Consider the following 72089-nt stretch of genomic DNA (forward strand, 5'->3'; position numbering starts at 1 on the left):
AGCCTCAAAACTAAAGAAGCAAGCGTGTGTCATGTGATCGACTACATTTGTTGTAACTGTGTAAATGACATTTTTCACTGAACTACTCCTTTCATAAGCGTGTGGGTTTAAAAGACGTGCATAGCAAAATATGTGGTCTTCACTTCTCACCGTCCTCACAGTCCTACATAAATATGAACATACTGTACATATGATTATTACATTTGCATTGATTTGAAAGGAAAACAAAAAACATGACAAATAAAAGAAATCTCTCGTAGTGTGACAAACCTGCCACAAAGTGATCACCAAGTAGAAGAATAAATATCACCTATATGTATATTTATATATATATATATATATATATTTCGTCTAACACGTTATTGAATGTCCTCCCTGGTGGAGCAGTCAAGTGGACATCAATGATCAATGAAACAGTCGCTTCTATATGTGAAGATGAATTATCCAGAAACTCACTTCGGTCTACTGATGCAATCATATTGATTATATTCAACAATGGGTTATTCCACACCATATCATGTAGGATTTGGCTTATCATGTCATGGAACAAATTGAAGAAAAAACTTCTATTTAAGTCAAGCAACCATGCAAAATTTTAAAGACGTGCCCCAAATAGTTTTTTAGTTATCAATTTTTAAAGTTTGTTATATCAGGTATCAAATTGCTTCTTTAATATTGAGTTTAATTGCTTACAGAATGCTAAACTGAGCTGAAATATTAACTGGGCATAAACACTTGCAATAAAATTTTACCTTCAATAAGCTAGTTTATATTAATAAATTCCTGCAACAGGTTAATTTATAGAAGGTTTATTTGTTTCTTATTTTTGCAAAATTCAGGTTTTATGTAGTATATCTATATTATTATCAAACCTGTGAAATATTTATTTCTGCATTGAATATTTAAAGATAAACTTTAAGTCAAAAGTAAGTTTTAAAACTGGCTAGCTTGTATTGACCAGGTATTTTCTCAAAAATTACTCAAAAAGTGACTCAGTCCTTCAAACATTTTTCCTGAATAAGGAAAAAGTCTCATTAATTCAGAAGAAATTACAGACGTACTATGACCTCTTTGAGATGTATTCATTTGTTGAACTTGCGTTATTTGATTAACTAGCAGAGAAATAAAAAGAAATAGTAAAAATAATAAATAAAGAAAAACAAAAAAAGAACAAAAAAATAATTGTAATATTAACTGAAGTATTACATTTCTAATTTTACGCACTGACATAAAAAGTACATTGATTTAAAGTTAAACATTATTTATCATCGTATTTATTGTTGTATTTATAACCACTTAATATTTTAGCTCTGTTTGGCATTCTTTAAGCAGCTACACTCAATATTAAAGGTGTGATTTACAACCTAATGGGGCAAACTTTAAAAAAACATAACTAAAAAAATATTCGAAGCACATCTTTAAAATTTGGCATGGTTGTGCAAACGAAATTAAAAAATTTTCTTGAATTTTTTTGGAAGTCCATGATGTGATCTGCCAGGCCCTGGATGAACTGGTGTGGAATGATCCCAATATTACTGCTAAATCTCGTGAATCAAGTGTGAAGAAGTGCTTTTAACAGTATAAAACGAGTTTCTGACGTATCCTCAGAGTCGTGTAGCCTAATTTTGGTACATGTTTTATTTCTGTGATACTCCTGAATGGAGCACCGTTACACTGGACTCATCTAACCAAATCTGCTCCTAGCTCTTATTAAATTATATTTAATGTCACAAAAAACTTCAAGTAAAAAAGTCATCTGGGCAAAGACGGCCCAGCCTTAGTTTGAGCATTTCACTCATTTTACTCATATTAAAAATGTTAGTGAAATGTTATTAGGTGGGGAAGTTCTGAATTTCAGAGAAATTGCAGAGAGAATTGCGATGATTGCACTTCATGATCGCTGAAATAAATCAAATTAGTTTTTTTGGGTGGTAAAATTTGGGGCTTTTGGTGATTATTTTCCATACCTGTTCAGTCGTTATTCCGACATTAGACAACACCAGTCCGTCTAAATGGCTTCTGTCCACTCACACTGGACAAACTCATCGAGCACAGCCTCGCAGCCTCGCAGCCTCACAGCCTCACAGTGCTCATTTCCTCTTTAAAAAAGTCCCAGAGACGAAGAGATGCATATACACACACACAGCCGCGGGTCAGTGTCTTGGGGGGCCGGAGTGACGGGTGAATGTGTGTGGGGGGCGGGGGTAGGGGTGGGGGTGAGTGATGAGTGATGTGTGTACATGCTTCTCTGGGCAGAAAGCCCCTCGCCTGCTCTCCAGGAGGATCCCACCAACATGTTTCCTCTGGGAATCTGATCTGTATTTAAGTTAATAGGAGAGGACCTGCATTAATACGTTTGGAACAGCAGGGGGCGCCTTCCGGCTTTACTGTCCCGCGCTGCTGGGGTCACACTGCAGGAGCCGCACGATGGACGGGTCATTCTTCGCTCCTTCGACAAACTCCTCCAGAGACAGCTTACCTGAGGCACAAGACAGAGGTCAAAAGGTCAGACAGGACTACTGAGCTGCTTTTCATTGTTTTTACAGAATTCGAAAACAGTAGTTTTTCTTTACGTTGTGTTAAAATTCCGAGATGAATGGAGCAACAGAAATGACCGGAAATTACTTGGAATTAAATGCAGTTCAATTGACTTCCATTCAGAGTTAAGAACGTTTTTCTTTCTCCTGAAAAGTTAACGTTTCTCGGATAAAACGTTCCGAATGCAAGTTTTAGGCTGCAGTGCTTAAAAAAGACGGTTCTTCAAGGGTTCTTGAAGTAAAGGGATGGGTTATATTTAGAACCATGAGTTCCATATAGAACTGTTTCATGCTTAACCCCTTAAAAAGCCAGGTTTTATTACACATCTCTATAACCTAAGAATAGCTCAACTAGTTTGCACTGAAGTCCCTGTAGTTACTGAATAATAAGCCTTAGTATGTAATAAGCCTGGGATTTTAAGGGGTTAAATGGTTCTCTGCATGGTGAAATGGTTCTTCAGACTGATGGAGAATGTGTTGTACATGCTTGCATATAGAACCTTTTTGAAAGTGGTTCTATATAACACCAAAAAGCGTTCTTCTACTGTAACGTTGTTAAGCTTGTAACAACAGCAGAACCCTTTTGGTGCTATATAGAGCCATATACAACACATTCTCCATTAGTTTGAAGAACCATTTCACCATGAAAAGAACCCTTCAAGCATGCAAATGGTTCTTTGAGTGTTCATGGTTCTATATAGAACCATTGCCTTTACTAAAGAACCCTTGAATGACCATTTTAATTATGAGTGTATAGAGAATATTTGGTCTCGCATTAAACACAAACTAGCTCTGCAGTGTTTTTCAGCTGTTTGAAGCCGTCAGTGCTGAGTGGATCAATACTGACTCTTCTGTCAGTGAAAGACTGTCTGCAGGTTCACACACTAAACTTCAACACTGAAAGAAGTCAAAGAGAAAAGCTCTCCTACACTGACTTACTGCAGCTGTTTGTTTAATTCCTGCTAATTTACTGACTAATAATTTGATGTTAAGACCATTAAAAGCTTGATGTTTTGCCATTTTGGGCCATTTTTGTACACATCACATGGTTGTATGGAAAAAAAAAAACCCAAAATCTATGTTAAAAATAAAATTCCTACTTTATTTTTCTTTTTAAAATTGCCTTCTTGATGTATTTTAGCAAAAAATATGATGAAGTGATATAAAATACATATTAAAACTCTACATGAAACCAACACACCCTCTTCATTTGTGTATTATTCTTTTTTTTCCCCCTCGGCCCACCGCTAACAAAACAAGACACTGGTACTGAGGTACTGAGGCAGAGGGACAGACAGACGGACAGAGAGAGAGAGAGAAAGAGTGAATGGAGGAAAGATGGGCCCACCGTCACGATTTGTGTCCATCTGGCGGAAGATCTTCTCTGTGCGTTTCTCAGGCGTGGACTCGTCCTCCGGCATCTTCATCACTGAGGACACCATCTTGTAGATGGCCTGAGGGGAGAGAAGCACAGGAGCAGAAGTTCAGAGCTCCAGGTCACATTCAGAGCACTAACAGGAAGCGCAGCTCACTGACGTGGTTCTTCCTGAACATCGGAAAAACTTGCCGTTCACCAAAAACAGTGTGTGAACATTATTCAGCTCCACAAACAGAACTGTTCCTGATCATGACTGACAGTTTGTACGTCCTGCAGTGAGAGGTGTTTGTTGAAGAACGTATTGATGATGTTTGTTGGAAAATGTTGGTGTTTGTTGGAGAATGATGGTGTTTGTTGGAGAACGTATTGAAGGTGTTTGTTGGAGAATGATGGTGTTTGTTGGAGAACGTATTGATGGTGTTTGTTGGAGAATGATGGTGTTTGTTGAAGAATGTATTGAAGGTGTTTATTGGAGAATGATGGTGTTTGTTGGAGAATGATGGTGTTTGTTGGAGAATGTATTGAAGGTGTTTGTTGGAGAATGATGGTGTTTGTTGGAGAATGATGGTGTTTGTTGGAGAATGTATTGAAGGTGTTTGTTGGAGAATGATGGTGTTTGTTGGAGAATGGTGGTGCTTGTTGGAGAACGTATTGAAGGTGTTTGTTGGAGAATGAGGGTGTTTGTTGGAGAATGAGGGTGTTTGTTGGAGAATGGTGGTGTTAGGGAATGACTGGGTTTGGAGAATAATGATGTTTTTCGGCGAATGGTTTCGGTAGAGTACAATGGAATTTGTTGGAAAATGTAGGGGTTGGAGAATAAGTGAACACTTTCGGAGCAAAGCCTGCGACGCTTAAGACAACTCACTGAGATTGTGAATGATGTGAAACTACCATCTGTTTTGCTTTCTGTCCTGATGCTGAGGATAATTGGTCCATTAGTGTCAGCCCAGCGTGGTTTCATCACAATTATTGCCCCCCTCGCTGCGGCCCTGCTCCGTTTCCTGCTCAGGGAAGCTCCGCTGGGAGCTGCTGTTCTGACTCATCACTTCTGCTGGTGTTAATTGGTCGTCTAAAATCACTCCCGCATGGCACGAAGCCATTCGTCTTCTTCTCTGTCTGCTCCAAACGTGTCTCTGATTGCTGGAAAAACTCCTGGCAGAGTGTCAACAGAGGAGCTTTCAGAGTCCTGATGTAAAAGCAGTTGTTTGTTGTGTTGAGTAGTTTTCGCTCTGTGGTTTTCGGCCCGGGAGGAGGGCACTGTGTGTTACCTGCTCCAGCACTAACCCGAGTAAATTAGCTGAGCAAGAATCTGTGTTTTACTCTCTGTTCAACACTTTACTTAACTCAAAATATTGATCCGGCCCGGTAACTCACTTTTCAACTTTAAACACCAACTTTTTTTATTCAGTGTAAAAAATATGTTTTTAATCTGGACTTAAATACATCCATCAACCTCACTTCCTAACATTATCTGGAAAGGAGTTCCAAAGTTCAGGGGTTTTATAAGAAAATGATCTTCCACCAGCTGAGCTGAGAGATCCTGGCAGTTTAAGTGGAGCGATGTAGACAGGCTGTAACACTCCAACAGATCAGTAAAACACAGAATCGGCATTTGAACTCGTTTTCTTGTTGATAAGAAGTTTAAATGTGAATTGAACGTGAGCTTGGCCTTAATGCAGGCTAATCGCTTGTGCTTATCACACTTCATAGCCTGAATGAAAGCCTCCCATGTTGTGTCAAATTTATGTGCTTGATTCCGGGGAGCTGTTGGTGTAGTTTTACTTGTTTAAAGTTCATTTTGAAATGCCATCATATTTTTAATATCATCATTTCCAAACGTTTATACTGTCTGGAAGCACTATGTGTGTTATTTTTATAAAGTATAAGTGTTTACTGTTAGTATTTCTATCCTATATTTGTCTTGCATTTTATTTTTTTTGGATTTTATTCATTTCTCTCTTAGAATTAAACAGGCTGTTTCTGTTACTGTGCCTTTAAGGCTGATATACGTAAACAAACTCTGTTCTGATTGGCTGTGCTTCATTTACAAAGCAATCCGGGCTGAAACACTCCTTATAACTTAAATGTGAGTGGGTGGGGCCAAACTGCTGTAGGCCATATAGGCGGACATATGTAAATGTGTTGATTTTGTGACATCACAGAAGCAAAATAGGCAGTTTATGCAGCGTTTTCACACTAGAGCTTTTTTCCAGACCCAGCTCTACTTGCTCTGCGAGTTCGGTATGTTTGGTCGAGTGTGAAAGCAGTTTTGGAGCCCAGGAGCGTCCATAGCACTGATCTGTGGTCTTCCTGAAATCGGTGGTCTGGGTTTCGCTCCATGATTGGTTCATTTTGCAACGCGACTGCTTCGACTTATCGCATCACTTCCCTTTTCAAGTTTCGTGATGGCGGGAGAGGAGTGTCATGGACAGCAGAGGAGAAGGTCATAGATATATGAAGTGAAGAAGGCATTCAGGCACAAATGGCCACAACTCATAAAAACTCTTAACTGTTCCACTTGAGTGTTTGTATCTAATGAAAACAGTAAAAAGCAGCAAACGGATGAAGCCAGTGTTGACCATTTTGCCCGCCTGCACTCAGAAAAGTGTCGTATGGAATTGCGCATCAGTCCAGTTACGGTTTAGAAGGAATTCTTGTGTGTGAAGGCAAACAATAATGAGCTCCTCCCCCAAACGAGCCCAGAATCAGTCCTGGGTGTGTAATCAAGTATTCAGGACAAGTGTGGAAACGTCCTCAGTTTCCGTATATGGACAGTATGGACCGGTATGTTTTGAAACATAAAGTTTAAGATCGCAAAATATGGGCCTTTTTCATGTTCCAAGGTTTAAACTGACTTCTATGGGTGGTCGATCATTTAGTGTAGTAGCTCCCAAATTATGGAGTGATCTCCCCCCAGTCTATTCGGGATGCCACCTCTCTGTCTTCATTTAAATCTCTTACTTGTTTTCGTTATTCCATTTATACTTGAATTAACTGTTTAATGTGTTCATGTTCTTTGACTGTAAAGCATCCTTGAGCATGGGAAAGGCACAATATGAATAAAAGTGATGATAATGAAGACGATGATGATGATGATGAAACTTTATCAGTGTTAACATACTAAAACACTCAAACTCCTTTATTTCCAAAAAAACTGAGAAAATTCAGTTTTCTACTATATTGGCCCTTCAAACATGTTCACTTATATGTATATATTCACCTATATGTATATTTCGTGTAGCAATTCCTGTTCCTGTACATTTTTTACACTATATGAGTAAATTTACGGTAAATTAATATCAGCAAAATAAATCAGGTATCAGCCTCCTGGGCCAGGGGGTTGTGGGGTGTAAATTTGAATAAGCTGGATTTTCTACAGAGCTGCTCCTTTAAGGAAGAGCAGGCGAGTCATCTTTATAAGATAAAGGGAAGTGAGAGGTGGAAGTGCGAGGCGTGGCTGCTGAGTGTCTGGTCGTGATGTGTGTGATGTAAGGTCCCGGTCTGGAGGTGTTTCAGAGGTAGGTGGTGAGCGTGTGTGTGCTGCCGGTGGGTGGACGGTGTGGAGGAGGGAGAGTACAATAGGCCTGACTGCAGTGATGGAACAGAGTGCACTGAAAGCTCTCAGTAAAAGTCTGAGATTCAGTACAGATTGACGAGCAGCTGTCTAAACCAAGACTACTGTACATTTAATTTTCTAATACATTCAACAGTTTTTATTTATAACATATGTAGGTTTACACATAATGTATCCAAGTACTAATATGCATCATATATATTTCATATGTAATAATAACACCCTACACTCTTTAAAAGATGCTTCTACAACGGTTTTTAGTAAAGACAATGGTTCTATATAGACCCATGAGTTCTCAAAGACCCATTTGCATGATTAAATGGTTCTCTTCATGGTAAAATGGTTCTTCAGATTGATGGAGAACGTGCTGTATATTGTATATTTACATTTACAGCATTCAGCAGATGCTCTTATCCAGAGCCACTTACAAAGAGTGCTTTGTTGTCTACTCGGTATATCCTCTGGTTACAAGCTTGACATTGTACCAATAGCAGAACCCTTTTTGGTGCTATATAGAACCATATACAGCACATTTTCCATCAGTCTGAAGAACCATTTCACCATGCAGAGAACCATTTAAGCATGCAAATGGGGTTAACTGTGGTTTTAAACTATCGCTTATGGTCCGATCATGACAAACGCTCGGCAAACAGTGGAACATTTCACTAATCTGTCTTGGGACAGTGGGAGAAAGTTTTTTGAGCTGTTTTTATCAGCTGGAAATGCACAGCTGCAATTTTTGTAATAGTCATGATTTAAGAAAGAAAACAGATTATTTTAGCTGTCTGGTGACGAGCGCTCGGCTACCCCGCTACAAATGCTAAACAAGTGGCCAACAACAGCGCTAAACTCTTTAGTTTCTCAACAACGTCAGCTCGGTTCGGTAGGTCACTGCGGTCACTCCTACCACATCCATGTCAGAGCAGATTACAGTATTCAGACACCAGCTAGACGGCTGGGTTTCTCTATGCTACCGTAGTAGTTTAAGGGGTGAACCGCAGTGTATCTGACGCTCGCTGTGTAAAAGCGTTATCTGCAGTGTGAATCTCTCACACCAGTCACAGAGTCCTCCTTTTAGGCATGTTTAAACTGAAAGCGGTGATTTTGTGTCTTGTTTGATCTACCGTATCATCAATTTACCGTGTTGTGCCGGAGCGCTGCTTCAAGTTAGCCAGCAGCTAAAAACAGCTAGCCTGGAGAGACAGCGCTCTCCCGCTCTCCAGTGCCTCACAGCTTCCTCAGTTTACTTTCGAACATTAACCCACTTCTTTCTTTCCCTTTCGTTGCTCGAGAATGCACTAATACTAAAATATGGCGGTTTGGCGCTGTAACACGGCGCTGCAGACGTGATTTAACACCGCTAAAGCTGTTAGGATGCATGGAAAGAGGTGAGTTCACCGTAGGACAGTACAGTTACACCACTGACCTCGTCACTCACACTCGGTCACAGGAGAACAGATCGCCGATAACATCCACTCAAACAGGGACTGTATAACTCTGCGTTTCAGCCGTTGCTAAAGTATATTTGGCGACCCTTTTTTTTACTCGTGGCCCCCTCCCTCTCTAATCAAGTCGAAAAATTCTGAAGTGCGCCCTCTCCTGGCGACAGCAGAGTAGTGTCGCTTTCCTTGAAGTAGAAAGCGCCACCAGGGCTTTCGCTAAAACGTGGAAGTGTGAGAATGGTGTATTATATCGAACATTTATCGAACCTGTCTTATCGCTCTGTCGAGGAAAAGTTATATCGCGATACTTATCGTTATCATTTTATCGCCCAGCCCTATGTATTATATACAGCTACAGCATCTATATCTCCTAATAACATGTCCTATATGTATTTTATATATAAATCTATAAGTTGATATTTCAGTTTTGCTTGATCAAAAACAATCAGACATTTTAAAAGGACTAATTGGTCTAAAATAATAATAAATAAATAATATATATTTATCTACATATCGGGTGTGAGCATCTATGTTTAATAGTATGTTTTATATGTAAGTACCTATATGTAATAGGAATATGTCCTGTATATATCACATATAGAAGCATCTATTATACGAATTTTTCTAAACCTTAAACTCTAGGTTTGCACTGTTGTCCTCTGGTTTTACTCCAAAGTCTGGACATTGTTTCTGGACAGAAACCCCCTGACGCACCTGTACGATCTCCAGCATTTCGGCCTTGCTGATGTAGCCGTTTCCGTCCAGGTCGTACATGCTGAAGGCCCACTTCAGTTTCTGGTCCAGCCGGCCGCGGGAGGTGATGCTGAGGGCGATGATGAACTCCCGGAAGTCGATGGTGCCGTCGCCGTTGGCGTCGAAGGTGCGGAAGACGTGCTCGGCAAACTTGGAGGCGTCTCCGTAGGGGAAGAAGTTCCCGTAGATCTTCTTGAACTCCTCCATGGTGAGGGCTCCGCTGGGACAGTCCCGCAGGAAGCCTTTATACCACTCCTGGATCTCCGCCTCCGTAAACTCAGTGCTCTCAACCAGATCCTGCATCACCTCAGGACGGAGCTTACTGTTCTGCTTCCCCATCACGACGAGTACGAGTCTACTGCAGAGAGAGAGACAGAGAGAGAGAGAAGATAGAGAGAGAAGAGAGAGAGATAGAGAGAGAAGAGAGAGAGACAGAGAGAGAGAGAGAGGGAGAGAGAGAGAGAAGAGAGAGAGAAGAGAGAGAGAGAAACAGAGAGAGAGAGAAAGAGAGAGAGAGTGTTACTTTACATTTACTGCAGGTAAATATGGCCACGACAATAAAGTATATTGAATTGAATTGATTTGAACTGATCTGAATTGCATTGAGTCTTCAGATGTCTTAGGCTACTGTGTTTGCTATTTACCCCTTGTTTATGATAACACTGAGTTACACAGTGTCAGAAACCACAAGTCCATTTTTCACTTGCAAATTCATGGAAAGTTTTTGTTTATGTTCACGGTTGTAGGTAATATAGGTGCACTCACAGATATGTAGATACATATATTTTGCATAGTTATTTATTTATTATTATTTTAGACATATTCGTCCTTTTAAAATGTCTGATTATTTTTCAATCAAGCAAACCTGAAATATCAACAAAAATCAGGTACACATACAGTCACTGACAGCCTTCAAACGGGGATCAGCTCAGTAAAAATCTACAGCAAAACAAGACAGCATAGACTGCATATAGTACCATTCTATGTATATTCCACATATATATATATATATATATATATATATATATATATGTGTGTGTGTGTGTGTGTGTGGTCCATTCATCATGACATTTACACACAATGTAAAGAGCAACAGGAGTTTTCAAATTATGTCAAACTGCAAAACAACAAAAATGAAGATACAAGGTTTTGTTCCAACAGCAGCAAAATATATATCTTGTATGTATATATATATATATATATATATATATATATATATATATATATATATATATATATATATATATATATATATATATGTGTAGAGAGAGAGAGAGAGAGAGGTATGATAGATATGTATATATATATTAGTTTCTTATATAGTTTCTTCAGGTGTTATATGCTGGATGTCTGAGTGAGGGCTCAGTGTGTTTGACCACCACAGCGTCTCTCAATGTTTCTGTGTGTAAATGTCATGAAACGACCGAGCGCCTCACACAGACCCAGCCTGAAGCCCCACCACACTGCAGTGCACCTCACCACACTGCTCCACTCCGTACCTCTCCCCACCGCACCTCTCCACCAGCTAAACTTTCCACTGCACAGCACCCTACAGCTGCAGCATCACTTCCTGATTCAAATCACTCTCTCACACCACAACCTGCTTCACTCACAGAGCGCTAACGCTAACAGCACAGCAGGCACCAGACTGCAACCACAAAGAGAGAGAGGGAGGGAGAGAGACAAAGAGAGAGAGAGAGAGAGAGAGAAGAGAGAGAGAGCGAGAGAGAGACAGAGACAGAGACAGAGCGAGAGAGAGAGAGAGAGAGAGAGAGAGAGAGAGAGAGAAAGAGAGAGAAAGAGGGAGGGAGAGAGACAGAGAGAGAGAGAGAGAGAGAGAGAGAGAGACAGAGAGAGAGAGAAGAGAGAGAGAGAGAGAGAGAGAGAGAGAGAGAGATTGTCCTCTGTAGAGTAGTTTTGTGTATGTTTTGTTCTTACAATTTCTCTAAATCCGTGCTCTTATTTACAGTCTTTGATCAGTTTGATTGAAATTCAATTCCATTATTATAATTGAAACTCTAAACCTCAAATGGTGCACTAATTCCTATAAACTCCACTATGTAGGTCATAACAACTAGACAACCCAATGAGAAACTGTAGAACAGACTCAGTTTATATCACAATACCTACATTTAGAGTCGGTTATTCATTCAGCCTAATGAGAAACTGTAGAACAGACTCGGTTTATATCACAATACCTACATTTAGAGTCGGTTATTCATTCAGCCTAATGAGAAACTGTAGAACAGACTCGGTTTATATCACAATACCTACATTTAGAGTCGGTTATTCATTCAGCCTAATGAGAAACTGTAGAACAGACTCGGTTTATATCACAATACCTACATTTAGAGTCGGTTATTCACCACTGATGTGGTGGTGGTGTGTTAGTGTGTGTTGCGCTGGTCTGAGTGGATCAGACACAGCAGTGCTGCTGGAGTTGTTAAACACCTCAGTGTCACTGCAGTGCTGAGAATGACCCACCACCCAAATAGTACCTGCTCTGTGAGGGTCCATGGGGGTCCTGACCACTGAAGAACAGGGTAAAAGGGGGCTAACAAAGTATCAGAGAAACAGATGGACTACAGTCTGTAACTGTAGAACTACAAAGTGCACCTATATAGTAAGTGGAGCTGATAAGATGGACAATGAGTGTAGAAACAAGGAGGTGGTCATCATGTTACGCCTGATCGTTGTGTGTGTAAATGTTTTCGCTTTTGCGAGTTGACGGTACGTTTTGAAATCTTATTGTTTATATACTACAACTTTTTACATTGAAAAGTAAAAGTGTAGAAAGTGAATTTTTCCATGATATGGGCCCTTTAATGGAGGAAAGAGATTCATTGAAACACATCCAGTAAACAGGAAACCCTCCATCAGCCTGTCAGCTCAGAGAGAGAGAGAGAGAGAGAGAGAGAGAGGGAGAGAGAGAGAGAGAGAGAGAGAGAGCCTCCATCTGTAGCGTTAGCCACAGACGCATTATCTTGTCTTCTTAGGAAAAGTGATTGAAGACTAAATATTTCACACCACATATTTTTCTTTTTAAATTAGTGTTTTATTGACTTACTGCACATAGAATCTCATGCAAAAGTTTGGGCACTGCTGGTCAAATTGCATGTTTTGTTTATTTTCTAAGTAAAATAAGTCAACACATCCTCTACAGAGAACACGCTCAAATACGGCATTTTCCTGCTAATTTTAATAAACGATTTCTATTTATTTAACACATTTTAACTTATCAAATACATGCTGGAAACAAATGAACCATAAAGTATAAAATGTGCTATAACTTTTGCACAGACTGCATTTTATGTTTTGTGTTAAATTCAATAATTGTGCATTATAATGTGCAGAAGTTTGTTCTCTGTCAACTCAATGGTCCTCTTTAGAACCATGAGATCCACATAGAACCATTTGCATGCTTAAAGTGTTCTCTGCATGGTGAAATGGTTCTTCGGATTGATGGAGAATGTGTTGTATGTGGTTCTATATAGTACCTTTTTGTAAAGGATTCTAAATAGCACCAAGAAGGGTTCTTCTATTGTTAGAAGCTTGACATCACAACAATAGCAGGTCTCTTTTTGGTGCTGGAACCATATACAACACATTCTGAAGAACCATTTCACCATGCAAAGAGCCATTTAAGCATGCAAATGGTGTTCGTAGTTCCACATAGAACCACTGTCTTTACTAAAGAACCCTTGAAGAACCACCTTTGTGAGATGTGTTGACTTATTTTCACTTAGAAAATCAACGCTAACATGGAATCTCAGCAGCTGTGTCCAGACGTTTGCACACGACTGTATGTAACTAACAGCAATTCACTGAATAGAAATCAAGGTGAAGCTTTATTTTCAGTGGTCATTTTTAAATGAAACAAACACTCAACTGACTCTCAGTAACATGTCAGTAACATATGAGGGTTAGGATTAGGTTTTGGGCTGAGGTTAAGGTTAGGGTTAGGATTAGGGCCAGGGTTAGGGTCAGGCTTTGCGTAAGGTTGGGTAAGGTGCAATACTAACGCAATAAGCCATGAGAGGCCATGGGTTACTGCGGACATGGGAAGGGAGCTCATAGCAGAGTAAAACTCCCTTCCCTTTGATAAAATCACTGCCTCAAGTGGCTTATTGCTTTTATAAAACAGTGGCCAACGTTAAATATGATAAAATATACACTTCTTCTGAAAATAATTTATTATTAATAATAATTGACATAAGTATTCCACCAAGAAATGCAGTTCCTTTACTGTACTGTACAGTACGGTATCGTGGCCAAGCAACTATGGACTGCCGAATGAGGAAAACGTTTGGTCACCCATCGCTGTATATTGCGGTCATTTCATGAACTTTTTAACCTTTTGCTGTATAACAGTGATCATATGATAACACAGCACTGTTTAATGCAAAAACTTTCCCTTTAGAAGCAATTTTTGGTCACTAAATCACCACCGTGAGTCTTATTTAGCACCAGTCCAGTGGTGCCCTCTTCTCACCCTGGGGCTGAATCTCAAACGGCTCCCTGCTCCCTACATAGTGCACTACGTAGGAGTTTAAATACTGGGTCCTGCAGCCCAACAGAGCAAAACACAGCTAAGAAACAGTCATTTGGGATTCAGACACATCCACACTCGATACATGATGCACTGTTTGGCTGTAGAGGCTGGAATTTCAAACTTTCATAGCTAGAACACTATTTAGGGAGTACAGAGCTGTTTGGGATTCAGTCTGGGTTTGACGCGACTTCTGACTGAAACACGAACATTTGTAGTGTGATATCTATTCAAGTGACATTTTTAGACTTTTATACTGTCATTTTCTTTCTTTTAGCCTGTTAGCTAGCTGACCAGTCTACTTCTAGTTAAGAACATAAGTTGTCAGCCTCAGTTTAAACAAAAAAACGGGTTCCCACTTCATCAGTTCACTCGGTGCTCCATGTGAGCAGCATTAAAGTCAAAGATTATTCCATTAACAGCAGAAGGGTTTTTCGTGCCGCAGTGATAGAGTTCAGTTGCTGTGAGGCGTTGTAAGAGTGGTATATTGTGGATTTTACAAGGGCTCAGCCAATCAGATTTTAGGACCAGAACTATCTGTTTTATAAATCTACTTAATGCAAGTATCAACAGTACATCTTCCAAGATATTCACCTCAACTCATTCAAATGCTTCACTACTGCTACTTCGCTGATATGTTGTTGATGTGTTACTGATAATGTATTAAGAGTTTATTAATCATCTACAAAGGACTCCTCCAAATAAAGTGTTACCGAAATGAAATTACTGAACTGAACATTCTCGAACTGCAGCCACAATCACTAAAGCAAAGGCACCCCGGGAAATAATCACCAGAAGTTTAAAATGACTAATGGATTAAAAGCGGAAGAGCGAAGGGAAGCGGAGCTGCAGGTTTCATTCACTGTTTTAATCAGTGTTTTAATGCTCTGTGCGCGATGTGGACACCTGCGATATCTGCCGTTACTGACCCACTCGCTGCTGCTGAATTAGAGGGATTTTCACTGCATATTAGTGAGCGGTCATCAGGAAGCCTTTGTTCTGCATCGGCGGACGCAGATTAAGCCCAGAGATTAAAGGGTTTTAATGGAGAATCAGTGGAATATACACCAGGTCTAGTGTTAAATAGGAATTCCACCTATTTTTCTACATTTCTGTCATTCAGAGTGGTTTGGTGTGAAATTTGTCTCCGGACTGATGGAGAATGTGTTGCTTAGGGTTCCATATAGCACCAAAAAGGGTTCTGCTATTTTTACGATGTCAAGCTTGTAACAATGGAAGAACCCTTTTTGGTGCTATATAGAACATTTTCAAAAAGGTTCTATATAGAACCATATACAGCACATTCTCCATCAATCTGAAGAACCATTTCACCATGCAAAGAACCCTTTAAGCATGAAATGGGTCTATATAGAACTCAAGGTTCTAAATAGAACCACTCCCTTTGCTAAGGAAACCTTGAAGAACCTTGAAGATCTTTTTAGCCATTTTATTTACTATCCAAAAACACAAGTGAAGCTACACGTGTCTACTGAGTTTTATATAGAATGTTGATGATGGGAAAATAGTGGAAAATCTGAAATAATACGTTTTCTTTGGGGACTATTTTGCCTCACAACACCCTGCATATTATGTATCCCTCCATCATGAATGGATTTTTAGGCCAAAATCTTCTCATAACTATCATAAAACAGTGTCTCAGTCATCAGGCAGTGAATTCATAACCATTTCATGTAGTAACTTTATGTGTGGGAGCTTTTAGAGGTGGACGTCTGGTTCCTATCACCACCACTGTGAACAGTTCTGACTCTGTAAGTTTCTCTAGAACGGAGCGTTTCACACCAAACCACTCTGAACCGCTCTGTTTACATCTTAGCCATGTAATTATGCAGGAATTTCTTCTTTAATCTGTGCTCCAGCAGACCAGGCCCTAGTCACATACAGCAGTTCCACAAGCAACTCAAAGAATAATCTGGAATAAAATCAAGCGTACACAATGCTAACTGATGCAAGTTTCCATGAACTTAAGACTATCACTTTAAAGGCAGGACTGGAGCTCCTGCACAGGCAGGAAGAAGGCTGCTATTAATCCAGATATTCACTGACAGTAATGGTCAAGACCATAAATTAGTCTGTAGAATTTCCATTTATGTATTTCTTTGCACGCCAAAAATGATATTTCTTGTCTTTCTTCATCTCTGTGTGCCTCGTATTCACTTTCCTTACTGTAATCCCTCCCAGCTGCTTCACATCAGTAGTAAATCATGATTTAAGCAGAGCTGGGCCTTTGGTTCAGGTCATAGAAATGAAAAAATACCCTATCTATATGATAATGCTTACTTCTGCTAGCACCCCTATGGGATTTCTAATAATACGCTATCGTTACGTTAACACTGGTGCATATTAACAGAAGTTAAATACAAACATGTGAAGCTTGTAACAAACATTATCATATATCTGAGCTTGTATGTATCAGTTTTACAGTGACTCTTTCAGTAAAGAGTTCTGACAGAGAGCTGCTGCCGCTGTTTTCCAACAACTAATCCAAACCTGCTTAGACTCCGACTCTTATTCACAGTCAGTGATGTATCTAGAACGTCCAGAAGGACTAGACTGACATTTCTTCTCATTAAATTGGTCTAATTGTGGATCAAAACCTGATTGGCTGATGTATGTTGGAAGTTAACCTTATGAGTAAGGCCTTCAGTCCAGCTCCTGAAGTCCTAACCAATGAAAGAGCTTTTTAATAATTTTGTTTTCAAACCAAAACTTATGTATGAAATAATTATAAACAACAACACAACAAGAATGATGGCTCTATTCAATAAAAGGCCTAGAAGGCCCTGAGAGTTCACTACACTGCTTCACATAGGCCTAAACTCAGCCTAAACCCTGCCTGTCTTCCATACTGCTGCATTTGAGTCCAGACCAGCTTTTGACCCACCAAACGTTCTTCTATGTATCAAAATGTATTTGCTATTCCTAAAGCTATTACAAGTGCTAGACTAGATCAATATATTTACCTTATAAAGAAATGAATGTTAGAGATGAAGTGAGACTGGTGGCATCAGAGTGACCCTAGAAGTGATACCGCCAACAGCATGTTACTGCAGTTAGCCAGCATGCTAACATTAGCAGCTCATCCACTACATTGCTGACTAGCACAGCTAACGTTAGAACAATATTTGCATCCTTTCGAAACAAGGAAAGGAAATCTAGATGACCCACCCTTTAATATATGAAAGGGGTCTGATGATAATTGTTCTCACACTATTGTAATTACTGTACTGTATTTACTTTATTGTAACATTTGCATGTGTTTTACTGCATCACTGCTGTATTTGCACTAATTTAGTGTTTGCACATACATTACTGCACATTGCTGTATTTGCACTATTGTAACTGCTCTGTGGTATTTGCTCTATTATAATTGCTCCACTGTATTTGCACCGTTATTATTGCTCTGCTGTATTTACACTATTGTATTTGCACTATTATAATTGCTCTGCTGTATGTGCAGTATTAGCATTGCTCTGTTGAATTTGCACTATTGTATTTGTACTATTATAATTGCTCTGCCGTATATGCACTATTAGTTTTGCTCTGTTGTATTTGTACTATTATAATTGCTCTGCTGTATATGCACTATTAGTTTTGCTCTGTTGTATTTGCACTATTATAATTATAACGGCTCTGTTGAATATGCACTATTATTATTGCTCTGCTGCATTTCTGCATTTACACTATTATAATTGCTCTGCTGTATTTGCACTATTAGTATTGCTCTGCTGTATGTGCACTATTAGTATTGCTCTGCTGTATGTGCACTATTAGTATTGCTCTGTTGTATTTGCACTATTAGTATTGCTCTGTTGAATTTGCACTATTGTATTTGCACTATTATAATTGCTCTGCTGTATGTGCACTATTAGTATTACTCTGTTGTATTTGCACTATTGTAATGTAATCATATCATATCAGACATTTGAAACACCAAATGTTCACAGATTGTTTTGTCTTGCACTTTTTCGTTTACCTTGTTGTTTGTTTTTTACTGCAGAGCTGAACTGAATCCAAACACCACCCGTGTTGTTGTTTGGCAGTAGGGAATACTGAATATCCTGAATACTGAAATGCTCCTTCGCTCTGCAGGAGGGTAACGGCATCGCCATCAGTCGTCATTTTAATTGCTTAATGGCTTTGCTGCATTTGCATAATATTGCGCCGTGTTGTCATGGCGACAGACTTTCTAATCTGGCCATTAGCAACGAAGCGGAGAGGAAATTCACTCTCACTCTGAGACACTTCCTCAATCAATCAATTAATCTGGCACTACAATGAGCTCAGTTTATGAATCAAACAGACAGAGTGTGGAATCTCACACGCACACACACACACACACACACACACACACACACACACACTCTTACACACACACTCACGCACTGACACACACACACACACTCATGCACTGACACACACACATACACACACACACACACACTCACGCACTGACACTCACACACACTCACACACATACGCACACACACTCACGCACTGACACACACACACGCACATACTCACACACACACACACTCACGCACTTACACTCTCACACACACACACACACACGGTAAACAAATCAGCATCAGCAGATAATTAGTGTTTTGTTTTTCTCTGGCTTTGAAGCGTCTTAAGATGCTGGAAACTTTGTGAAGAGCCTCGATGAGTAATCATCTCTGAACAGAGGCAGACCGAGGTGTGCATGCTAATCCCAACCTCCAGTGAAACGACTATTACTAGTAAAAGTGAAAGTACCTTTCAAAAAACAACCTGAATAGAGATACAAAATTAGCAACTCAAGAACTACCAGAGTACTGAGTAACTTCTAGAACTGCAGTGGAACTTCTTACTCCATCCAGCTTCTCTCAGTGGAGGAACTGAAGACTGTACAACTCTATTTCTCTCTTTTTGGATCCTTCTGGTCTAAAACAAAATGCTAAAGCTCCCAAAAGAGAGGAGTGTTCAACCGTAAAGCAGAACAGGAGCTGAACCAACACAACAGAACGAAACTAAACCTTTAAAAAAGAGAATTAGGATCTAAATATTAATGTAACTGATTATTAATTAGAAGTTTTAGAGTTAAACGTTTAAATAAAAGTATGTTATTATAAAATGCTGTTCTATGTTTTCATGTCACTACCAGAACACAAAGAGTTTTACTCGGTGGGCGGAGCCTTATTTTAGCCACGCCCCTGCATTTTAGAGCATGAAGTGAGGCTGCATCCCTGTCCCTCATGGCCACATGGTGAGCAGTTAGATCCCATTGTTTTGAAGTAAATGTGTCCCAAAATCTGAAAATCAGTGTGGAACATTACGAATCGTCACTACTGAAACATATATTTTCTGCAAGTAGGTAAATTTTGTGTTTTAATGAAAAATATGATGAACAGCTGTTCAAAGCTGTGTTTTCTGGTCATGTACTGGCTGCGTTTTTGAGTTCTGCTCAAAACGAGCTAAAATTGTCACTACTGAAAGAATCACTACTGAAACATTTGGTACAATTTGGTGTTATGATTGTTACAGTAGTGACAAAATGGAATGTTCAGTCATTAGTTTTAATAAAATAATAAACTAAGGTATAGAGTCACTCAAAGCAAAGGGATTTTAGTCTAAAGTCCAAGATCAGTTAAAAGTCCCTTTCTCTCTGTTTCTCCATGAGTTCGTGTCAGGCGTCTCCAGCTCAGTCCTCTTTCTCTCATGTATGTTCCAGGTGTATGGTGATGACATTGCCGCTGATCCCCCCTGAGGGCAGGGCCTTGTGTCCTGAGGAGCCGGGCTTAGCTCGTATTTATAACCCCCCCAGCACAGCCCGCTGGATCAAACCTCCCAACACTATTTCTAGGCTCAAAGATCAGAGACTCAAATTAACCCTAAGACTATTACAGCCTCTGTTAGTGCCCTGGTGACGCCATGGTTACGCAATGCCACGGTGACGGACCGCATGCTTCAGGTGTCTCCAGGGCGAGGGAGGAACAGGTGACCATAGAAACATCCAAGGCCCAATAGGATCAAAAAGAGCTCAGAAAGCCCATTTAGACTGATGCTTTAAATACGAAAGTAAAACAAAAACAATTACATTTTGTAATCTAACGGTGAGCAACAAACGTCTACAATCAAAATCACTGCCAGGACAACGCAAAAAACTCATCTTTATTTAACCACATAACTTCAAACTTATTATTCAGCTTTAATCTTTATATTTAATATAAAGATATTTCATTTCAGTATCCACTATGAATTATTCAGTATCTACTACAAATTATTCAGTATCTACTATAAATTATTCAGTAACTACAATGAATTATTCAGTATCTACTACAAATTATTCAGTATCTACTATGAATTATTCAGTATCTACTATGAATTATTCAATACCTTCTGCAAATTTTTCAGTATCTACTACGAATTATTCAGTATCTACTATGAATTATTCAATACCTTCTGCAAATTTTTCAGTATCTACTATGAATTATTCAGTATCTACTATGAATTATTCAGTAACTACTATGAATTATTCAGTATCTACTACAAATTATTCAGTATCTACTATGAATTATTCAGTATCTACTATGAATTATTCAGTATCTACTATGAATTATTCAATACCTTCTGCAAAATTTTCAGTATCTACTATGAATTATTCCATATCCACTATGAGTTACTCAGTAAGTTCTCTAAATCTACTATAAATATTATACAATAAAGTCATAAGGAAAATGAATTATGAGAAAAATATTTAGTTGGCTCTAAATTCAGTTCTAGCAGGTAGTTCTTAGAGAAATACTGACTGTAGTACAGTTTAACTTCACTGAAACAAACACAATTATCTGCCAGTGGAAAAAAGATCATATCAAATCGCCATGCGCACAGAAACTACCACTTACAGGAGCAGTTACAGCTAAATACCGCCCCCCCACCCCCCGCCCAACATTACACAATCAGTCTATACTGACGGTGCTGCAACATCCTTATCATTATGGCCACGCAAAGGCTATTTTATGTGGTTATGTGCTGTGTTCACCTGAAACCCACTGAAAGCCATTAAAGAGGAAGGAACTGGCCTCTCTAAACTGAACAGATGTTGAGGGATTATTATCCATCTCTGCGTATTGGTCTTTGCGACGGGAAGTGCACTGGAAGCGGAATTAGCGCTCTGAATACCGTTGTCATCTGTCCCATACGTCTCCATTCAGCCACAGTAAAGCGTTATTACGACAGACCTGAGAGGGATTATAGGAGGAAAGACAAACATATAGCGCAACATCTGCTGAGCGAGACGGAGGAAAAATGTCAACAACGTCGCTCTGGGACCAAGAGTCATCTACTTCCTCCCCAGCCTCATTCACTGGCGTTTTATTTGAGACCAAAAGGATCCAGAATGAGAAGAGTAGAACCGTGCAATCTTCAGTTCCTACGCTGATAAACGTCTCAGACGTTCCACTGCAGTAACTCAGGACTTAAGTGGTTTTTGGACCTGATATTTCTTTAGTAAAGGCAGTAGTTATATATAGAACCATGACTACTCAAAGAACCATTTCAATCCTTAAGTGGTTCTTTGCTTGGTAAAATAGTTTTTCCCCATAAGGTAGAACTTCTTATATATGGCTTTTTCTTTAAAGAACCTTTTAAAATGGTTCTAAATAGCACCAGAAAGGTTTCTGTTAATATTACAAGTCATACACTCTTAAAATAACAGTGCCTAAATGGTTTCTGGATTTCCTATCTGGTTCTATTGCTCTATGAGAAACCCTTATATTGGCAGAGAACCTTTATATGATGTTTAGAGAACCAAAAATGGTTCTTCTGTGGCATTGCTCCAAAGAACTGGCTCTCGGCCTTCCTGTAAGGTTCTAAGAAAAACATATAAAGGTATAGAACTTTTATATGATGTGGATGTTGATTAAACCCACACCTCATTTACGTAAATGGTTCTTTAAAGAGCCACCCACTGTAAGGTTTTTTAGTTTACCAAAAGTGGCTCTCCAAAAACTGGTTCCTGGCTTTTCCATACAGTTCTAGGACAAAAAAAAACATTAATTGGAATAGAACCTTTACCTGACACGGAGGTTCTTTAAATGCACAAACCTCATTTGCAAAATATGATTCTTTAAAAAAAATCATCCATTGAAAAGTTGTTTAGTGAACCAAAAGTGGTTCTTCTACAGCATTGCCCTGAAGAACTACCATAGTTTAAAGAGTACAGTATTTCCAGTACTACATAGAACACTTTCTGCTAAGAGCTGTTTTTGAAAGGTTACATTTACTGCCACTTAACAGTAATTGAACTGGAGAATGGCTTTAGGTTCCTCTACACATCTGTCTCCAGTCAGCAGTGAGCGTTTAGTGCTCTCCTGCTAACGTGTTGAGGCTCTTTTGGGGGACACGTGGCCTGTGCTGGGAAAGTTTTGTGTAAATATTTGTTGGAAAGCTGTGTGGGACAGATTGTGAACTGGCTTGGTTACAAACAAACATAAACTATAACATGCCAGTGGTGCATACCACAAATGCCATTCATGCTGAAAAGCTGTTTCCTTGGGGTCTTATTTTAGTCTGTGATGTGAAAACTTCAGCAGTCAGATTCATTTGTAGAGTTATGAACTAACCAGATGCACTAATGTACTCATTCACTACCCACTATGAATTATTCAGTATTGGCTAAGAAGAACACTGCATCTAGTCTGAATTACTACTAAAATACTGTGTCTAGTCAGTAACTGCCAACAGATAATGTACAGCTGTGTGCAAAAGTTTATGCACCCCTTGTCAAAAGACACGTTTTGTTGATTTTCTTAGTGAAAATAAGTTAACACATCCTCTACAAAGAACACACTGAAATATGAGATTTTTCTGCAAATTTTAGAGCACAGTTTCTGTTTATTTGCTGCGTTTGACATAAAATGTGCCATAACTTTTGCACACGCCATTTTCTTGTCTTATTTTTGCCACCAAATGTTAAATTCAGCAAAATAAACAGCAACTGTGTATTAAAATGTGCAGAAGTGTGTTCTCTGTAGAGGATGTGTTCACTTATTTACACTAAACCAACACAAATTTCGAATTATACAAATATGGACCTATAAAAAATATGGAACATGTGGCGCCCAAACTTTTGAAGTATGTTGTACATTGTACTTCCAGTGATCGTACTTTTACTTCCACTCAAGCACGTTAGTGAGTAATCTGCTTTCTCCTTAGTTCCATTTAGTGTCTAATTCCTTTTTGGATTTAATTTCATTGTTTCTTGGTTGTTTTTAAAGCTTTATAACATTTCGTCCACAGCCGTCATATAATAAAGGCTTTCTGATTGTTAGAAAAGGGGCAGTGAAATACAATCCTATGCTTCCTTTAATAGAAGCCTTCATCATACGCTTCATACCATCTTTGGTAGCACTCTATACTCTTCTGTGAGCATTTCTGAGATTTGCATGTGGACAAACAAGCTGCATTCCGTACGTTTGACTGTTTAGTCGCTGTATCTTTGCTTATTTTCAGTAGACTGTAGGCCAGAGTCCTTCAGCGGCCTCACGCTGAGTAAACAGCATCCTCCTCCGGACGCTAAGCCACTTTTCTAAAGCCTTTACACTGCATCACAGAATAATAGGCTGCTTTTACGTGTTGCTGGTGACTCAGCTTTGCTTTTGAACATGAATAAATGATGCTTCTGAAAGGTACTAAGATACGTCAGCCCGTCCATAAATATCAGCAGCAAATTTCTCCTACATGCATTTTTATTCTGTTTGTCAAGGTCTGGCCATTCATTAAGTGACTGATTCATATCAGACGTGTACGGTCAGCACACAGAGGACTGTTTTCCCAACCGATTAGCATTAACAGCAAACCCTCACTGAGAGGAAATGCTCTGCAGTTTTATACACTGAAATGCTGAACACAAGAAACTCAACAACTCTTATAATTTGTAAATGAGTCTACAGCAAATGATCTAATATCAAATTATTATTCTTTAGAAAATCAGCAATAACAATTCTGTAGAAAACAATTTAAATTCAGATTATGATTCTTTGGAAGACAATTCAATCAATTTCTTTAGAAAATGATCACAATTCTATATAAAACAATTCCATTTCAAATAGTGGTTCTTTAGCTAACAGCTCAGTCTCAAATTATGATGTTTCAAATTACATTTCTTTAGGAGATGATTCGATCTCAAATTAGGCTTCTTTAGAAAAAGTCAATCTCAAAGTATCATTCCTTAGAAAATGATTCAGTCTTAAAGTAGGATTGTTTCAAAAGTGATTCAGGCCAAAATTAAAATTCATTGGGAAACGAGTCAATTTCAAATCACAATTCCTTAGAAAACTATTCAACCTCAAATCACATTTCCTTAGAAAACTATTCAATATAAAATTATGATTCTTTAGAAAAACAATCCACTCTCAAATCACAATTCTGTAGAACATGATTACATTTCAATTTATGATTCTTTAGCGAACAACTCCATCTTAAATTATGATTTTTTTTAGGAAATAATTCAATTTCAAATGGCAATTTTTTAGGAAATGATTCCGTTTCAAATTAGGATTCTTTAAGAGAAACAAATCAATCTCAAATTATCATTCCTTAGAAAATGATACAATCTTAAAGAGTGATTGTTTAGAAACTGATTCAGTCTAAAATTACAATTCTTCAGGAAATGAGTCAATTTCAAATCACAGTTCTGTAGAAAACAATTCAGTCTCAAATTATGATTCTTTTGACAGTTATTCAGTCTTGAATTTCATCATTATTTAATTTTGTTCAAATATTTTCTTAGGATTCAGAATTATTTTGAAAAATAACTGTACCTGGACAAACTACTTACACAGTAGAGGATTATAGACAATAAAAACTATGCACAATGCAGTGTTTTGTTAGATTTTACGTTTGAAAATAGCCAGATTATATAGTATATTTTGGCAAAAATGTGAGAATATACCTTATTAAATATTATTATAATCAGTCATTAAAACAATAAGTTGCAGAAGGCCATGCCTTACAGTGTAAAATCATTATAACACACCCTGAGTTAATTACTGCTTTTATAAAACATCCACAAAACACAACATGACAGAATGCAGCGATGTTCATTAACTAATTTTGCTATTAATAAAAACTGCAGTAAACAGTTACTTCATGAACAGCAGGCTGTGCTGCATTAATACAGAACTCGTGCCGTCGTGTGTGTGTTGAGCATTTTACTGCAGCTCAGCCAATGAGAATCAGCGCAGCCACATCACCGCCTTCAAACCATCCTATCTTAACACCCACACTGAGCGCTGTGGGCACCGCGTCAAGGTCAGCACCTGGTTTGGCCTGTTAAGAAGCGCAGCAGAGAGTCCTGGAGCTACCTGTCCCTTCAGCTCTCTCTCTCCTGGAACAAGACACCTTGTGTGCTACTTACATAACACTCATGAGCTCTTATTTATATCCTATAGCCACAGCTTAACCCCACCAAGCCTCAGCGTAATCCCGAGAAGGAGAGGGAGAGGGACAGCCAGAGAGAGAGAGAGAGAGAGAGAGAGAGAGAGAGAAATAGAGAGAGAGACTTAAGAGCAGGCATTTAACGCTTAGATATCGAGAGTTATCACTGACGTTTTGCTGTATTGTAATGTATTGCCATATTCAATTGCATGGTTACATAATGAACTACATATATATTTGTATGCAAAAGTTTGGGTGCTCTGGTTAGATTACATGTTTTTGTTGATTTGTGTAAATAAGTCAGATAACAGAGAACACACTTAAAAACATTTTTCTGCAAGTTTTAGTGCAACACGTCTATTTATTTGCTGAAAAAAATCATCAAAACAAAATGTGCCATAGTTTTTGCAGAGGCCACATTTCATGTTTTCATTTTTTCCCACAAAATGTTAAATTCAGCAAATAAACAATAATTGCGCATTAAAATGTGCAGAAGTGTGTTCTCTATAGAGGATGTGTTCACTTATTTACACTTGAAAAAAAATAAACAAAACATTGAATTTGACCTGGGGTGCAGAAACTTTTGCACACAACTGTATATGCACAGGTTTGTATCTTCACTTCTGACTTTTCTTCTGTTTGTTTTCATGTCAAGAAATGACGAAAACAGCAAAGGATGCAAAGGATGCAAAGCAAGACTGTACACAGAAGAATAATCTTCATTTACAATCTGCACAGTCTGCACAGTTTCTCCGCTTGTGCTTCAATGAGCTCCGACTCAATGACAGCATGACGACAGTGTGATTTTGGCAGTGGCGAACTGTGACTATTAGAGCTACACCTTCTGTTTGGGCCATTAACGGCAAACGATAATGCTAACTTCTGCTAGCATCCCTCACATTCACTTTCCTTACTGTAATCCCTCCCAGCTACTATGACCTGAACTGAAGGCCCAGCTCTGCTTAAATCATGATTTCACTGATGTGAAATCAGTGAAATCATGATTTAAGCAGAGCTGGGCCTTCAGTTCAGGTCATAGTTGTCGAAGAAATGAGGGAAAAAAAAACCCTATCTATGTGATAATGCTAACTAGCACACCTATGGGATTTCTAATAATATGAAGTCGCTAAGCTAACCCTGGTGCACATGAACATTTTTTGGCCATTCTATGTTAAACACAGACATGTGAAGCTTGTAACAGACCTTATATATCTGAGCTTGTATGTGTCAGTTTTACAGTGACTCAGTAAAGAGTTCTGTCATAGAGCTGCCACCACTGTTTTCCATTCCTAACAACTAACCGGAACCTGTTACGACTCTTACTCACAGTCAGTGGCATATCTAGAACTTCTAAAAGGACTAGAGTGACATCTTTTTCTCATGAAATTTATTCTGTCCATTGTAAATAGAAACTTGATTGGCTGATTCCTAATTATGTTGGTAGTTAATCTAACGTGTTAGGCCCAAAGTTTTATTACACAGTTCTATAACCTAAGAATAGCTCAACCAGTCCCTGTAGTTACTGAATAATAAGCCTTAGTATATCATAAGCCTGGGATTTTAAGTGGTTCACCAGAAACTAAACAATTAAATAAAATAATTACTTTAATAGTTTGCAGAGTTAAAATTATGATGCATTATGATTCCATTAAATATAAATGAACAAAAAATTACAGACAAGTATTTTTTTATTTCATGGAAATTGTTTAACCCTCTCTGAAGGCCTAGAAGGCCCTGCATGTTCCCTGCTGGCTTTCGCTATTGCCAGGAATAGCTGTAACATCTAAGGGTTAATGTCAGGAGCCGCTCTGTGTTTATTTTCTGACCGTGACAGTGATGTTATTGTGAGGGAGAAGCTGCGCTGGACTTCCAAACTGTCCTCACACCACGTCCCTCAGCAGCTACTTCCTTTAGCCCTCCCCAAAAACACTTAGCGCTGTAATCTCACGCCAACAAGGCCAAGAATTACAGATTTCAGACACTTTTTAATGCAGAAGAAACAAGGTTCCTCCTCTGACACTCATCAAACCTCAACTCAAATAAGCCTCACAGTGTTCTTCTGAAACGACTTCCTTTTAACCCTGACATTTAGCCTGTCGCTGCACGGCCAGTGAGGCCTTTGACTGAGAAAAATGTTAAATGACGATGACATTTTGCTTGAACGAGCTATTATAAAACCAATATTTGATAAACAAATGACTGGCAAGCCAAAACGAGGCAGCATATCAATGACTTTGGTGCATGTCAGAGCCCTAAACACAGGCTAAGCACATCTACAACACCACAACGCTGCAGAAAAAGGAAATGTGTCCTAAATTCAAGGCTAACGGGTAACAGCAGTTGTTCTAGCATACAACAGCATCATGGTTAGCATCCAGCAAAAGTAAACAATGTGCCAATGTTTATGAGCTCATTAATTAGCTCTGCAGTGAATTTCACACCACAGGCCAACAGACAACAATGACTGAAGCGCACAGAATCAAGCCTTTCCAAAAATTAGCTTGTTTCCGCTAACAGCTCCTGTCAACATGGTTTTAAGTGTTTGCAGTTCTGTTTAAATAGTGAAGATATGGCACAAAAAATGTGTTCACCAGTGTTATTTACAAGAAATATTGATCAGCTGACACAATTTAATAGTATTACGTATAATTATTATCAAGTATCATTAATTATAATGATTATTAGCAGGGAAACCACTTAGCTCTTCTTGACTGCTCTCTGAATGGTGAAAAAAGGTGACCAGGCTGTCTGATAGTAATTTTTTTGGATAATATTGGAGAATTCAGGCTTTCCTCTTATGACAGGAAGATCACGGTCACATAATTTCTGATTTCCGAACAGCAGGTTATATCCGTAACCTATATAAACCTACCTAGCTAACTGCTGAACCGAGGTCTCAAGTCACACGAGGTCCTGTTATGAGTCAGCACGGTCATATTTTTAGACACCGTGGAGAAACTTCTCGTATGTATTTTTGTACACCACACCTGTAAAGCACAATTGTGGGGAAACAAAAGGAGCCTTGATATTAGGGGAGGGTAGCTAATGTATTACTAAGTTAACGTATCATGTTATTCCTATAGTTAATAAAGTTAATCACTCACAGTAGCATCCTGCAACAGGTGGCTAACACAGGAAACAGCATCTAGCTACGCTACCAACATTTGTGTAATAAACCTTCAAAACAAGCACCGTTAACACATTTAGAAAAGCTTAAATAAGCTGCTTGCTGGGAGTTTTATCTGGGACTCGGAGCAGCTGGAGAGCGGTCACTTCACGTGGAACGTGGCGTAAACATACTGCTAACTCTGACTGGTACTTTGGCAGATCTGATGCCAAATTTCGACTCAAAAATCTGACTCAAATCATACAGAAGAAAATGGCAGAAAAAAGTAATTTAACAATCTCTCAACAGAAATCAAGTTCAAAACACAGCAAAAACTTTAGACAATAGTTAGAAGGACCTCATAAAAATGAGTAGAGCTTTAAGAACAATAACTCAGGTTAGCATCACTCAGTGTGATGCTAGTTGGCATCTGCTAGCCATCATAACAGGATTAGCAGCTGGCGTTGAGCATGGTGACCTCCAGTGACGTTGTGTTAGCAGCAGTTTGAAAAGATGTAACTTAGGGGAAGAATGTTCTAGCCTTCATCCTCCTAGCTTGGTTGTAATGTGTGATAGACGGAGACCTAGCTAGCGGGTAGCACTAGCGCCAACTAAATTGTGGGTTCAACTCCAAAATAAATCAGTTTTTGACTGTTTTTCAAACACACAGCTGTCTAACAAGTTAGCATAGTGGTCCTGATATAGAAATGAGTTTTTAACACATAGAGATGTTAAAGTCAACACAGTAATCTGAGTTTTTGTAGTTGTTAACAAGTTAGCAAAACCCAGATTAACATGCTATCTGAGCACTGATGAATCTAAGCTGAAGTTGTGCTAAGAGAACAGAGTTGCTGGATGCTGGGGATGGATTTTGTGTACTGGGGGGATATTTTTAGCACTGGTCAGCAATTACTCAGGGATTTAAAGGTCAAAGGTGATGGTCCACTCTCTTTTGAGCAATATTTTAACACATCTCTGATCCTCTCCCACTCAGCTAACTTCACCACTGACCCATGACCTGCTCTGACAATAAATGACCACAGCCATCAATTAGCATGATGCACGAGGCTTCCGTTCACTACTAGCCAGAAACATTAGCATGTTTGGTTGCAGATATTACTGGCTATTCCTTTAAAGGGTGCATATAATTATTTATTATAATTTATTTGGCTAATATAGCATGTGAAAAAATAGGATTTTCCTCATTTAAAAAAAAAATAAATAGGTTGGTGTTTTACATAAACAGTGTTAAATTTTAAAAATGTACCTGCATACAGTCTATATATGGTAACTGAACTGCAAAAAAATGAATGAATTGTTTTTGTGATGTCACAGACGTTCATATATATCAGCCCATTCAGCATACATCACTTTAGCTCCAAATTTACAAGGCACAATACAGGGCAGCCAAACAGGACAGAGCTCATTTACATAAATTAGTCTTAAAGGCAGAGCAATTAAAAAAAAGTATCTGCTTAATTTCAAATTAAAATGTTGGAAAATCATATAAAATTGAATTATAAATGTGTCGGGTATATAAACTCACACATTAAGTGGGCTGCAGGGGGGAAAAATTAGATATTATATATATATATATATATATATATATAATATGTATATATGGGCCCTTTAATATCAAAGAACTGAGCCTTCAAATTGATGCAAGAGTCTTATTTAGATGTGCAAAAAAAGAACAAGCAAACTCTGAGAACCAATCTTAGACCCAGAGCGGACGAACCGTACCGCATGTATGCACTAAAAAAATAAATCTCGCGATTGTGTCTTGCTATAAACTGGTTATACAATGTCCGGCACAAGGTCACCGAGTTTCAATCCAGTCTATTTTTACATTTGGACATAAAACGAATCAGAGATTTCTATGTTTCTGAGGCCCCCAGTCATTTAGCCTGACTTTTTTTTCCCTCCTGTTCACATTTAAACCCAAACCTCAGCCCCAACCATCAATCTGGGCCTAAAATTAGCGTGAACTCTGGGTAAACTATCCTTCTTTAACCCTAATACAATCCTCTGTCATTCTTGGAGTCTGAAGCATCTGTGAGAACGGCACTCAAAGTCTGGAGTGGAGCGCGTTCTGTCATTACAGCCGGGCGCGATGACGGCAGAGCCGGTCTACGCCGCTGGGAGTGAGGGTAAATATTTGTTGGGGTCATATTTTTAGCGCAGAGCCTAAGAGAGGTTTACTTCTGCGATCTTTCGCTGCTATCAATCATTGGAAATGGCTGCATGGAGGATATTAGCCTGTGGTTCATTGCATCTGAAACAAAATGAGCAAAGCTAACACAGATTAGCATTCACAGGAGCTCAGGCATGGAATAGCTGCAGTTTAATGGTGAACCATGGCTATTAGTGGTAGGCCTTGAGCTCAGTCAAAACTACATCAAAACTATGTCAAAAAAGAGGGAAAAAGTTCTGACAGAGAGCTACTGCCACTGTTTTCCATTCCTAACAACTAACCGGAACACTGCTTGGACTGTGACTCATATTCACAGTCTTCCACACTTCCAAAAGGACTCGAATGACAATTTCTCTTCACAAAATTGCTCCCATTTTAAATCAAAGCAAGCAAATAGTTAATCTAATGTGTAAGGCCTTCAGTCCAGCCCCTGAAGACCTGACCAATGGAAGAGTTTACTTAGTTGTATCTACGTAGATACCACAGATTTCTTTTATATTTTATTTCTTTATTTATTTCATTAATCATATTTTTATGTGTCCATATTTTATCTTATTTATTAAGTTACTATATTGTTATTTAATGGCTTATTGATTTTTTTTAGTTTTTTAATCTACCACTATGATTATTATTACTTTTTAGCATTTGTTATGTTTTTAATGTTTAACTTCTCAATCCCTGATTTCTCAGCTACATTGCAAATGGGGACTCCCTCAATGTAATCCAAGTTTAAAGAAAGGTTGATTGATTGATTGATTAGTTGATTGATTGATTGATTGATTGGTTAATTTTCTTTTGAGCGTTGCAAGATTTTAACCCTTTTGTTTCCAATAAATATTAAAAAATGAAATAAGATCATGCAATAAGCATATAACTAAACGTCACACGTATTTTTTATTTCACAGAAATCATTAGGCCTTTTCTAAGGCATAGAAGGCACTGAGGGTACTGCCTGCAGCTCAGTGCTAATTATTTCCATTCATGTTTACTCTTTTTTCCCAGCTTCTGTAGCTGTTGCAGTATGTTTAACTCTCTCATGCATAGGATTTTGTCAGTGGTCCTTTCGGAGCATTGGTCTTTGTTCTCAGCATGTGGAACTGGAGCTTTCTTTGAGCTACTGTGTTTCCTATCACTGTGTAAAAGAAGCTTTATGCTGCCTTTATTGCTGGATGCTGAATGTGCACACAATCAGAGCACAACTGGCAATAAAAGGCCACTGAACTGTTCACTACTGTACCAGGTAAAAGTCAGAGACCACCCTTCATTTATTAATTTTCAGTTCAATCCATCATTAAGCACAAGTCAGGAAAAAATATCACAATATCAAATAATATCATATTTTTAAGTTTAGTGTGTCCACTCTTTACCTTTATTCCAGCTTCCATTCTTCTCAGGAGACTCACTTTCAGTTTCTCAAAGAATCTGCAGACACACCTCCAAAGTTCAGTCTTAGAAGCTGGTTGATCATTTTCTGAAGTAATCAAACACATTCAGTGGTGTTGAGGTCTGGACTCTGGGGTGGTCAGTCCCTTATCGAGCCGTGGATGTTTTCAGATCTGAAGCAGTTTGATTTTCTCCTCTCTCTCAAAGATGAAAGCTTTAAGTGCTGTTTATCTGATGGGGGCAGTTTTGATGTCTACCAGGTGTTGTGGGTTGTTGTTATGAGGCACACTTTCTCTGTAGATTTTGATCATTTTTTGGACTCCAGTTTTGGAAACTCCTGTTTTTACACTTATATTCTTTTGACTTTTTTCTTCATTATGCAAGTGGATTATCTAATATCTCCTTAAAAATGAACAACTTGTGCTTAAAATTAAATAAATGAAGGGTTGTCCCTGACTTTTATAAATACTGAATATATAAATATACTCGTTTACTTGCTCTAAGTTGTATTTTGTGACACAAAGAAAATAAAAAACTGCAAATTGCCAGTTTTGTTAGATCATGTTTAGATCACAAGTGTGAATGATTAAGGTGATGGCATTGAGAAATCACATTATTAAAGAAATAGCCATTTTTGCCTTAGAATTAAGAGTTAATAGCTTTAATCGCTTGAAATCATAATAATAAAGCAAAGCCCCTTTACCAGATAATGCACTACTCTTCATTAAACATTCATACAGGCCCAGAGCTCCACATGAATAGATGCACGATTCTGAGGCACAGTGCATTGCACTCCAACACCGAGCTCCACACCGCGCTGAGACTCAGCAATGCTTTGAGACATGGAGGGAATGAATTTGAAGCCTATTCAGTGCAGTCAAGCAGAAAAGTGACACTCACCCACATAGCACGGTGGGTGAACATGTCAATAAACACATACCGGCTCCTAAGAAAAGACTGTTTAAGGTGCATCTGATCATAAACACAATAAATGTAAGCTATCACCAATTAGCAGAGGTGTAAAGATGAAGGTTTAATACAACATTTGACTCTGAGGTCAAGATTTGATTTGATTTTTGATATTTTCTGTGTTAAAAATGTTCTGCACAGCACTAGTTCTGTTGGTTTGGCTCTAATAAATAAATAAAGGTTCTCCAGTAGAACTTTTACAGTTCCTGATGCATCGCTCTCTAACTACATAAAGCATAAAAAAATAACAACCGTTAGAATTAATAAACTCTTCAGGGAAAAAGCTGACCCATCTGAGCATGGGTGTGGTCATAGCATAGCACTGCCCACTTTACTTTGATAGGCTGAACCTAGACGCCTGGAGTGGGTGGCGTAGTCGTCAGACTATTCTTCAGGTGTGGGACAAATACAGAGGACAATACAGATCAATAAAAGATCAGACCGAAGCTTCAATCCCTCAAAGAACCATCCATTGAAATGCTCTTTATAGAACCAAAGTGGTTCCTCTACATTATCGCTCCAAACAACCCTTTACTTTTAATTCTGTATGTTGTGTGGACTTGTATCTATCTGTCTATCGGTGAAGTTCTCATCACTTATTTAAGTTGTGCAGCTGGAGTGGGTGGCGTAGTCAGCACACTGTTCTTTATGTGCAGGACAAAAACAGAGAACAGTAGGAGCCAACAAAAGAATAGCCTAAAGCTTTAATCCCTCAATCATCTATTAAAAGGTTCTTTAGAAAAACAGAAGGGGTTCTTCTATAGTATCGCTCCAAAGAATCCTGTTTGGAACCTTTAGTTTTAATAGTATTTATAAACATGATTTGCCATGTACTTTTTTATTTCCATCAGCATTAACAAAGTGCCTATTTATCTATCTCTCTCTATCTCTCTCTCTCTCTCTCTCTCTCTCTCAATCTATCTATCTATCTATAACACTCTCTTCTTTATCTCCCTGCTGGAGTGGGTGGCGTAGTTGGCACACTGTTCTTCAGGTGCAGGACAAAAGCAGAGGACAGTAGGAGCCAATAAAAAAAATAGCCTAAAGCTTTAATCCCCAAAGAACCATCCAATAAAAGGTTCTTTAGAGAACCAGAACTGGTTCTCCTATATTATCGCTCCTTAGGGACCATTAGTTTTAATAATGTGTATCTATGGAATTTGCCAAGTTTCTCTCTCTCTCTCTCTCTCTCTCTATCTATCTATCTATCTATCTATTGGTGTGGGTGGCGTAGTCGGCACACTGTTCTTCGGGAGGTAAGAAAAAAACAGAGAACAATAGGAGCCAACGAAAGAATAGCCTAAAGCTTTAATCCCTCAAATAATCATCCATTAAAGGTTCTTTAGAGAACCAGAAGTGGTTCTTCTTTAGTACGGCTATGAGGACCCCTTTTTTGAACCTCTAGTTTTAATACTGTATATAACTGTGATTTGCCAAGTCCTTTCACAAGCTTCTATCTATCTATCTATCTATCTATCTATCTATCTATCTATCTATAATACAGTCTCTTCTTTATCTCCCTGCTGGAGTGGGTGCAGGACAAAAACAGAGGACCGTAGGAGCCAATAAAAGAATAGCCTGAAGCTTGAATCTCCCAAAGAACCATCCAATAAAAGGTTCTTTAGCAAATCAGAAGTTTCTTCTATGTAATCGCTCCAAAGAACCCTTTAACCTTTCGTTAAATAGTGTTTTTAACCATGAGTTGCCAAGTCCCTTTTTAGGCTTCAATTTCCATCAAGATTAACAAAGTGCCTGTCTGTCTATCTATCTATCTATCTATCTATCAAGCTCTCTTAATTTCCCTGCTGGAGTGGGTGGCGTAGTCGGCACACTATTCTTCAGGTGCAGAACAAAAACAGAGGACAATAAAAGACAATAAAAGAACAGCCTGAAGCTTTAATCCCAAACTAAACACACACCCTTTGAGCAACTCTCCTTTGTGCAATACTGTCACTGAGCCACTGATAAACCGGCAGTTAACTCACATCCTATCCCTCACCTGCACTCGTTCACTGCATTTATCAAAGACCTTTGCTCTCTCTCTTTCTCTCTCTTTTATACATAGCAGAAAACAACAGGACTGCAAAACGTACCTGGGCAATTTTGTCTTCAACGATATGCCTTTAGGCTTCTTTCTCTTTCTTGCTTCCTCTCTCTCTCTCTCTCTCTCTCTCTCTCTCTCTCTCTCTCTCTCTCTCTACTACACTGCAAAAGAGCCGAACTGTAAAACGTACCTGAGCAACACTGCCTTCACCGTTGAGTGATGCACTAGTCTATAGGTTTCTAATTATTTCTCTCTCTCTCTCTTTCTCTTTCTCTCACTTCTCGCTCTCTCTCTAACTGTCTCTCTCTTTCTGTCTCGTCCTCACTTTCCTTCTCTTTCTGTCAGCTCTACGTCCTGCAAGCCTGAGCTGAAGTTTTGCAGTTGCATTACAAAAGAGGAAGCGCTACAGCTTCAGTCTGAGACACGCCCCTTTGCTCTTTCTCTCCCTCTCTCTGTCTCTCTCTGTCTCTCTCTCGCTCTCACTTTCTCAGTCCCCCCCTTCTCCGAATGCCTCTAGGGCTTTGCTGAACTCTCCCACAGCGCTCGGCCGCTCGTCTCTCTATTTCATCATCCCTGCAGACGCTTGTAATTTTCCGAGCGCCCACTTTCTTTCTTTTTCCCCTCCAGTATCGGGGCCCAGTCTTTTATTTATTTATTTTTTTTTTTCGGAGTTTTTAGGCTTTCGGAGCAGCCCTGTCACTTCAGACCTTTAGATTATGTCACTGGGCAGAACCCACACTCTGCACGACAAGGGAAAATGACAAGGAGAGAAAAAAAGAAAAAAAAAACAAAAACAAGGCCAAGCTACTTCCTGCAACCTGAGATGTTTTGCAGAGTGCACAGAAAGAGGATCTTTTATGATCTGCATGCTGAATTAAACAGAACCTGTTACACGGAAACCCTCCAGGCACAAGTGAAAAATGCGTAAATAATAAAGAAACAACCGGATTTTCCTTTAGAAATATGTTTATGCAGCATCGTGCATTTTTTTTATGTGGACACAACCAAACACATTTAAACATTTAAACTACAGGCTTATTATTCAGGTATTAATTTATGGCTAATTATTTACTATCTACTGTGAATTATTCAGTATCTACTATGAATTATTCAGTATCTACTATGAAAAATTCAGTATCTACTGTAAATTATTAAGTATCCACTATAAATTATTCAGTATCTACTATAACATATTCAGTGATTGCTATAAAATATTTAATATCCACTACAAATTGAGTATCTGCTATGAATTATTAAGTATCTACTATGAATTATTAATTATCTACAATGAATTATTCAGTATCCACTATGAATTATTCAATATCTACTATGAATTATTCAGTATCCACTATGAATTATTAAGTATCCACTACAAATTATTAAATACAAATTACTATGAATTATTCAGTAGTTACTATATATTATTAAGTATCTACTATGAATTATTCAGTAACTACTATGAAGTGAGGAACTGTGCGTAGTGCAGTGTGTGTGTGAAGTTACAGAGGTTAACGTTAAGTAGCATTAGTGCTGTTGCTTATATATATATATATATATATATATATATATATATATATATATATATTTAGAAATGATGGTCCCCAGTGAGTTGAGTGAAATTCTCAGCCAAAGTGCGCCGCAGGAAAGCAAGTCTTTAGAGACGCATCTCTTCTAACAAAGTCCAACCATGTTCAAAAAGTCGGTGGTGCTGCTCAGAACCGCCGTGATTATTTCCTTGAGAATCTCAACAGAGAATCCTCACGTATCACAGTCATAGCGAACCCTCGCAACTACGCTGTGCACACTTTCTGTGATGAATAGGTCAGAATAAACGACCCAAAACTACTTGAAATAGAATCTCATCTACATACATTAGCGTACATTAAAGAGCGCTTTTTTCCTTCTGCTGAAAAGTTGCTATGTTGGAGATATGAAGTTTTTAGGGATGATAAAGGGTTCAATGACACACAGTAACCACTTTTGGTTCCCTAAAGAACGTTTTCAATTCTTTAAAGCATTTTGTGTAAATGAGCTGGACCTTTTTAAAGTCCCCATTATGTAAAGGTTCAATACCAGCTAAAGGTTTTTCCTAGCACTGTACACCCCAGCCAGGAACCATTTAGAAACCTTTATTTTTAAAGGGGAATTCCACCAATTTGTCAAAGTTTCTGCATAATTCAGTGTTTGAGAGGTAAACAGAGTAATTCAGAGTGGTTTGGTGTGAAATGGTTCAGATTTTGTTACAGTGGTGGGGATAGGATTCAGGGGTCGCCATGACTACAACACAAATATAGACATTTTATTTACTATCCAAAACCACCAGTGAACCTACACGAGTCTTCTGAGTTTATATGGAATGTTGATGATGGAAAAATAGAGGAAAATCAGAAAAAAAACAAGATTTCTTTCCACCATAAATGGATTTTAAGGCCAAAATCTTCTCAAAACTATCACAAAACAGTGTCTCAGTCATCAGGCAGTGAACTCATAACCATTTCATGTAGTAACTTTCTGTGAGGGAGCTTTTAGAGGTGGGCGTCTGGTTCCTATCACCACCACTGTGAACAATTCTGACTCAGTTCTCTAGAACGGAGCGTTTCACACCAAACCGCTCTGATTGATTCTGTTTACATCTTAACCACTTAATTATGGAAAAAAAGTTTAAAAATCAGTGGAATCCGTCTTTAAGAATCCTTATAGATGTGGGATTGGCAGGTTCAGGCTCTTCTGGAACCAAGACCTCCTTTTTGCCTTAGCAGCATTGGAGAGAATCCTTAACTCATTAGCTTTAAACCTTCACGGACCTTCTGACAGGTCCAGTCTTCTGATCCTTGCTTGAATAAGTTGATAATAACCCACTTGTACAGTTTTCCCTGTAGTTGCTGAATAGGTCTCAAGATGTTGTGATGCATAGGAGCTTAATGTCTCCTGCAGCAGCACTGGAAACGCTGTAGGACCCTCAAGGCTTCTTGAGAAGCCCTTATCCCTCAAGGGATCGAGAAAGTTTCACACAGAGGAAGCCTCAAGGTCATGTTTTGTTCAGTTTTTGGTGAAAAAGAGGCTCCTTCCCTGTCTGCGGCGGCTCATACGAGCACTTGATGCTTCCAGAATGAGAGATAGCATCTGAAAGAGAAACATAACGTAAAGACAAGCTCACCTCAGGTAGGTGTGAACTGCCGCTTGTGCTTGTGCTGGGAGGGTTTAGATGTCCATAACCTGGAGGAAGTCCTGGGAGGATAAGGGCTCAGCTCTCAGAGGCTTCAGATGATGGATGGAGCAGCTGCAACAGGTAGAGTGTGAGAGTGTGTGTGAGAGAGAGAGAGAGAGAGAGAGAGAGGACGAACGACAGCCGCAACTCTAAACTCCACCACTCACACTGGCAGCACTCAGCCTTCAGCTTAGCCCTCAGCTCCAAAGCACCCATGACGTCAAAGCTCCCCCCTCTGGTCACGTGACCCCTTCCCCTTCGCCCGAAAGCCTATGAGAGCCGCCGTTTCCTTGGCAACAGGAACTCAGCATTCATGGCGCGACTCAATGGGCTGCATGCCGTCCCCCAAGCTCACTTCACTTCTGCACTAAAACTGTCAAAAATGAGTGAAAACAAACGTTCAACAAAAACAGACGGATGAGAACGAGTGTAAATCACCATGTACTTCAGCTCAAACTGCGTCAGGCTCTTCAGTATCTCTAATGAACTTGATTATCTGACACTGTGTGACCCACTGTTATCTACAAACATGCACAAAAGTATGGACAAAAGTCAGGAAAACAACTCTGGAGGCTTCTGAATGCATTTGTTCATTTTGCACACAGGCCGCTAAGCTCACTTGCACAGTCCAGACTTTTATTTTGTAAATGAGATACATGCTTTGCAAAAGCATGCACTTAATTTACTTTCTGCATTATAACACAGAGTAAACCCAGCGGAGAACCCAACAGGCAGCAGCTAAGAGCAGATGTCCCCCCTCACATTGGAAGCCATGCTTTACTTAAGGAGATTAAGTTCATCAAAGCCTCCTCTCATTAGTCTTAAATCACAAGGACTTTTTTCTTAATGGCTTCTTAAGGCCCAGTGCACGGCTGCTTGCTGACTCAGGCAGCTGCGTCTCTCGGTACACGCCGTGCAAAGGTCTGCACTAGACTCTCAGTGCCGTGCAATATGATACTCATGCATGGATTTGCATGATTTTTTTTGCATGTCTGAATAGGTGTGTATGGATATGAATCAGCAGCATCTCTCACGGCACACCAGGGTAGTTTTTGGTGAATCTGTGCTTACGTGTAATGCATGAGCTCAACAAGTGGAACGTGTACACTGTTAGTAATAAAGGTTCTGTTCAGGTACAGTTTTCATTCATCAAAGTACAAACAGTGTAAATGTTCCCTCAAAGGTTCAACAGTGGTTTTAAGGTCTGATTGTGAACCTTAAATAAGTTTTTCCAGGTGAAAAGTTTGTATTTGTACCTTTTCATAACCGAATGTTTTAAACAGAACAGTAAAATAAAAGCCTGGAGACGAGACGGGGTGTGTGGAGTCAGTACAGCTTAGAACATATCATTTCAGTGGATTATGGTTCAGTTATGTTCCCTGACTAAAGGTACTGAGATGTACTCTCAAGGGTCCCACCTCAGTGACAAGAGGGGCACTGACCCAGAGACAGTTTACTACCTTTATTTCTGAGAGTGTATATATGTATATCATATATTGTTGCTGTTGGAACCAAACCTTTTGTTATGCTATTTGAAAATGCAAAATTTCATGACAAAAGGACCAACAGAAATGGTGCAAAATAAAAAGAAACCTTGTTACATTAACTTACAGTGAAATTAAGAATGTTTTTTCCTTCTCCTATAAAGTTACTATTTTTGGATATACAAGGTTTAATTTAAGTTAAATTTAGGGCTACCAAACAATCAAAGTAATTAATCATCATTAATTACATTAATATGTGTAGTTAATCTCGATGAACTGCATTTGTGGAATGTGACCTTAAAGAAAAAAATAATAAAAAGCAGTGCCCTTCTGTTATTACTACATGAATGGGCAAAATAAGCTTCACTAGAATGCATGTATTACTTTTGAGCTTTCCTTACTTAAAACTTGACGTAATTCAGTGATAAAAAAATTCACGGCATGGCAGTAGATGGAAGGATCTTTGGTTTCATCAATTTCCAAATTTACTAAGAATTTACTAACATAAGAGACACTTGGTAGTCCAAAAATGAAGAATGTAAACATCAGTACATCAACTATAAACATGCCTGCATGAGTCAAAAGTGAAGCATTTTTATGGTTCCTGTTACGTCTGGTCTAAAACTAACATAGCATTTCACAATAAGAACATATCATACCAGCAGTGAAACATGGTGGCGGTAGTGTGATGGCGTGCTGCTTCAGGGCTTGGGACACTGGATGTCCGGTCATCAGTCTGTGATCTGAAGCTCAAGTGGAACTGGGTGAAAATAAAAATAAAGAATGGAATCATCACTACATCAGCTATAAACATGCTTACTCATCTCCCATAGTGGTGCTGGAGAAGTCTCAAGAGTGAGATTTTCCAGTTTAAAGATAGGAAATCTCCCTTCTGATAATGTATCTAGAGGGTGGAATGTACTTTTGAACTGCTTTGGGGTGGATTTGGCTGTTTTGAAGTATTTTTGCAACTTAGCTGGCTAAAGCAGAAGGAAGCAAGATAGCTCATGTTACAGCTAATATCACATCTGTATTAATTCATTTGTTAGCCTGTTTAGTGGGCTTTTTCAGTTTGATATATGTAAATGAGCTCTGTCCTGATTGGCTGTGCTTTACTGTGCCTGGTTTAAAAAGCATGAATGGGCGGAGCTAAATTGCTGTAGGTTGAATTGGTGGATATATGTAAAGTGTTTGTTTTTGTGAGAAGAAAATTATTGAAATGTATCAGTCTGGAAAGGGTTACAGGGCCATTTCTGAGGCTCTGGGACTCCAGAGAACCACAGCGAGAGCTGTTATCTCCAAATGGAAAAAACTTGAAATGGTGGCAAATCTTCACAGAAGTGGCCGGCCTACCAGAATTCCTCCAACAGCACAGTGACGACTCATCAAGGAAGTCAACGAAGAGCTCAGATAAACATCTAAGCAACTCTTGCCTCACATAGGGTCAGTATTAATGATTCAATCATTAGAAAGAGACTGGGGAAATAAAGGTGTCCTTGTTAGAGTTGCAAGGACTAACACAGCATTCCACAATAATGACATCATATCAGCAGTGAAATATGGTGGTGGTAGTGTGATGATGCAAGGGTGCTTTGCCGCTTCAGGGCCTGGGACACTGGATGTCTGGTCTGAAGCTCAAGCAGAATGGGCTTATGCAGTGAGATGATGATCGACTGGATGTCTGGTCATCAGTCTGTGATCTGACGCTCAAGCTGAGCTGGGTGAAAATAAAAATACAGAATGTAATCATCACTACATCAGCTATAAACATGCTTACTTATCTCTTATTATCATATTATTATTATTATTATTATTATTACTCATCTCCCATAGTGGTGCTGGAGAAGTCTCAAGAGTGGGATTTTCCAGTTTAAAGATAGGAAATCTCCCTTCTGATAATGTATCTAGAGGGTGGAATGTACTTTTGAACTGCTTTGGGGCAGATTTGGCTGTTTTGAAGTATTTTTGCAATTTAGCTGGCTAAAGCAGAAGGAAGCAAGATAGCTCATGTTACAGCTAATATCACATCTGTATTAATTCATTTGTTAGCCTATTTAGTGGCTACACTAGCAGTCAGGATGTCTTTATCACAGTGTGGGAGTGTTGAGTAGTGTAGTGAGAGAACATACAGTTCAGATACAAAATTCTGAACTCTGTCAAACCGATGAGGCTGAGAGAAGCATTCAACTAAAGCTCACAGCTTGAAACTTCCAGCCTCTGAACTGAGAAGTGCTACTCTGAAAGTCAGCAATGTGTTCTAAACTTCAAATTCAGCATATGATGCCTAATCCACATGGTTGCTCACACAGTAACCAGTGATAAAGTACCAGTTCTATACTTTAAAATGAGAATTTTCCTGTATTTTATTTCTCTGAGCTTTACTTATGATATTTTTGTGGTTTAATAGATCAAACAAAATTTACATGATCAATTACATGAAAAATTTTTGTCTTTCTTACTGTGCCTTTTCAGTTTGATATATGTAAATGAGCTCTGTCCTGATTGGCTGTGCTGTACTGTGCCTGGTTTAAAAAGCAGTGCAGGCTGAAACACACCTTGTAACTTCAGCATGAATGGGCGGAGCTAAATTGCTGTAGGTTGAATTGGTGGACATATGTAAAGTGTTTGTTTTTGTGAGAAGAAAATTATTGAAATGTATCAGTCTGGAAAGGGTTACAGGGCCATTTCTGAGGCTCTGGGACTCCAGAGAACCACAGCGAGAGCTGTTATCTCCAAATGGAGAAAACTTGAAATGGTGGCAAATCTTCAGAATGTAATCATCACAGAATGTAATCATCACTACATCAGCTATAAACATGCTTACTTATCTCTTATTATCATATTATTATTATTATTATTACTCATCTCCCATAGTGGTGCTGGAGAAGTCTCAAGAGTGAGATTTTCCAGTTTAAAGATAGGAAATCTCCCTTCTGATAATGTATCTAGAGGGTAGAATGTACTTTTGAACTGCTTTGGGGCAGATTTGGCTGTTTTGAAGTATTTTTGCAACTTAGCTGGCTAAAGCAGAAAGAAGCAAGATAGCTCATGTTACAGCTAATATCACATCTGTATTAATTCATTTATTAGCCTGTTTAGTGGGCCTTTTCAGTTTGATATATGTAAATGAGCTCTGTCCTGATTGGCTGTGCTTTACTGTGCCTGGTTTAAAAAGCAGTGCAGGCTGAAACACACCTTGTAACTTCAGCATGAATGGGCGGGGCTAAATTGCTGAATTGGTGGATATATGTAAAGTGTTTGTTTTTGTGAGAAGAAAATTATTGAAATGTATCAGTCTGGAAAGGCTTACAGGGCCATTTCTGAGGCTCTGGGACTCCAGAGAACCACAGAGAGAGCTGTTATCTCCAAATGGAAAAAACTTGAAATGGTGGCAAATCTTCACAGAAGTGGCCGGCGTACCAGAATTCCTCCAACAGCACAGTGACGACTCATCAAGGAAGTCAACGAAGAACTCAGATAAACATCTAAGGAACTCTTGCCTCACATAGGGTCAGTATTAATGATTCAATCATTAGAAAGAGACTGGGGAAATAAAAGTATCCTTGTTAGAGTTGCATAATGACATCATATCAGCAGTGAAATATGGTGGTGGTAGTGTGATGGTGCAAAGGTGCTTTGCCGCTTCAGGGCCTGGGACACTGGATGTCTGGTCTGAAGCTCAAGCAGAATGGGCTTATGCAGTGAGATGATGATCGACTGGATGTCCGGTCATCAGTCTGTGATCTGATGCTCAAGCAGAACTGGGTGAAAATAAAAATAAAGAATGTAATCATCACTACATCAGCTATAAACATGCTTACTTATCTCTTATTATCATATTATTATTATTATTATTACTCATCTCCCATAGTGGTGCTGGAGAAGTCTCAAGAGTGAGATTTTCCAGTTTAAAGATTTTTTCATTAAAACATGAAATGAACATTTATAAACTGTGTTTTGTTTTCACATTTTCCTTGTCTAATATTACATTTTGTATGAGGATCTGAAACCATTTAGTGCAACGAATATGCAAAAACAGAGGGGCAAATACTGTCTCACAGTGCTGCAGCTCCAGTGTGAACCCAAAGAAGCGCTAAACATGTCTTGGCCAACTTAACACAGGAAATCAGAGATTTTTCTTCTGCACAGATGCAGTTATGTTTTGGAAAAAACACTCCATACGAGATAATAAGTCATTCTTAAATAGATTACAGTGTACAGTAAGTTCAGTCTGCTGTGTCATGTGCTCACACTTATGTTCAAGGAGTCCCAAATTTTGGCTCTCTGTAGCAGAGCGTGTGCGCCTGAGGGCCAAGTCATTAGCTCCTCATGTGAGGAGAACTTTCCTCCCTCCTCCTTCCTTCACCTCATCCCTCCTTCACTGAGCACAAAGACAACCTCGGCTGTCGTTCCAGCGGACACCCAATAGGCTTTGAGCTGGCCGCTATATCAGCCGCTCCATGCAGGGCCACGGGCTCCTATCATTAGATAAGCTGAGCTTTAGCATGGATCATTAGTGCAGCAGTGGAGGAGCCGGCCCAGGCCGATAATGCGCCTCTCTCTCTGATTATGTGTTACCTAACGGCCAGGCATGAGGGACAGCTATTTCAGTCAGAGGTGAGAGCAGGGCTACTCCGTGACTGTCTTCACCTTTTGCTCAATATGTCCCGAAGAAAAGGTTAACAACTTATCTTTGGATGGCGGGTCAGGCGTCCACCCACTGGGGGAAACCTAGGTCTCTACTATGGGTTTCTACAATTGCTCTAAGGGTCTCTACTGTGGGTTTCTACTTTGGGTTCCTACCATGTCTCTCAATACGGGTCTCTAAATGGTTTACTTCAGATTTCTATTATGGTTATAAGCTTCTCTTATGGGTTTCTCCAATGTGTTTCTACAGTAGGTTTGTACAATGGGTTCCTACCATGGCTCCCTACAATGGATCTCAAATAGGGTCTTTACTTTGAGTCTCTACTATAGATTTCTACAAAGAGTTTCTACTATTGGTTTCAGCAATTGCTTTATGGGTTTCTGATATGGGTTTCTACTTTGGATTCCTACCATGTATCTCTGCTACATGTCTCTAAATGGTTTACTTCACGTTTCTACTATGGGTGTTTGCTCTAGGTTTCTTCAGTGGGTTTCTAATTTGGGTTTCAACCACAGTGGGTTTGTACAATGAGTTCCTACCATGAATCTCTAGTATGGACCTCAAATAGGGTCTTTACTTTGGGCCTCTACTACAGATTTCTACAAAGAGTTTATACTATGGGTTTCAGTAATTGCTCTACTGGTCTCTAATATGGGTTTCTACCGTGGAGTCCTCCCGTGTATCTCTACTTGAGGTCTCTAAATGGTCTACTACTTATGCATTTCTACTATGGGTATCTATTCTAGGTGGGTTTTATGATGGGTTCCTACCATGGCTCTTTACTATGGGTCTCAAATAGGGGCTTTACTTCGGGTCTCTACTATGGATTTCTACTTTGGGTTTCTATGATGGATTTATACAAATAGTTTCTACTATAGGTTTCAGCAGTTGATCTATAGGTCTCTAATATGGGTTTCTACTTTGGGTTCCAATCATGTATCTCTACTATAGGTCTCTAAATGGTTTACCTCAGATTTCCACTATGGTTATCTACTATGTGGTACTATTTGGGTTTCTATCATGGGTTTCTACTATAGGTTTTTATTATGGTTCCTACTATGAGTTTCTACTTTGGGTTTCTACCACAGGTTTCTGCAATGGGTTTCGACCATGGGTTCAAACCATAGATCTCTAAATGGTTTTCTACCATGGGTTCCTACTATAGGTTTCTGCTATTGATTTGCTATTGATTTCTAGTATGTCTGCGAAAATGTTGTAAAGAGCTCCCAACCAGTTCATCTTTTACAACAAAAAGATAACTGGATTTCAAGTTATGTACCATTGAAATGAGTGTAGGATTCAAATGGAATGAATGTAGGATTCAAATTCAAAAATTGAGTTTATATTTATGTATTTTAGTTGTGGGCTGGAGGTTAGGGAACCAGCCTTGTGACTGGAAGGTCGCCGGTTTGATCCCATGAGCTGACAGGACATGACTGAAGTGCCCTTGAGCAAGGCACCTAACCCCCAACTGCTCCTCAGGCACTGTGGATAGGGTTGCCCACCGCTCTGGGCAAGTGTGCTCACTGCCCCCTAGTGTGTGTTTTCACTAGTGTGTATGTGGGTGTTTCACTGCACAAATGGGTTGAATGCGGAGGTCTAAATCCTCTGTGTGCAATCACAGTTGGCCAGTGGTTCGGAATTCTAACTCGGTTTTGCTCCTATAACTCTTCCAAAATACAATAATAAAAGGAAAATATGAATTTAATAAATTATTAAAATCAGTAAAATGTGTTACGTATTATAATAATATCTGTACAACAGCAGTCCTGTGGTCAGAAACCTACATAGTGTACCTGTACGCCTGCATAGTGGAGCTTTAAGGAAGTGGCCAGGGAGGGGAAGCACAAGGCAGTTGTTTCTAATAAAGTGGCCAGTGAGTGGAAGCACAAGGTAGGTGTTTCTAATAAAGTGGCCAGTGAGTGGATGTACAAGGTGCATGTTTCTAATAAAGTGGCCAGTGAGTGGAAGCACAAGGTAGGTGTTTCTAATAAAGTGGCCAGTGAGTGGAAGCACAAGGCAGGTGTTTCTAATAAAGTGGCCAGTAAGTGGATATACAAGGTGCATGTTTCTAATAAAGTGGCCAGTTAGAGGAAGTACAAAGGGAGGTGTTTCTAATAAAGTGTCCACTGAGTGCTTTGTGCTTACGACCAATGTTTATATACATTTCAAATTTATAATTTCAATTCAATCTTTGTTTAAAATTAGAAAAACATTGAGATAAAGGCCTAATTTACAATATAGCTGAGTAAAAAACAAAAAACACAAGGTTGGTGTTTCTAATAAAGTGTCCAGTGAGTGGAAGTACAAGGTGGGTGTTTCTAATAAAGTGGCCAGTCAGTGTCTTGTGACCTACGTTTAACTTCATAGTTCAAATGTTTAAATAGGAAAACAATACTTTCCGTGCAGTTCTTCATTCAAAACGCTCCTATCAAGCACATTTGCATTAAGCAAAAAGAAGAGCCATGCTTTAGTGGTGTTCAACAGGCTGATTAGCATATAGTTCTGCTGTTCAGCTCAAATAACCATGTTAACAGCACTGTTTTGCACACATCTCTCTTTATCTTGATACCATTTATGCTACCCTTGCTCCAGTTCAAGCTAAGAAAAGCTCTCTAGCTTATGAACCTAAAGCTGATACAGTTACTTGCATAGTTTTAGAGTATAAATAACTCAGAGTTGTTCCACACCATAGGTTAATATGGGACAAATGTGCAGAAAGCATTAATAAAGCTTTTTAGTTTTTTAAACAAAGTTGCTGTCATTTCATGTTAATTGCGGCATATTGAAACGGTTTTATTATAGTGCTATAGTGTTTTATAGTGCTTGTCATCATTTGTCCTGTTTTTTGTTCTAGATCGCTCTCTATTACATGATACGACCGAGCTAGGGGGATGAAGGCTAGAACACTCTTCCTCCTGAAGAGACACATGAAGATCCACCACATCTTTTCAAACTGCTGCGAATAAAATCATTGGAGCACAACATGTTTGCAGGAGAACGCTAACTGCTAATTCTGGTGCATCAGCAAACCTGTGATTGCTAGCATTGCACGGAGTAATGGGGGGGCAGGGGGGGTGGTGTTATGATCTCTTAAACTCCCACAGTTTGGCTGTGGCATCACTTGGGATCAAACATGAAACCTCCTGATGACTGGACCAACACAAAGGTTGGGCCACTATTAAATTCATAATCAATCTTTATTGTAAGTGTTTCCTATAAAGTGGCCAGTAAGTGGAAGTACCAGGTGGGTGTTTCTAATAAAGTGGCCAGTTAGAGGAAGTACAAAGTAGGTGTTTCTAATAAAGTGGCCAGTGTGTGGAAGTACAAGTTGTTTCTAAGAAAGTGGCCAGTGAGTGCAAGTACAAGGTGTGTGTTTCTAATAACGTGGCCAGTTAGAGGAAGTACAAAGTAGGTGTTTCTAATAAAGTGGCCAGTGTGTGGAAGTACAAGGTGTGTGTTTCTAATAAAGTGGCCGGTCAGTGGAAGCACAACGTGGGTGTTTCTAATAAAGTGGCCAGTGAGGGCATTGTGCTTATGACAAATGTTTATATACATTTCAAATTTATAATTTCAATTCAATCTTTGTTTAAAATTAGGAAATTGAGATAAAGGCCTAATTTACAATATAGCTGAGTAAAAAAACTAAAATATAAGAAAACAAGTCAGTAAATAACACAAATAAGAAATTAGAAAATAGTAATATAATAAGCAGAATAATAAAAAAAACCTAGCTGGTAAAATAATAAAACCTTCAACAATTGAAATATAAAACCAAACGCATCAACTCAAACATGAACAAATAGAAGTGAAATAAGATAAAGTTTGTTAAATTTAAGCTAAAAATGTTGCCCTAGGGATAAAATGAGGTAAACTTTAGATTGTTCTGCATGTTATTCCAGGTTACAGTTCAGTAATTACAGACGACACCTACGACACAAATCAATTAACACTAGTTATCCACGCAGACAATAATAGAATGTTTTTTAATCCAGACTAGCATGACTGTGGTCATGCTAGTCTGGATTAAAAAACCCCCAGCATTGGGCTGTGGAGCAGTGGAACTGCATTCTCTGGAGTGATGGAGCTCCATCCAGTACCTTTGGAATAAGTTGGAGATCCAGAACTGACGAACATCAGTACCTGACCTCACTAATGCTCAATCAAATCCTCACAGCAATGTTCAACATCTAGTGTAAAGCTTTCCCATGTACTATAAATACCTCTATAATTAAACAGTTAAGATGTAAACAGAGCCGTTCAGAGTGGTTTGGTGTGAAACGCTCTGTTCTAGAGAAACTTACAGAGTCAGAACTGTTCACAGTGGTGGTGATAGGAACCAGACGTCCACCTCTAAAAGCTCCCTCACAGAAAGTTACTACATAAAATGGTTATGAATTCACTGACTGATGACTGAGACACTGTTTTATGCTAGTTTTGAGAAGATTTTGGCCTTTAAATCCATTCATGGTGGAGGGATACATAATATGCAGGGTATTATGAGGCAAAATAGTCCCCAAAGAAAACTTATTATTTCAGATTTTCCACTATTTTCCATCATCAACATTCCATATAAACTCAGAAGACTCGTGTAGGTTCACTGGTGGTTTTGGATAGTAAATAAAATGTCTATATCTGTGTTGTAGTCATGGCGATCCCTGGTTCCTATCACTACCACTGTAAAGACATCTGAACCACTTCACACCAAACCACTCTGAACCACTGTTTACATCTCAAATGCTAAGTTAGGCACGACATTTTGAAAAATCATTGGAATTCCTTTTTAATTTCCCACCATGACCAGCACTGAAGCCTCCTTGCAGGTTCTGTGTGTTCTGTGTCTAACTGTGCCCTCTGCTGCACGTTCTGTAAGTCACCCTGAACAACAGCTGAGACATCACGCAGCTCCACAGACTCTTCAGGAGTGGGCGTGGTTGGAGTTCGAGGGTGTTTAGTGTACAAAAAGATAGTTCTTCATGGGTTCTGTAGTAATGGGAAAGGTTCTACCTAGAACCATGAGCACTCAAAGAACCACTTGTCTGCTTAAAGGGTTCTTTGCATGGTGAAATAGTTTTTCGGATTGATGGAGAATATGTTGCGTATGGTTCCGCATAGCACCTTTTTAGAAAACGGTTCTATGTAGCACTAAAAAGCGTTCTTCTATCGTCACAAGTTTGACATCATAACTACAGCAGAACCCTACAGAACCATATACAACACATTCTCCATCAACCTGAAGAATGATTTCACCACTTAAGCATGCAAATGGCTCTATATAGAACTAGTGGTTCTAAATAGAACCTTTGAAGAACCAATTTTTTAAGAGCGTACAACAGCAATGGCATGAAGGTTAGGTATTACCTGGAGCTGAATTAGCAGCTACAGAGCCAAAGAACCATAGAACCCTTTTGAAAATGGTTTTACATAGCACCAGAAAGGGTTCTGCTGTTGTATACAAACTTGACATTGTAACTATAGCAGAACCCTTTTTGGCAATATATAGAATCATATACAACACATTCTCTATAAATCTGAAGAACCTTTCCACCATGCAAAGACACATTTAAGCATGCAAATGGTTCTATATAAAACCCACGGTTCTAAACGGAACCCTTAAAAAAATATCTTTTTTAAGAGTGTCCAATAGCAGCGGCCTGAAGGCTAGGTACTCTCTAGAGCTGAATGAGCTTTACATGTTCATGGTTCTGTACAAAACCGTTGTCTTCACTACAGAACCCTTGGAGAGAGAGTGCAGCTGGTGGAGCCGGTGTGGCCGGACGCTGCGAGCTGACCTGAGGACACTGCGTCACTGAGAGTGCTGGAGCTTTACTGGATTAGACTGTACAGACAGGTGGAGCTATTCAGAAGCAGAACACAGCAGAGTTAGCAGCTCTTAACCCTTTAAAGCTGCACGCTCAGTCCGTAAATCCCCCTCAGACACAAACACAACAGCTCTCACTCTTCACAACACACACCCTGAATAATAACATCATCACTGACAATCATTAGATTTTACACGCACTTGGTGATCCGCACCGTTTTGACCACCATTGAGCTTCACACTGTACAACGCTGTGCAAACTTCACCCTCATGAACTGACCCTCCTGCTGCTGCTGCATAAACTCAATCTATCTTATTAATCATTGCTCCACCTGTTTTTCCTGTTTTGTATTCTAATATTTTATACTAACACTGTTTGCTATCTGGTGTCCACCAGAGGAGGATGGGTTCCCCTTCTGAGTCTTGGTTCCCCCCAAGGTTTCTTCCTTTTGCTCTTAGGAAGTTTTTCCTTGCCACTGTCTCCACTGGCGACGCTCATGGGGGCTCGGACCCGGATTTTTTTCTGTGACGCTGCTTTGTGTCAACACCTGTTATAAAAAGCGCTACAGAAATAAACTTTCACTTTGACTGACTTTGACTTTTTATTTTATATGTGTTTATTACTTTGCTTTAATTCCATTTAAATATACATAAATTATATTATGTAACTGAATACATAATTATAATTCTAACTGTAATTAGAATTTAAATACTTCTTTACTTTTAATACTGTAACAATGCAGCTCAAGCTGCTTTTTAAAGAGTCTATAAAACAAATGAGAGCAACAGAAAACAATGTAAAAAAAATAAAGAATGAAATAACAAGTAAAACAAGAACTGAATGCAATGGAGGTATAAAATCTACAGAAATGCTACATTATAAATAATTACTAATGATAAAACGTCTGTATACGACTTACTGGCAGAACATCTGACCTCTGACCCCTGCACTCCTTTAAGTACTGTGCTCTTTGTGAGAGTGGGCAGGTGAGAGTAAGGGAGAGAGCGAGAGAGAGAGAGAGAGAGAGAGAGAGAGAGGGATGAGAGTAAGAGAGAGAAAGTGAGAGAGAGAGAGACAAAGAGACAGAGAGAGGGAGAGAGAGAGCGCGAGAGAAAGAGAGAGAGAGAAAGGGATGAGAGTAAGAGAGAGAGAGAGAGAGAGAAAGCGAATGACATCAAACCCAAAAAGAGAAGTAGGAGCTAAATGTTACTGACTAAAATGGAAATGAGGAAAAGGTAAAGAGTACTTTACTCACTAATACTTGGGTAGAACTGAAAATACTAAAATGGTACATAAGTACATGGAACTGAGTAAATGGTAATTACAATTAGGGATGCATTGATATTGATACTGGTATCAGGTATTGGGCTGATATCGTGCTCATGTGCTGGGTCTCTAAAAAATGAGCCGATACCGACATTTGATACCAGCTATTACTGTGTGAGGTAAGCTGATTGTAGCTGCCGCACTAACGAACAGACGACTCAAGCAAGCGGTGAAGGAGACGCTGCTCACACAGAGAAGTGACACTTTGGTGGTCGGATAAAGTTGCCTTTGCACATTCTACCTTGGCAGATTCCCCCCAGACCTACACTGTGTGACTTTAGCCTGTTTTTAAACACACACAAACTCAGCCACAACTTCTTCCCCAATACAGGTGGAAACATGTAGGCCAACAAAACAGAGGCGAAAAAATAAATCCACATTTTCCACTAAAGTCTGTATATGCAACTTTACTGTTTGACTGAATAGATCTGTGAGGTTCTAAAGTGAATTGTGTAAACTATATTTGTTAAATAGGCTCTAGAGAGAACATATTGTCCTACAAACCTAAAAAAGATGGTTCTTCAAGGGTTCTTTAGTATAGAGCCTGAGGTCATTCACAACGTGAACCAACACTGTCTCATTACAGTGGTTAGAATGAAAACCTGACTGAAGCTTCTCATATAACTTGTTTGATATTAGATACGCATTTAATTGTTTGAAAACAATTACTTAGACTTTACTTAGAAAAGGAAGGTTTAAAACCGATCTGAAGTTATTTAGTATGGAAGGACCCATCCTACTCTTTTTTAGCAGAGGCTTCACCAGGACAGTTTTAAAAGCACCTGTTCTCAGAGAACTGTTTACAATAGTTAAAACATCAGGGTTCTTCTATGGTTACAGGCCTCACATCAATACAGGAACCCTTTTAGGTGCTTTTCAAAAAGGTTCTATATAGAATATAGAATCGCGTAAATACTATGCAGGTGACAGTGCAGTGGGATACTGTCATATCCAGTGAATCATCTAAACACGTCCAAACAGAAACACACAAACCGAGTTTGCACTGTAAACCACTGTACAGTAAGAAATCGCTGCTGTCGGAAGAAAACCTCGTATCTCCGTTTTGGTCGTTTTTCAGTTTTTGACCTAATTTGAATATTCCTGTTGCTCTTTACATTGTGCGGAAATTTAATAATGAATGGACCAAAAGAAACGGCCCAAAATGACTTGGAAAAAATTCTGGTTCCATTGACTTACATTAAAAGTAAAGTAGGTTTTTTCCTTCTCCTGTAAAGTTACCATTTTGGAGATACGAGGTTTTCTTCCTATATTAATATATACTATATTGATAGTAGTGCAATATGTGTGGATGCATGAACAAAGTGGTACTACACTGTAATATGAGTAGAGAGATGTACAGCTGGTGGTCATTGAGCCTGTCCTGTTGGTTGCTGGTATGCTGGTCAAGCAGCATGACCCTGCTGGGTCACCAGCTAAACCATAGATAGACAGATAGACAAACAGACAGACAGACAGACAGACAAACAGACAGATAGATAGATAGATAGATAGATAGATAGATAGATAGATAGATAGATAGATAGATAGATAGATCTTTTTAATTGTATACCTACTAAATTTGCTGCTATTATGCTGCTGAGTGTGTTAATCTCCTAATGTGTTAAGCCACATTACTGTGTATTACTGTGTTATTTTTAAGTCCTGCTGCTGTTGTTGTTCTTTCCTTCTTTGTGGTTAACCGTATATACGCTACTCTACAGACACTCAGATATCAAAATGAGTCAGAATGCACATCCATACAGCTCTGATACCGACTGCACTCAGATCACAGATACAGCAGCAGATTGCAGGATTAGCTCTCACTCTCTCTCTCTCTCTCTCTCTCTCTCAGTGTCTGTGTTGCATCATCACCACACGCACCTGATTGTATGACCTCTACCTCTCTCTCTCGCAGCTCTGCCCAATCTGCCCAATCTGGCTAACTGAGCCTTTAATCATGACTCAGCACACCTTCACATGCTCACTCTGTTGTGCAGGCCAGTTAGCTTAGCAGCAGCGTGCTGTAGCCTCTGGTTCGCTGCATGCCAGGCCTGCAAAGTGACTAATTACATCCACTTTAGATCATGTGAAGTAGCAGTGCTCTTCTCCCTATTTCACACAGTCCCTTCACTTCAGGACAGCGTGAAGTACATCATCGCTGTCGGGACAAAACATCTCCGTTCATCCATCACTTTTCATCTTTTGACGTAATGTGAAATACCAACTGCTCTTTTCTTTGTGTTAACATTTAATAATGAATGGACCAATAGAAACGCTCTAAAATTGAAATGAAATGAAAGCACAGCAGCCAGAACAACCCAAAAAAATCACATTCTTGTGCGTTACTGAGCCAAACGCTACAAACTATTTATGAAGTTTTTGTAAGATTGTATCAGTCATTTCAAATATATTTTTAAATGGAAACTTGGCCTTCAGTTTTGGGTATTTTGGTCTCTCCCTATTCAGAGAGAAAGTGTCTGGTTTGTATGCTTGGCAGTGTTACAAAGACGGCCACTGTGTGAACAGACTTTCCTATGAGGGCTTTGCTCCAGATATAAAGCATGCAGGTCCAATATTTGATACCTATTTACACCAATTAGGCATAACATTATGACCACCTCCTTGTTTCTACACTCATTGTCCATTTTATCAGCTCCACTTACTATATAGGTGCACTTTGTAGTTCTACAGTTACAGACTGTAGTCCATCTGTTTCTCTGATACTTTGTTAGCCCCCTTTTACCCTGTTCTTCAGTGGTCAGGACCCCCATGGACCCTCACAGAGCAGGTACTATTTGGGAGGTGGATCATTCTCAGCACTGCAGTAACACTGATGTGGCGGTGGTGTGTGAGTGTGTGTTGTGCTGGTACGAGTGGATCAGACACAGCAGTGCTGCAAATGGTTCTATATAGAACTCATTGTTCTACTCTACTCATTGCCTTTACCCTTGAAGAACCATCTTTTTAAGAGTGTTCTTTAGCTGCTGATTCAGCTCCAGACAGTACCTAGCCTTCACGCTATTGGTATTGTACACTCTTAAAAAAGACGATTCTTCAATGGTTCTTTAGTAAAGGCAATGGTTTTATTTAGAACCATGATTAAATGTTTTTTGCATGGTAAAATGGTTCTTCAGATTGATGGAGAATGTATTGTATATGGTTCTATATAGCATCAAAAAGGGTTCTGCTATTGTGACGATGCCAAACTTGTAACAATAGAGGAATCCTTTTTGGTGCTATATAGAACCCTATTCAATACATTCTCCTTTAATCTAAAGGACAATTACACCACGCAAAGAACAGTTTAAGCATGTAAATGGTTCTGTATAGAACTCATGGCTCTATATAGAACTATAGCCTTTAACCATCTTTTTTAAGAGAGCTCTTTAGCTCTGCTGCTAATTCAGCTCCAGATAGTAGCCTTTGTGCTACTGCTGTCATAAATATCTTGCTGTCCTGCAGACGAGGCCTGGAGTCTCCGCTCATTAAAACATTGTCATTCAGGATCCAGGGCAGATCAGCAAACACTGTGAATCATCACAGTGACATTCTGAAGAAGTGCTGTGATTAAGGCCGCGTGACGTCAGATTCCAGCGAGCTAATCAGAGCAAAAGACGAGTTCAAACCCACAGAGCAAAATTAGCAGAGACAGAAGAAAAATAACTCCTCCTGTCTGCTGCAGCGCGTGTGCAGCCAGACTCGGCGATGAGACTGGGTGACTCATGGCATGAAAAACGCTCCCTTTTGTACATCGTCAAAACACACTGTGTACAGAGTCAGAGCCAAACTGTACAGACAGTGAATGTGCTGCTCCCTGCAGATTAAAGGGCCCATACCCTGCATTTACTGGTACTGTTTTCCTCCCACCCCAATGTCTGCATATGAAATTATTGTGATTTTGCTTACCAAAAACAGTCATGAACATTTCATGACTTCCATCCTCTCTTAGTCCCTTACAATATGTAAATGAGTCTGTTCTGATTGGCTGTGCCTCTTTCAAAAAAGGCAGTCCATGCTGAAACACTGCTTATAACTTCAGCATGAGTGGGAGGGGCTAAACTGCAGTCAGCTGAATGGGGAATATCGTAGCGTCAGCAGAAGGAGAAACACAAATAAGGAGTTAATTTGGTGCCAAAAATTTTAACGCCATCTTCCAAAACCCACCAACTGTTAAAAGGTGCCAAAAGTCTGAAGCAAAAAATATTAATCACAAAATCAGCAAATAGAAACAAATGAAAGCAAAAGCTGGCAAAATGAGAAATACATTTATATCAGAATGATTGAAAATGAAAAATTATAAAACGTAGTATATGTATAGTTCCGGTTCTAAAATCTGATTGGCTGAGCTGCATTCAAAGCCGTGGCAAAATACATGATATATGCACACCAACCGCCTCACAACCACTGAACTCTGTATCACTGCGCCACGGCACGAAAAACGCTTCTGCTGTTATTGAATAATCTTTGACTGTTTAAACTGAAGGGCTGACAACTTATGTTCTTAACTAGAACCAGACGAACCAGACTGGTCAGCTAGCTAACAGGCTAACAGATAAACAACTCCATCATTAATATCACAGACGTGAACTGAAGCACAAGTCTGTATAAAAGACTTAAAATGTCACTTGAATGTTTTACACACTTCAAATGTTCGTATTTCAGTCAGAAGTCGTGTCAAACCCAGACTGAATCCCAAACGGCTCTGTACTCCCTAAATAGTGTTCTAGCTATGAAAGTTTAGAAATTCTATCCTCTACAGCCAAACAGTGCATCGTTTATCGAGTGTGGATGAGTCTGAGTCCCAAATGACTGTTTCTTAGCTGTATTTTGCTCTGTTGGGCTGCAGGACCCAGTATTTAAACTCCTACGTAGTGCACTATGTAGGGAGCAGGGAGCCGTTTGAGATTCAGCCCCAGCGTGAGAAGAGGGCACCACTGGATTGGTGCTGAATAAGACTCACAGTGGTGATTTGGTGACCAAAAAGTGCTTCTAAAGGGAACGTTTGTGTGTTAAACAGTGCTGTGTTATAATATGTTCATTGTTAAACGACAAAGAGTTTAAAAAGTTCATGAAAAGACCGCAGGGTACAGCGATGGGCGACCGAACGTTCATCCATTCAGCGGTTCATGGTTGCTTGGCAACGATGCCATACTCTAACTGCATTTCTTGGCGGAATACTTGTTTATGTTGACTATTATTAATAATAAAATAAATAATTTTCTGAAAAATTGTGTATTTTATCATATTTTATGTTGGCCGTGCGTTACAGTGATTTTATCACAGGGAAGGAGGTTTTACTCTGCTTTGCGTTGTGCCTAAGAACCTCCTTCCTGTGATAAAATCTCCGTAAAACACAGCCTCTCATGGCTTATTGCTTTATTAATCTTTTTAAAAAGGTGAGTTTGATTTAATTCTGATTATTTTGATTATGCATTTTGATACTTCATATTTTGCTTGTGGATTTTATTATTTTATTTGAAACTTTTGTTACAAAATTAACTCCGTACACCAGGGAGGCCATGATTCTGAAACAGCGGTGCTGTTTATTAAATACACCAGCTGAAAAACACATACAGGGCAGTGAAACTGTGGGAGAGGTCACTATTAACCACATGCTTCACCTTGACAGTGACCCCTAACACATTAAACCACATCCCCCTCACAAAACAACACCAATAACACACACCTATAATGACCAAACAGTGACCTAAACAACACAACAAGTCCCTTTGTTGGAGGCTGCGCGCCTGCACTCTTAAAAAAGGTTGGTTCTTCAAGGGTTCTTTAGTTAAAGAAAATGGTTCTATAGAGAAATATGAACACTCTTTGCATCGTAAAATGGTTCTTCAGATTGATGGAGAATGTGCTGTAGATGGTTCTATGCAAAACCTTTTTGAAATGGGTTCTATAGAGCACCAAAAAGGGTTCTTCTGTTGTTACAAGCTTGACATCATAACAAAGAGGAGCCCTTTTTGGGTGCTATATAGAACCATTTTCAAAAATGTTCTATATTGAACCATGTACAATGAATTCTCCATTAGTCTGAAGAACCATTTCACCCATTTTAAAAGGTTCCTCTATTGTTACAATGTCAACCCTTTTTGGCAGGGTTTTTGAAAAGGGTTCTATATAGCACCCAAAAGGGTTTTTCTATTGTTACAGTGTCAAGCTTGTAACCATTGAAGAACACTTTTGGGTGCTATATAGAACCCTTTTCTAAAAGGTTCTACATAGAACCATCTATAGCACACTGAATATTTTCCATCAGTCTGGAGAACCCTTTCATGGTGCAAAGAACCCTCTATGAAAGGGGTTCTATATAGCACCAAAAAGGGTTCTTCTGTTGTTACGGTATCAAGCTTGTAACAATAGAAGAAACTTTTTGGGTGCTATGTAGAACCCTTTTCACAAAATATAAATCTATATAGAACAGTCTATAGCACATTCATGCACATTTTCCATCAATCTGAAGAACGCTTTCATTATGCAAAGAACCCTTTTGGAAGAGGGTTCTATATAGCACCAAAAAGGGTTCTTCTGTTGTTACAATGTCAACCCTTTTTGGTCAGGTTTAGTAAAGAAAATGGTTCTATAAAGAACCTTTTTGAAAAAATCTATAGCACACTAGATATTTTCCATCAATCCAAAGAACCCTTTCATGACGCAAAGAACCTTTTTGAAAAGGGTTCAATATAGCACCCAAAAGGGCTTGTAACAATAGAAGAACCTTTTTGGGTGCTATATAGAACCCTTTTTAAAAAGTTTCTATATAGAACCGTCTATAGCACATTCATGCACATTTTCCATCAATCTGAAGAACACTTTCATTATGCAAAGAACCCTTTTGGAAGAGGGTTCTATAGAGCACCAAAAAGGGTTCTTCTGTTGTTACAAGCTTGATACCGTAACAAGAGCAGAACCCTTTTTGGTGCTATATAGAACCATATACATACATTAGCCATTAGTCTCTAAAAGCCATTTAACATGAATCATGCAAAGTGTTCTTTAAGTGTTCATGGTTCTATATAGAATCATTTACTTTACTAAAGAACCCTTGAAGAACCGTCTTTTTTAAGAGTGTAGATCAGCGGAGAAGGAAGACGTACCGAGAGAGTCTAGCGCTGGCGGCTGAGAGAGCAGGACGTGGTTTAGGCTCAGAGCGACTGTTAGTCTGATCTCTCTATGAGCGGCGCGGCTGTGGCCACTACAGCTGTTCAGTAAAGCACAACCACTCCTCCTCTTCAACAGCAGTGAACGCTGCAATGTCCAAACGTTGTTCTGTCATCACAGATTCTTCTTAAACCCACTCACGCAGTCTAGACCACGATTCCCACTCGTTCTCTGACTGGGATTCGTTCTTAGGCAGGAACACAATCTACACACACTCAGGAGCACAAAGGTGAGAACAGTTCTGCGCTTTAAGAACACGTCATGAATCTGACTCAGACTTTTACTTAGGACCTTTTAAAGAACACATTTAAGAACGAAGGGCCTCGTTCACAAACATCTTCCTAAGTCTGTTCTTAAGTGTGTTCTTGAGGAAACTCCTAAGAAAAAGTCTACGTCAGATTCATGACGTGTTCTTAAAGCACAGAACCGTTCTCATGTTATTAGACCCTTTTTGAAAAGGGTTCTATATAGCACCCAAAATGTTTTTTCTATTGTTACGGTGTCAAGCTTGTAACAACTGAAGAACCCTTTTGGGTGCTATATAGAACCCTTTCCAAATTCTCCATTAGTCCGAAGAACCATTTCACCCTTTTTAAAGGGTTCTTCTATTGTTACAGTGTCAACAATTTTTAGTAGAGTTTAGTAAAGAAAATGGTTCTATACAGAACCTTTTTGAAAAAAATCTATAGCACACTCATGGATATTTTCCATCAATCCGAAGAACCCTTTCATTATGCAAAGAACCCTTTTGGAAGAGGGTTCTATATAGCACCCAAAATGTTTTTTCTATTGTTACGGTGTCAAGCTTGTAACAACTGAAGAACCCTTTTGAGTGCTATATAGAACCCTTTTCATAAAAAAAGGTTCTATATAGAACAGTCTATAGCACTTTCATGCACACTTTCCATTAACCTGAAGAACACTTTCATTATGCAAAGAACCCTTTTGGAAGAGGGTTCTATAGAGCACCAAAAAGGGTTCTTCTGTTGTTACAATGTGAAGCCTTTTTGGTTGGGTTTAGTAAAGAAAATGGTTCTATATAGAACCTTTTTGAAAAAATCTATAGCACACTGGATATTTTCCATCAATCCAAAGAACCCTTTCATGATGAAAAGAACCTTTTTGGAAGAGGGTTCTACATAGCACCAAAAAGCGTTCTTCTGTTGTTATGTTATCAAGCTTGTAACAGTAGAAATAACTTTTTTGGTGCTATATAGAACCCTTTTCATAAAAAAGGTTCTATATAGAACAGTCTATAGCACTTTCATGCACACTTTCCATCAACCTGAAGAACGCTTTCATTATGCAAAGAACCCTTTTGGAAAAGGGTTCTATAGAGCACCAAAATAGAGCACCAAAAAGGGTGCTTCTGTTGTTACGAGCTTGATACCGTAACAAGAGCAGAACCCTTTTGGGTGCTATATAGAACCATTTTCAAAAATGTTCTATATTGAACCATGTACAATGAATTCTCTGTTAGTCTGAAGAACCATTTCACCCTTTTTAAAGGGTTCTTCTATTGTTACAATGTCAACATTTTTAGTAGGGTTTAGTAAAGAAAATGGTTCTATATAGAACCTTTTTGAAAAGGGTAACAATAGAAGAAACATTTTGGGTGCTATATAGAACCCTTTTCACTAAAGGTTCTATATAGAACAGTCTATAGCACATTCATGCACATTTTCCATCAATCTAAAGAACGCTTTCATTATGCAAAGAACCCTTTTGGAAAAGAGTTCTATATAGCACCAAAAAGGGTTCTTTTACTGTTACAATGTCAACCCTTTTTGGTCGGGTTTAGCAAAGAAAATGGTTCTATATAGAACCTTTTGAAAAAATCTATAGCACACTGGATATTTTCCATCAATCCAAAGAACCCTTTCATGATGCAAAGAACCTTTTTGGAAGAGGGTTCTACATAGCACCAAAAAGGGTTCTTCTGTTGTTATGTTATCAAGCTTGTAACAGTAGAAATAACTTTTTGGGTGCTATATAGAACTCTTTTCATAAAAAAGGTTCTATAAAGAACAGTCTATAAAGAACTTTCATGCACACTTTCCATCAACCTGAAGAACGCTTTCATTATGCAAAGAACCCTTTTGGAAAAGGGTTCTATAGAGCACCAAAATAGAGCACCAAAAAGGGTTCTTCTGTTGTTACAAGCTTGATATCATAACAATAGAAGAACCCTTTTGGGTGCTATATAGAACCATTTTCAAAAATGTTCTATATTGAACCATGAACAATGAATTCTCTGTTAGTCTGAAGAACCATTTCACCCTTTTTAAAGGGTTCTTCTATTGTTACAATGTCAACATTTTTAGTAGGGTTTAGTAAAGAAACTGGTTCTATATAGAACCTTTTTGAAAAGGGTAACAATAGAAGAAACATTTTTGGTGCTATATAGAACCCTTTTCACAAAAGGTTCTATATAGATGGGTTCTTCTATTGTTACAATGTCAACCCTTTTTGGTCGGGTTTAGTAAAGAAAATGGTTCTATATAGAACCTTTTAGAAAAGGGTTCCGTATAGCACCCAAAAGGGTTTTTCTGTTGTTACGGTATCAAGCTTGTAACAATAGAAGAAACTTTTTGGGTGCTATATAGAACCCTTTTCTAAAAGGTTCTATATAGAACAGTCTATAGCACATTCATGCACATTTTCCATCAATCTGAAGAACGCTTTCATTATGCAAAGAACCCTTTTGGAAGAAGGTTCTATATAGCACCAAAAAGGGTTCTTCTGTTGTTACAATGTCAACCCTTTTTGGTTGGGTTTAGTAAAGAAAATGGTTCTATATAGAACCTTTTTGAAAAAAATCTATAGCACACTGGATATTTTCCATCAATCCGGAGAACACTTTCATGATGCAAAGAACCCTCTTTGAAAAGGGTTCTATATAGCACCCAAAAGGGTTCTTCTGTTGTTATGGTATCAAGCTTGTAACAGTAGAAATAACTTTTTTGGTGCTATATAGAACCCTTTTCATAAAAAAGGTTCTATATAGAACAGTCTATAGCACTTTCATGCACACTTTCCATCAACCTGAAGAACGCTTTCATTATGCAAAGAACCCTTTTGGAAAAGGGTTCTATAGAGCACCAAAATAGAGCACCAAAAAGGGTTCTTCTGTTGTTACGAGCTTGATACCGTAACAAGAGCAGAACCCTTTTGGGTGCTATATAGAACCATTTTCAAAAATGTTCTATATTGAACCATGTACAATGAATCTGTTAGTCTGAAGAACCATTTCACCCTTTTTAAAGGGTTCTTCTATTGTTACAGTGTCAACATTTTTAGTAGGGTTTAGTAAAGAAAATGGTTCTATATAGAACCTTTTTGAAAAGGGTAACAATAGAAGAAACATTTTTGGTGCTATATAGAACCCTTTTCACAAAAGGGTTCTTCTGTTGTTACAGTATCAAGCTTGTAACAATAGATGAAACTTTTTGGGTGCTATATAGAACCATTTTCACAAAAGGTTCTATATAGAACAGTCTATAGCACTTTCATTATGCAAAGAACCCTTTTGGAAGAGGGTTCTATAGAGCACCAAAAAGGGTTCTTCTGTTACAAGCTTGATATCACAACAGTAGAATTCATGACTCTTTACATGTCGTGTTCTTAAAGCGCAGAACTGTTCTCACCTTTGTGTTCTTGAGTGTGTAGGTTCTGTTCTTACCTAAGAACGAATCCCAGATAAGAAACACTGGTGAAAGACTGTATATAGAGTCTTTGTAAAAGCTAAGCAGGCTTTAAGAGGAAAACGTCCTCCTAAGAGCGGTTGGTGAATGAGGCCCACACTTAGAACAATATTGGTGAATGAGGCTTAAAGATTCCAAACCAGGCTGTTTTTCAGCTAATTTTCCAGGTGTGGAAATGACACATCTTGAAAGTGTCTACATTGTACATAAAACCCTGTTATTTAACAAAAAAAGCTTTTTCCATGGTCTGACCCCTTAAAAATCTTTGAATAAAATTAGCTGAGGGAAAAGAATGTGTTAATTTCGTTTTCGGTCACCACGCTTGTGAAACTCTGGGCTTCGCTATTATTAGTCTCAGGTTAAGCGCTGCATGTCTGATGTCAAGTTTGTTTTCTTCATTGTTCTTCCTTCCAACTTCTATTTCTAATAATTACTGTGGACCTTGTAAGAAAACCTACCACACCTACAGGAAAGAGCCACACCACATGTGTGAAGGTGTTAAGAAGTTGTTGCTTGTTTCTGTTAGTAGGTAATTCTGGGTGAGTTTAGTAATGAACTGATTCCTCTGATCTACTGTTTATTTGTGCAACAGCTGTAAGATCTGTAAGATAAGCAGCACATATATAGAGGTCAGGACATATAAACAAACATATATTGCATATACAGTGTGTCCCAAAAAAATGGACCTCATTAGAGATGTGAATATCTGAGCAACTACATGTCCTGGCAAACGAAATTAAATAGGCTTCATGTTGAACAATACAAGATTTATTTATCAAAATTTGAACAAGAAATTCAGAGGGATGTAGAGTTTATAACCGATTTCACAGCTTCACAAGTGTAATATCTTCTGATACTGGTGGTCGTCCAGATCCCTTTGTCCTGCGCAGACAGCCTTCCTCTTTGAGTTTTTTGTGCCGTGTCCAAATCTGCTTTCCAGTTGGTGCATTTTTATTGAATTTTCTCGAAAATGCATGCTGCACACTCCTGTTTGACTGTGTTCGAGCATATTCTAACACACAAAATGCCTGTTCATTTCTAGTGAATGCCATTCTTCAACCTGAAAAAAACATTAAAAATTAAACTGGATTAGTTTTTACACATTTTGTTAAAATTTGAGATCGTTTGAGGGAGAATTGGCTGTTATTAGACTACGAAATGAGGTCAATTTAATGGGACACCCTGTATAATGCACTACAAATAGACATCTGATAAACTATGGTCACTTAAAATGTGGGTTTCTAACCTGTGGAAGCTGCAGTAATAGAGGAACCACGTGCTAAATTACAGAGAGAATCCAAACGAATTGTTTTTATTATTATTATTATTATTATTATTATTAGAAAAAACTATAACTACTAATTTAAAATCATATAAGTCAATGACTCAGTTTAAAAAAATAAACACCAAAGATATGTAGACTTTTAATAAGATGACAGGCCATAATGATGAGTTCTGTGTTGGTGGGAGCTGAAAACAGTTTAAAATATTTTCTCTATTAATAAACTTTTTATTGTAGCTTTTTTTCTGTTGTAAACCCTCATAACTGTGGATGAAACACAGTTTTCAGGACTGGCAGGCAGAGCCATGCTGTTCCAGAGAGACTTTTATTTTGACAAAGTTCTCTCATGTGTCAATGCTAATCGCCTGTTCTTAATTCTCCCAGAAAAAAACAAAACTTGTGTAGAAACCTGACTTTGAAAAATCTTACGGGTTAACTCTGTGTGATGTACCGAAGCTTTGATCCGAATATGTATGATTTTGTGTATTTACTCTCTTTTTTGAACAAGATTTGTGATCAGGAATAACGAGAGGTCGCTACGTTCTCAGATCTACAAATCATACACAGGACGGTTCCTCCCCAACGGAGAGTTTGGAGATCTGCGAATCTGCGCCATCAATGTGAAACTAACATCGCTCCACATTTATTAAGAGTTCGGGCAGATTTACTCTGAACAGTACGTTAATAAACGATGTTCGTCTCGACGGAAGACGCGACGCCTTCTTTTAAAGGGTTTACTTTAATCCTGGTAAGTTTAAAGACGGATCTGTGAGTTATTTTGCTTAATCATAACTGCTTCCTATTCGCCAGCTTCTTGTTCGAATTTTCCCGTTCCACCTTAAATGGTGCAGCGGTTAAACGGGACAGCGTGAGCCGCCAGAATGTAACTGCTGCGCCATTTAAGGTGGAACGGGAAAGTTCGAATAAGAAGCTGACTTGATTACTTCTAAGAAACATGCTAATGACCTGTTTGTAAACAATTAAGCTTAAGAATGAAGAATGAAGATATTTTTATTGTCACTGTACAAATATAATGAGTTTTGAAGCCTGTAGATGCTTAATTACAAGTAAAACTGTTAAGTATGAGTATAAACAGACTTGTAGGCTACAAGATACAAAATATAGAATAATTAAAATGTAAAGAAGTAAATATATGCTTAAAATAAAAGAATAAAGTGCTCATAAAATAATAAAGTGTCCACACTTTTAAAAAAAGAGGGTTCTTTAGTAAAGGGAATGGTTCTATGTAGAACCATGACTTATATATTGAATCACTGCCTGCTTAAATGGTTCTTTGCCTGGTGGAATGGTTCTTCAGATGGATGGAGAATGTGTAAATGGCAAAAATGGTTCTGCTGTTGTTACGATGTCAAGCTTGTCACAGTAGCAGATCCCTTTTCGATGCTATATAGAAACATTTCCAAAAGGTTCTATATAGAACCATATACAATACGTTCTCCATCAGTCTGATGAACAGTTTCACCATGTAAAGAACCATTAAAGCATGCAGATGGTTCAGTACGGAGCTCATGGTTCATTGCCTTTACTAAAGAACCCTCAAAGAACCATCTTTTTTGAGAGTGCTGTAGTATAATATAGAAAACAGAAGAACCAAATAACTGATCTTGGACTTCAGGACAATAAAACAAAGCGGTCACCTTCCCCTCTGATCAGCGATGAGAGGGAGGAGGAAGTTCAGAGCTTGAGATTCCTTGAAAAGCAGCTGGTTCACTTTGTTTTTCGTCCACTTCTACGCTTTTCCAGCCCGCCGTTTCTGTGGGGAATGTGGGCCAGCTGGCCGTAGACTTGGTCATCTCCACCCTGAACATGCCGAAGGTGGGGCACTTCCACACCGACTGTCTGATCCCCATGGTGGGCAACGACCCGTACAGCAGCTCGGAGCAGGTCAGCACTAATGCAGAAGGTCAGTGAACATCATCACAAACCAGTCTGATCTCATATTCAGCTTCATTTAGTACTGTGTTCCTAAACCAGAGCTTTCCAGCTGGAGATCCAGCCCAGTTTAGTGAGTTCCTTGGTAGACAGTGACTTTATTATAAATTGCAGTCACAGCAGTGAAAAACTGAACTGTACATACCTGTATTAGGAGAACCAGAGGACCACCAGTATGTACCGTACACGGCACACTGTACTAGTATGTACTGTATACTGCACACTGCACACTGCAGTATACTGTGTATTTCTTTACAGTGGTGGTGATAGGAACCAGGGGTCACCATGACTACAACACAAATATAGACCTTTTATTTACTATCCAGAACCACCAGTGAACCTACACGAGTCTTCTGAGTTTATATGGAATGTTGATGATGGAAAATAGTGGAAAATCTGAAATAATAAGTTTTCTTTGGGGACTATTTTGCCTCATAACACCCTGCATATTATGTATCCCTCCACCATGAATGGATTTAAAGGCCAAAATCATCTCCAAACTATCATAAAACAGTGTCTCAGTCATCAGGCAGTGAATTCATAACCATTTCATGTAGTAACTTTCTGTGAGGGAGCTTTTAGAGGTGGACGTCTGGTTCCTATCACCACCACTGTGAACAATTCTGACTCTGTATGTTTCTCTAGAACGGAGCGTTTCACACCAAACCGCTCTGAACGACTCTGTTTACATCTTAACCACTTAATTATTCAGAAATGTGAAAAGTCAGTGATGTTCCACTCTAATTTATGAAGACCTCATGCACGTTTTTGTTAGTTTTTTCTGCTTTCATTCCCGACTCCACTTATTGAACTGGGAGCTGAATCATTGAGCTCTGATCTGTTCACTGTGTTCTTTCTGTGCAGTTTACTTACACAGTGACCTCAAGCTGGCTGTGCTTCAGATAAGATCTCCAGTCTTACAGGTCAGTGTAGAACTGCTGAAAGGGAAACTGATATCATTCCTTAAATAATACTGTTATTATAAAAAGAAATATTTGTAACTATTTAAAGACGAATGCAAAAGTTTGGGCGCCCGGTCACACACAGTGATCACACATCCTCTATAGACACTGCTGCACATTTAATACACAATTATTGTTTATTTACTGAATTTAACATATTCTACATTTTACATTTATGTTTTACTTATTTCAGTATGCAAAACTCAGCAACCGGGGTGTTCAAACTTTTGCGTACATCTGTATATACCATAGGGAGTGCATGTTAATTAACACAGTGATGAATGTGTCAGTGCTAGCCAACTGGCTAATTTTCAGCTGGAGACCTGATGTTAGCAATTAACAGTTTGAATAGACAAAAATAAAAGTGATTTTATTTTTATTTTTAATAGTTCAATTCAAGTAAACCTAAAGCATAAATAAGTTAAATACTAATATAATGAGCATAAAACACACCAGAGACAAAATGGAGATACAAGGCAGCAATTCAGACCTGTCAGTGTATAACAGTGCAGTACATAACATATTTATTATGAAAACAATCAAAATAATGTATGATAATATGCATATGCATAATGTAATATAACAATGTAATATAATATAATGTAATATAATATACACACACACACATCACCTAATATCCTTCTGGGTCGCGGTGGGGTGCTGGAGCCCATCCCAGCTGTCATTGGGCGGAAGGCAGGATACACCCTGGACAGGTCGCCAGTCCATCACAGGGCAGACAGACAGACATACACATTCACACCTAGGGGCAATTTAGCACATCCAGTAGGCCTGACTGCATGTTTTTGGACTGTGGGAGGAAACCGGAGTACCCGGAGGAAACCCACGCAGACACGGGGAGAACAGGCAAACTCCACACAGAAAGGATAATATAATATAACATAATATAATATAATATATTATAATACAATATAATATAATACTCACACCCTGGATTGGCGGTAGGTCATGCCTTTAAAGGCCTTTAAAGATGTGTAATAGTGACTAATTTCTTTTTTTTTGCATGTTTTCCATCATAAGAATAAGGTCAAATCATTCCGTAAGCTGTTGGTGTCCTGGATTAAGAGCAGTGGATTCTTCAGAACGGTGCTGCTGTCCAGCAGTCATGCATACCAGAGGGATGACCAGCAGCTCGAGGGGTGACTAACCTCCAACACTAACACTTCCTCTGCTAATGTTATTGTCTGTCTTTCATTACTGTCACATCTGTTTTTACTGTATAATATCAGGACAACATCCGAAAATTATTAGCACTTAATTAAAAAAAATATTAGCTTAAAAGAATCTAAAAGAGTCTCAATTACATGTAGATAGTTGTTTTTGTTTTTAATAGATTTACTGAATTTCTAGATTGTGTTTACGATCATACATGAACCCTATTTAAACCAGTGGCTCTTAAATTGGCCCTCAGGGACCCCCAGATGGTCCATATTTTGCTGGATCACTTCTAACACAAAGGGATAGAGCGAAATATGGGGGTCCTTGAAGGCTGCTTCGCTATTTAATGTTGTAATTGTCTGTTGCTTTATGACTTTATGACTTAGGACTTTATGTTTTTAATTTTAATAATTTGTTACATTTATTGTTACTGTTGAATTTAATTGCTTGTTTGAAAAGCCCTTTAATCTGCTACTTGTATTGAAATAAATGAAGATTGTAACTGACAGTCTGCGAATGTTAAAAGCCTGAAAATGAGGTAATGATCGTGTGGTGTTAATAAGGTGCTGTGTTTATTCTGCCTGGTGTTGTTTCTGGTCAGATCGGCGCTGCGGTACCTGCTGAGTCCGGCTCTGCAGGACGTAGGGGACACTCTGAGGGAGCTGGGCTGGGCAGAGCTGGAGAAAGTGAGCGCTTTTCCCGGCATTAACGACTCAGAGAAACGCCTCTACATCCCCGGAGGAGGAGTCACCAAAGGCCTCTACTCTGACTGGTACTGAGACAATGACAGCCACAAAACAACGTTCTACATAGAGTTTGCAATAAGACCACATGGGAGCAGGGTTCAGTTCCCCGTTCAGGCAGGAACACAGACTATATTAAACTGCTCTGGATAAAAGCCTAGTGAGGGAGGAGGAAGGCAAAGCACAAACCTCTATTTCACCACCTCTCACAGCGCCCCCTGCCGTACATTAGAAATATGACTAGATACAGTTTGTGTTTGTGTTAATTTAGTGAAAAACAGACATTGATTATTCCTAACGATTTCTAATATTATATTTAATTAATTACACATTTTTACTGCATTTTAATTCTGATTTTTTAAATCTGCTTGGGTCTTTTTTGGCCATTTTAGAAAGTATGCCTGCATATCAAGATATAGATCGTTTATTACCAAAAGGCTGAAAAATATTGAGAAAATTTTTAACCGTATTGCTCAGACTGCTCCACTATGTAGTAACTGGAAGAGAGCGTTCCAATCAGGCTGAGTGACACGGAAAAAAATATGATATATGATAGATATAAGTCTCAGTAGTATTATTACGTAATGTGTAGTGTTTGAACTCTGAAGAAAACAAAAGGCTCATTCTGATTAACCATTAAATTTAATGTGTGTGTGTGTGCATATATATATAACAAACATTTAAACACAAAATATGAAATATGTCATAATTTTTGCACAGGCCACATTTTATATCTCTGTGTTAAATTCAGTAAATAAACAGTAATTATGCATTAAAATGTGCAGAAGTGTGTCTCTGTAGAGGATGTATTAACTTTGACCAGGGGTGTCCAAACCTTATATATATATTATATACCATAAAATGTATGTGTTTGTAGGTGTGTATGTACACACACATAAATTTAATGGTGTATAATATTATAACCATTAAATTTAATGTTTAAGTTTTGACACCCCTGGTAAAAGTTACTACATCCTCTACAGAGACAAGCTTCACACATTGCATAATTACTGTTTAGAAAAACATAAAAAACAAAAGCAGTTTGAAGTTTAAGCCTTTGCTCAAAAGGGATTGATGAACAGAACAGTATAATAAATTTATTGCAAAATACTTTAAGTACATAGCACTGATATCGATAAACTGTTTGAATATAATTATCATTACGGTTTTGTGACACAGGCCTCCATTCATTAATAACCAGTTTAAAACAACCCAGAAACGGCTGTTTTTCTGATGTGGATGTTTTAGAGACCTGATGTTGTGTGAGTTTCATGATAATTAGCTAATTTGAGAACTGAAGATCTGTGTGCATATTCAGATCTTATGAATGATTTATTGAATGTCAGGTAATCAGCAGGTCACTGTACCTCAGTGTTTCTCTCCTCAGCTGTGCGGAGAGCGTCCCGCTGGCTGTGGTGCTGCTGTTCTGCTCTGAGGGAGATAACGTCCCCGACGCGTTCACACTGACCAACCACCTGAACGACTGGCTCCACCTGCTGGAAAAGTCTGTAAGTGACCATTCACAGCAGTCATAACGTCTGTGTGCCTCAGTGCCAAACGTGCTGGGCTTAGTTAACCAAAAGTATTATATCACAGTTCATAGTCGATACTGAATAATTCATAATAAGTAGATACTGAATAACTCATAGTAGGTTAAATAATAATAGTAGGTACTGAATAATTCAGAAGTAGACACTAAATTCATAATAGTAATGATTGTAATAATGTTTATTTCTTCTCTTTTAAATTTATTTTTCTATGTTTATAATTATTTTTAATCATGTTTTAACTTTTATTCTTCGACATCTTTTATTGTATTTTATCTATTATTTTCTTATTCCTAAAGCACTGCAGTGAATGAAAGGTGCTGTATAAATAAACTTGCCGTGCCTAGTTACTAAATTAATTCATAAGTAAATACTGAATAATTCACAGTAGATACTGCATTAATTTGTAGTAGATACTAAATAATGCAGTAGAGTCTGGATAATTCATAATAAATATTAAATAATTCATAGTAAATAATGAATTAATTCATAAGCATATACTGAATAATTGCTAAAATATATTAAATAATTTCCAAAAGATACTGAATTAATTCATAGCAGTTACTGAATAATTCATAATGGATACTGAATAATTCATAGTAGATACTGAGAAATTCATAGCAGATTCTGAATAATTCATAATAGACACAGCTCAATTATCTCTGGACCAGATAAAGGATGACAAACTGCATCAGCAGATGAGCTGCAGTGTAACATAGCTGATGTTTCTCTCTCTCAGCCTCAGGGTTCGACTCCATGGAGGGCTCCTTCATCCTGGAGGCTGCTGTTTGGAAGCGGCATCCCACCCCTGCTCTTCTGAGGACTCAGAACACCCAGCAGTGTGCTGGTACTCACGCAGTGGGCTGACCTTAATGTGGGAAAATGGGAAACTGACCATTCCCATTTGTGACTGGACTGTTAGAAATGTCAGCACTTGCAAGTCGAAGGTCATTCCCAGAAAAAAAAAACATACACTCTGGGTCCTGATGAATGAGGGACGTTTGTGTATAATGCAAATCGTCGCAGTCGTGAGAAGAACCTTGTTTCTCTGAAAAAAGCGGTAACTTTCTAGAAGACCACACTTAAATTTAATGTACACTAGTGAAATCAGATTTTATGCCAAGTCACTTTGGACCTTCTTCTATCAGTCCATACATCATAAAATTATGTAAATAAATAAATACCTTTTGAGGATTTGATATGACTGTGACTGAATGAGCGTATACAGTAGAGCCTTTGCCAAATTCCCTGTTTCTTAGAGTTGTGTTTACTGTAAAATGGCTTAATGTGATTAAACATTATGATGGTTTTGAGTTTCTGGCAGTGGTTTGAGTTTCTGTTGCTCTGCCAGAACTGGCTGCTCTAAAGATATACTACTGATCTATTTTCCTTTTTTTCTGTTTTTCTTTTCTCTCTCTTCCCGTTTGGCTCCGCGCCCCTCCGTTTCCCAGCAGAGGCTCAGTTACTGCGTGACACAGCCTGACCTGCTGTAACTAGTGCAAATCCGCGTGACGCAATGCGGTACGAAACAGAAAACAATCACTTTGGTCTCTTCCTTCTTGAGAGATGAGGCTGTGTTCTGGATTTGCTGGTAAATTCAAATCTGTGCATCACTTTCGGAAAACAGGAGCCACTGGAAGTAAAAATGGGTGATATGGGAAAAATATAACATTATGATACCTCACATTTTCACACT

The 72089-nt window shown here is 38.7% G+C and overlaps 2 protein-coding genes across 8 annotated transcripts; one reads left to right on the forward strand and one right to left on the reverse strand.

The window, feature by feature from the left end:
- Positions 1-1378: 1378 nt before the first annotated feature.
- ncaldb (neurocalcin delta b) lies at positions 1379-38769 on the reverse strand. Of its 7 annotated transcripts, XM_036565904.1 has the most exons (4): positions 35418-36005; positions 9646-10042; positions 3886-3991; positions 1379-2479 (listed from the first exon to the last, which is right to left on the reverse strand). In XM_036565904.1, the coding sequence occupies exons 2-4, from the start codon at positions 10021-10023 to the stop codon at positions 2385-2387; spliced, it is 579 nt and encodes a 192-aa protein (XP_036421797.1). In that variant the 5' UTR covers positions 10024-10042; positions 35418-36005; the 3' UTR covers positions 1379-2384. The 7 variants fall into 7 exon arrangements, with proteins under 7 accessions (XP_036421797.1, XP_036421795.1, XP_036421794.1 ...); XM_036565902.1 differs by lacking the exons at positions 1379-2479; positions 35418-36005 and adding an exon at positions 38526-38769 and having other exon boundaries at positions 3770-3991; positions 9646-10039; XM_036565901.1 differs by lacking the exons at positions 1379-2479; positions 35418-36005 and adding an exon at positions 38526-38769 and having other exon boundaries at positions 3770-3991.
- A 25803-nt stretch (positions 38770-64572) lies between these two features.
- On the forward strand, positions 64573-71706 carry psmg2 (proteasome (prosome, macropain) assembly chaperone 2). Its single transcript, XM_036565905.1, has 7 exons — positions 64573-64760; positions 65777-65936; positions 66830-66888; positions 67966-68084; positions 68705-68875; positions 70234-70354; positions 71133-71706. Exons 1-7 carry the CDS (start codon positions 64704-64706, stop codon positions 71211-71213), a joined length of 768 nt encoding a protein of 255 aa, XP_036421798.1. The 5' UTR covers positions 64573-64703; the 3' UTR covers positions 71214-71706.
- The last annotated feature ends 383 nt before the right edge of the window (positions 71707-72089 follow it).

The sequence above is a fragment of the Colossoma macropomum genome, unplaced genomic scaffold (assembly GCF_904425465.1).
Source record: "Colossoma macropomum unplaced genomic scaffold, Colossoma_macropomum, whole genome shotgun sequence".
Taxonomy (NCBI): domain Eukaryota; kingdom Metazoa; phylum Chordata; class Actinopteri; order Characiformes; family Serrasalmidae; genus Colossoma; species Colossoma macropomum.

Coding starts and splice junctions, on each gene's coding strand:
- ncaldb (XM_036565902.1), bottom strand. CDS start 10,023: ATGGGGAAGCAGAACAGTAAGCTCCGTCCTGAGGTGATGCAGGATCTG. Junction 3,992..9,645: donor AAATGCTGGAGATCGTACAG/GTGCGTCAGGGG, acceptor CTCTCCCCTCAG/GCCATCTACAAGATGGTGTC.
- psmg2 (XM_036565905.1), top strand. CDS start 64,704: ATGTTCGTCTCGACGGAAGACGCGACGCCTTCTTTTAAAGGGTTTACT. Junction 65,937..66,829: donor GGTCAGCACTAATGCAGAAG/GTCAGTGAACAT, acceptor CTTTCTGTGCAG/TTTACTTACACAGTGACCTC. Junction 68,085..68,704: donor GATGACCAGCAGCTCGAGGG/GTGACTAACCTC, acceptor GTTTCTGGTCAG/ATCGGCGCTGCGGTACCTGC.